The sequence below is a fragment of the Phyllopteryx taeniolatus genome, chromosome 7, assembly GCF_024500385.1.
Source record: "Phyllopteryx taeniolatus isolate TA_2022b chromosome 7, UOR_Ptae_1.2, whole genome shotgun sequence".
In the NCBI taxonomy this organism is placed as follows: Eukaryota; Metazoa; Chordata; class Actinopteri; order Syngnathiformes; family Syngnathidae; genus Phyllopteryx; species Phyllopteryx taeniolatus.
In genome coordinates, this window is record NC_084508.1 from 5,816,426 (window position 1) to 5,883,185 (window position 66,760).

The following is a 66,760-nucleotide window of genomic DNA, read 5'->3' on the forward strand; positions in this document are numbered from 1 at the left end:
GGCAAGAACAGTTACCAGGTTAACAGGTAGCCTAGTTGCTTCTTCTTCTTCCTCCTCCTCCTCCTCTTCTTCTTCTTCTTTTATATTTTCCAGTAGTGTGCGGCATATCGCTGCCTCTCACAGGTCAGTCTGGGTACTGCGTTGGATTAGGTTTGATCACCACGCGCTTAAAATACAATGAGAACAAACGACAATCACGACCATTTTTATTGTGTCATATTTAAATAAACATTATACGCTTAAGGCAGACAAACAACAACGACAAACAGGCACTGACAGGGGTATCGTGTGTGTGTGTGTGTGTGTGTGTGTGTGTGTGTGTTAGGGCAACAGGGTCAACTTGGCATGACACGTATATCCTAGCAACTGTGTGTTTTGCGAGTAATATGCGGCACACACCAGCGTAGCCACCGATTGGTCGTGGTGCCCAATCAAGCCCCTCCCTCTTATGAGGCCAAAATGCCTAAATTCAAAACACATCTCACAACACTTGCCACTCTGCACTGTACCCTCAGGCACTTTAATGCTGATGATTTCTATTTATAGTGATATTTTTCTTGAAGCAGTTCTCGCACTTTGGTTGGTCTTGATGCGGTGCTAGTAGAACCTTTTAGTACCTTTGTCCATCTGGCATGACAGCATGAATTCGCCCTACGCGGCTGTGCAGTACTACCCCGATTTTCCCTTTCACCGGTAAGTAAGGCGTGCGAGTGATGCTAACACGGCTAACGTAGCGCAGACTAATTGACCGAGGTTTTTCAATGTTGAAGACATTGAAGGTAGTCGGGAATCCCCCTCCGAAAGCCACCCGGCAACAGTTGCGTCCGCCTGCTCCCTCAGCTGCCGCCGCGTTCGGGATGTATTTTTAAGCGTGCAGCGCGACGGCCGGACAAGCGGAAACGCACGTGTTAGGTGCCATCAAGCGGCTGTCGTGGCCACGCGGACCGATTTTGAACGTTACTGAATGGGACCTGTTCAAATTGGAGTTCAAATGAAACAAAAGTTGTACAATAGGCAAATAATATAAAAATCACGCTTTTAGAGGGTTTGTGTATGTCAGTGTTGCCATACTGATGACTTTTTTGGGTTGTTTTTTTTGCCAGTGTTTCAGCAGGAGCTGGTTAGCGTTAGCTGTTAAATTTGTAGCCCAGATTGTTTGTATGTCAGCGTTTAAATTAAATTTGAAAAAAATGAAAGCACACATTTTTTGAAAAAGTTGTTTCAAAAATTATTTTGATGCCTTTAGATGGACCATGCGAAGCACTTTTTTTTTGTTTTCTTTTGTTTTTTAAACCAGTGTTTTAGCCAGATGTAAAATTGTAACACAAATTCAACATATAATGAAAACACAACTAAAAAAAAAAATAAAAAAATGTGATGCTTATAGAGGGTTTGTATGTCAGTGTTGCCATGCGGACGACTTATTGCTAGTATCTCGCACAAGGTTAAATGTTACCTGTTTAAATTATATAAAAAATTGAAGCACACATTTCCCAAAAATTGTTTCGAAAAAAATTACAGTTTTGATGCTTTTAGAGGGTTTGTAAGTGTAGGCGGATGACATTGCCATGCGGAGCACGTTTTTGCCAGTGTCTTAGGACGGTGTCAAATTTTAGCTGTTAAATTGTAGCACGTAAACAACAAAGTTGCAAAAAAAAATAATAATAAAGAAAAAAAATAAATGTGACTCTTTTACTCTTTTGCCATGCATTATTATCTGTTAACATTGTAATTAAAAAAGAAGAAAATGAAAAATAAAAGCAATAAACCATTGAAGATGGATGTATGAATGTTCTGGTAGGCTGTTCTGTTTATCACTTGTTCTTACCTTCACTAGGAAGTTGTGTGTGCATTTGTCCATTTTTGAGAAAACTCCTGTTATGAGTACCATGTTTCACTATTACAGTATGAGGGGGGGAAAAAAGCGTTAGTAGTCAGAGAAAAAAAGAATTTAAAAAAGTCAAGACTTGAAGGAGGAAGAAGATCTTGCCCGTGCGTCTGCGCGGGATGAAGGTTTGAGCCAAACACGAGTTGTTAGTTGTTGGCCACATTAACTGCTCAATTTCCCAATAAAGAGGTTATTGTCTGTTTTGTCGTCCAAGCCGACGCTCCAGGATGTCTGAATTCGTTGACGGCTGACATGAAGCGTTTCGGCTGTTTGTCAGCTAACGTTAGAGCATAGACTTCCTAATTTTGGGGTAAAATATTTCCACACGCTTGAGGCGCTCCTAGTTTCGACGTCCGTGCTGTTAACGCCGAAACACGTGACTGGCAACGAATCAACTTCAAGCTATAATCGTCGTTGCGTAGTGGTAAAGCCGACAAGTCCGTCCAACCCCTAGTGCGTCATGTATGAAAGTGTCTTGTCGGTCATCCGAGTCTGTCTTCGCGTTGTCTTTTGCATTCCTAACCTGAAGAGAGGATTTGACTCTAGACTGTTTCACTTGTGCGGCAGGAGTCAGGGGATAAGTGCGGGAGAAACTTGCGGCTTTCTTTTGTTTGGCCGTCATGTTGTCCTTTTTGAGGGTGGCTTGGGGGGCCCTGACATCTTTGAACAAGTGATTAATAAGGACACTGGAGAAGCAGGGAGAACTCTGTTTGTTTTGATTGCATTTTCATCGCAGACAATGGGCCGGCCCTGTTTTTAGAGTTGACCTCTGAACCGGCCCCCCGTCTGGAGGTCTTTAAGTAGAGGCCGGACAGCCTTCGCCTCGGGCCGGCTGAGGAAACGGGACACCCGCACCCAGACGAACAAAAGACATCCGTCACTTGACTCCCTCTACCTGTTTCAAACACTTCAAAATAACGCTAATTCTCGTCATTAGGGGCAGACTTAGTTCCCGAAATTGGCTTTTGGATTTTTGCAAACTCAGCCCCCGTAACCATTTTTACTCGGCAACATGAAATTTGGTAGGCATGTCTATCACAAGTAAACCCACAAAAAAAAAGTCTCAAGATGTCATGCCCGAAAGGTTTCGGGAAGTCGGGCATTTGAGTTTGAAGGGGCCATTTTACGATCAATTTGTCCATGACTAGCCATAGAACTGGATACTCTAATATCTCAATTTTAATAATTCAGCCCCCGAGGCCAGTTTTACTTGGCAACAAGAAATTTGGTAGGCATATTTATCATGACTAGACGCACAAGAAAGTCTCAAGAAGCCATGTCCAAAAAGACACAGAGGGCTGTATTTTCTAGCCTTGCACGAAAATTAAGACGCACAAGTTTTTACGCTCAAGTGCAGGTGCGCAGTTTACAAAAAATAGAGTCCAGAAAAGTCTGCCCTGGTTCGATGGAGCCATTTAGTCCATTTGACCAGTTTAGGATCTATTGCCTTAAAAAAAAAAAAAAAAAAAACAGACCAAAGTTATTTTGCCCAGTTCCTACCATATTTCAAAGAATTAGAATTTGAATTATTATTTCGTGACTGTGAGTGGGCACTGCACGGCAACAAACTTTGATGACTCGCCATAAAACAGGAAGCTCTTATAACGACGCAATTTTGAAAATTCAGCCCCCTGAAGCCACTTTGACTTAACGTCAAATTTGGTAGGGATGTCCATCATGAGTAGACTCGGGGGGGAAATAAAGTCTCAAGAAGCCATGCCTAAAAAGACAGAGGAAGTCCGCCATGCTGGTTTGAAGCAGACGTTTTCTGGTTTTGGGTCATTTTTAGGGGTCCTTCCAAGACAGACTTGTAACCAACTGTACAGAATTTGTGCCATGTGTACTTAATAGTTCACGTATTAGTTAATCCTATTTTTAATTGGTCAACCCAAATCCAAAAGAGAGGCGCGGAGATTTTTCTAGATGTCCCTGGGGCAAATTGTATGCGATGGACTTTGACCTGGCAAAGGTCAGCAGGTTCAGCAGGACCCCCAGCCCCCCTATTCCCTCCCCCCTCTGACTCCACCTCACCGTCCTCCATCATTGCTACACTTTGTTTTGTTGCCCGAGTTTTTCTTCATAGAATCTTTTTGAAGGGTATTTTTGGGGCATTTCTAATTTGATTGGCACAGAAGTGCTTTTATTTCATTTATATTTCATTGTTATTTTTCTTTTATTCTGATAGTGTAGTGGTTCACTTGTCTCAGTTTCCACTCAGGGCTTTTTTGCTGGTAAATCAGCTCCACAGTAGTTTTTATTTATTTTTGTTTGAATTTAATCATATCTTTTTGTTTATTTTTATTTAACTCTATTCCCAAATGTATCATATATTAAATGTTGTGTATTTATTTTGTTGTTGTTTTTATTATTGTTGATTTGTTTTTAACTTTTATCTTTGTATTTATTTTTGTTTTCATTTCATTTATTTAGTTTTTCGCTTTTAAATCAATTTATTTCCTGTTTTTTATGACCAATGCAACGTACTAGTTTATGCTTTATTTATTTAAATTGTTTTAGTTTAGTTTTAATTGCATTTATTTTCAACTTTGTTGTATTTTTCCTTTGTGTTACATTCATTTCATTATTTTAAGTTATTGTGTCGCGGTATTTTATGATTCATTTTATTCATTTTTATGCATATTTTTATTCATATTATTTGATCAAAATGTATTTGCAATTGAATCTAATCTTTTATTCAGTATATTTTTTTATTTCAAAATATTTGATTAAGTATTTATTTTTTGGGTGTATTGGTCAAATCAAAATCCAAAAGACCCACTCAATTTCTTTATTTATTTTTTGATTAATTTTTTATTTTTTTAACTATGCACACGGCATATTACATTCCGTGTAATCTGCATGTGTTTGTTGACACCGTCAGGGGAATTCCAGCGGCCCTCGAAATAGTTTGCGCGCCGCGTTGCCCGTCCATCTGTACTCATAGCGCAAGTCACAGCGGCGGGGGGGTGTTGTGGCGGTGGTGCTATTTAGTGCTTGTCGGTGGCGGTGGGGGGAATTCCGCGTGTCTGGGGAGGGATGTGAGCGTGCGCCACTTGAGCGTCGACAATGGCGGCGTGAGCTGTGAAGCAGGTGTCACCTTTCAGCCCGCAATCCCCTTTATGTGCACGGCAAATTTTCACAATGGCCGAGCGGCTGGCTGGGTGGCATCCTGGAAGTGTCCTGACGCGGCGGCGGCTTATTCCCCTTTTATTTTGAAATCCGACGCGTCTGACTGCAGGTGATTTTTGCTTGATGGTGCCTTCTGGTGTTCCCGCAGACTCAGGGAGCGGAGGGACGGCCCCTTCCTCGCCGCCTCGTCCCACGGTCCGGCAGCGCCCACCGCCGAGATCTTCAGCCAGGACGTCTTCAACCAGCTCTTTGACATGCTGGACCAGTGAGTGCAACCAACGTCCACTTCTGTCATTACGCCGATATTACGGCCTAAATCCAAATTCCATGCAGTGGACCCTCCAAACACATACCTCGCATATTCGCGGTTCACTATTCACAAATTCACTCATTTCTGTTGTTTGTGCTCTTTCTCAAATGCCACAAGATGGCCCCAAAGCCCGGTCTAAACCGGAAAGTAGTTCACTAATTGGTGTCAAGGAAGTGTGTTGAAGTCATACATCTCGACTGAGAGACAAGCTTTGTATGTCAAGCAGGAACCAAAATTAGCCTGGGTTGTTAGTGGAAATTACTGAGAGTCTTTACTACATACTGTATGCATGTACACACTATATATATATATATATATATATATATTTTTTTTTTTTTATCAAATCATCTGTCAAATTTATTTTGAAGGGCAGTGTTGTAAGAGGAGTTTGAAATAATGTTTACATGTTTTGGGATCATACTTTGTGGTATATTTACGGTTTTAATTATTAATATCGTCGATTATCAATATTTTAAGTGTGGCATTTGCTTTAGCAAAAGCTGGGGATTACTGCAGCAGCTACTTTTATTTTAACTTTTTTACTGCTACTTTTTTACTTGAATTACTAGTGCAGCCAGGACGCAAACTATTTTAATCTAACTTTCCCAAGTTTAATTATTTCAAACATGATATTTTAATCTAAATTTTATACATGAAGAGTATTATTAGAGTAGAAGAGTATTCTTTGATTTATTTGGTTTTTCACATTTTATTTTATTCTTTATTCAGCTTATTTATGTATTATTTCATTATTACTTTTACTTTATTTTTAAGTAATGTTTTACTTTTCTCTCCCTAGTTTTTATTTTATTTCTCTTTGATTTCATTCTTTTTTTTATTATCATTTATTTTATATGTAATTTTCTTTTATGAAGTTTGTTATTCATTTTATTTCAGTTCAGTGATTTATTTTAAATTTTTTTTAAATTGTATTTGTTGGTGGGACTAGTCAGTCAAAATTCAAAAGCAGGGGCGTAGCTATACGGTGCCCTCCTAACCCCCTTTGAAGAAAAATGTTGGCCACCCCACGGAATAATTTCTGGCTGCGCCCCTGTTCAACAGAAACATGAAAAAGCAGCCAGCACACAAACACTTGTACGACTATTTAAACTTTTACATCTGTAAACCTGGACCTATTTACAAATAAATGTAGCAATTAAGTGATCGGTTGATCCCGCGTCGTACCGAAAGCTGGTACCCTTTGTCATCTCATTGTCTTCTTCTTCTTCTTCCTCCTCCTCCTCCTCTTCTTCTTCTTTTGTACGTCAGCTCGTCCATACATTCAGTGTTCGGCGAGGGTCCCCCTCACGTCTCGGCGGGGAACACGATCCAGATCAGCATGGACTGCATCACCATGCGCGAGCCCGACGACACGCTAGCTGTGAGTAATATCGCTTTGTTCTCACGGATTGAAAAACATTCGAATAACTACATAATGAGTTTGTGTTTGATGACCTTGCATAAACAAAAACCAAAAAAAATGCATTATTTCCGAAAGGATTAGCATTTGGCTTTCTGAATGAGTCGGAATCGAGCTAGCGTCACCCGTTTGTTGGGGGTTTTAAATGGCTTTTTGTTTCAGGCAATTGCTGTTTTTTTGGGGGGGTGAAAGGGGCTACAACAACTTTGTCGGAATGTGGAAGTATCACATAAACGTTTGAGGACACTGGTGTTTTCCCCGGTCAGCGACTATATAAAACTTTGCTATTTCCGATGACAAGTTTCGAGTTTGGTGGCCGTGGGCTGCAGGTGACTTTCGCTTTAAGCGGACGGGACTTCCGGTTTGCGGTCGTCAAGTCGTCCGACATTCTCCTCGCGACGATGGAATTTCCCCGGGACGGACTTTGATGCAGAGCAGCTTCACGAGTGGCGTTATCAACAGATGTTGTCTGGTAGGGCTCGCTGATATGATCTCAAGGTGCCCTTTGACCCCTGCCGACTCCCTGAGGGTGGTAGCGGTGGTGCTAGGGTCGGGGGCATCCTTTATGTTGCTGACGATGTGCTTTGAAAAGTTTCCTTTCCCTTTTCAACAAACAACAGTCGAGATGCTTTTAGCTCGCGATGGCACACGGCGAGTCATCGGACTTCACCGCCATGCTCCGCCCACATAGTGCGAGAAAAACACGCGTGTTTCACAATTAAGCGTCAACAACTAGTTCCAATTTGGTCGCAATAAGTTGGTAGTCTTTTGAAGGACCCCTTTTTGAAGTTTTTTGAAGTTTTTGTTTGTTTTTTTTGTTTTTTTTCATGACACTCAGGAAATACAAAAATGCAACCCGCATTTTGGGAAGCCTGCAGGCTGGGAAACGTCGCAAATATAAATTTGGTTTGCGGAGCTGAGTGATGTTGCTTCCCTCAAGGAGGGGTTGTGCTCTCCTGATGATTGATGGCCCTGACCTGACACCCCCGCCCCAATTCACTCACTCCGCCTTCCACCACCACCGCCACCACTTCCAAACTATATTATGTATTATTGGTTGCTCTCATTTGAAAGTAATAAGCTGAATTGAAATGCCTTACTCGACTTCTGCATTACCTTTGACTCGCTTTCATCCTAAATTAAAAAAAAGACTACTAGAGTATGATATTTAAAAAAAATTGTTGTTTAACAAGAGAAATAGCACTCTAATACTGAATGTTATATAAGCATCAAGTAATGACATTATTAAGTAGGTAAGTAAAGAATTAAGCTATGGTTTTTTTTTTGCTTCAATTCAATGGACATTGTGCTGATCCGTCTGTGTGTGCATCTTGGCCACCTGGGGGCAGTAAAGTACCGACATATATACATGATAGATATACATGAAGCTGGTCAAACCTCTTCAGTAATATTAGTTCTTCGCAGATGATAAAGAATTTGTGCTTGTGAGAATTGTTAGATTATCTGTCTACATGCAGTGTGTTGCTTAATGGCAATTTGTATTGTTTGTTAGCATTCAGCTAAACTGACTTTAGGCTATGTGGTTGTTTAAAATATTTGTTTCGTTTAGTTTGACATTAAAATTCAGCTGGCAGTGACATTAAGCAGCTTGAAGCCTCCTTTTGGAAGAATATTTCAATATCTGCCAAACTTTGCTGCTTGTTGTGTGGTGAGTTTAAGCGGAGTTCGCTGGCACCGTTCGGCGCTCATCTCCCAATTTTTTGCTCGCAGGTCAAAGCAAAAAAAAAAAAGGGGCCGAACGACAGGTCGAGTCACTCGTATCTCAAGGCGCCACTGTCCAAATAATCCATAAAGTCCAAAAATGAAATGGTGAAAAGTAATGGTGGTGATGATGGTGCGCCCCTGAACCCCCCCCCCCCGCCACCACCACCGACTTTCCCGCCTCCTTGAGGTGTGCCTCCGTCGAGTCATTAAATGTCAGCTCAGTGTTTAGTGCCCCGGAGGAGCTTATTTGTATGGTGTTTAATCTGAAATTCCTCTTCCCCCCCCCCTCACTTGTACCTGCAGGGCGACAATTTAACACAAGCGCTCCCGTCTCTCATCGATCAGTGTGGGTGTCTCCCCAGCACCCCCTCTCACCTTCCACCCGCGTAAGACTGTCGTGGTTGCGTGCTGGTGGAAGGTAGGGGGATGCAAACAGAGGGTAGAATAACACCCAGGAATGTAGTGGTCGGAGAAACGTTATATCCTGCCTCTCAAACAGCTGATTTTACACACTGATAACGCAGGGATCAGCTGCGTGTTGAGTCAGTGGGCTATCGGGGTGAAAAGTGGGCGCGGGTGTTGGGTGGCGACGGCGCGGAGTGGTTCCGTCGACAGTCGGGGGCAGGGGGATCCCGTAACGTGTTTGTGTTGGCCCCTCCTGTCTGCTCCACAAGTCCTCGACGGTAAAAGTCGGTCCATAGTTTGCCTTTGGTTCCCTTGCAAAGCGAAGGGCCAAAACAGCAGCACGAGTGGCCGCAAGTTCCACATTTTGCCTCTTATAATGAATACTAACTTTTCTCTCGCTAGGTATTCACGATAAACGCAACCTTGCACAATAGCAAAATAAATAAATCAATAAAATAAAAATGGAACGACTACCAAAGAATCCAGAGTGCCTCGGGAGGTGCTGCTGTTTTGCTTAGCAACTGGGTTCAACAAATGGTTTCAGCATGTTTGTGTGTTAACGATAGCATCGATGAACTGAGAACAGTTAACATTCTTTCTGCAAGTAGGATGTCTTGAGAGCAGGTGTGTGCGTGCGTGCAAGTGTGTGTGTGTGTGTGTGTGTGAGACACCTGATACTAAACTAATCTGGATGACTTAAGCGACAGGTCACTTTAAGGAGGTTTAAAAAAAATCAATAATAAAGCCTCTTTTCGGTCTCATCCTTGTGTTTGGCGTTCACCCGCCAGCCGGTTCGTCTTCGCCTTTGAGCCACAGTCGCTTTTTTTATAATATGTACTGTATATCGTTATATATTTAAACCGAGCTAACGTACATCCAATCACTGTCCGATGAAAAGCGAGAAAGTAAGTTGTAGATTTTAACACATTTAAAAAAAAATAATTCAAAAAAGGAAATAAAAAATCTTTGGAGATGCCGGGATTTCATTGGACAGCAATGATGCTGCATTCGAGACCGCCAGAAAGTAGGATATATCCAATCTGAAACTTCCGTATGTGTTACCATTGAAAATTCGTATGGCTAACTTAAAAAAATATGTACAATGTTAGTATTACAGTAAGTTAATAGGATTTTAACATTTATATAGAAATATATACAATTATCCTTGGGCAATACTGATAATAAATTGAATAAATACACATTTTAGAATATGCCATTATCCTTGGCTCTCTTAAAAAGTATTTTAAGTATATTATAATATTGATATTATGATTATGATGATGATTATTCTTATTAAAGCATTTTGTCCTTATTAATATGATGAATACATACAAATGTAAAAAAAAAAAAACATACATTACATTAAATTACATAAATATTACACTAAATGAAATAGATACAAATAATAATAAATACATTTTATAAAACAAAAAATATCGTTGGTCTCTTGTAAGGTGCAATATTCCTAGAATAAAAGCAAAAATATATATATTTTTCATTAATATAAGAACATGATCAAGAAATATCTTTGGGTCCTTTGAAATTTGCAATAATGAAATCAATTAAACACATAGCAAAATAGTGCAAGTAATATAACTGACATTTTAAAAATGTAAATAAAAAGTAAATATCCTTGGTCCCTGGAATGGTATGAGAGTAATAAATGGAATAAAAATATACAAATGTTCTTGGTTATTCATATAAGTTAAATAAACACACACGCAGACAAGCATACACGTATATGTGTGTATGCAGTGGGTACGGAAAGTTCTTAGACCCCCTTAAATTTGTCACTCTTTGTGATATTGCAGCCATTTGTTCCAATCATTTAAGTTCATTTTCCTCCTCATTAATGTACACACAGCACCCCATATTGACAGAAAAGAAAAACATAATTGTTGACATTTTTGCTGATTTATTCAAAAAGAAAAACTGAAAAATTCAGACCCTTTGCTGTGACACTCACATATTTAACTCGGGCGCTGTCCATTTCTTCTGCTCATCCTTGAGATGGTTCTCCGTCTTCATTGGAGTCCAGCTGTTTTTGATGATACTGATTGGACTTGATGAGGAAAGCCACACCCCCGTCTATATAAGACCTTACAGCTCACAGTGCATGTCAGAGCAAATGAGAATCATGATGTCAAAGGAACTGCCTGAAGAGCTCAGAGACAGAACTGTGGCAAGGCGCAGATCTGGCCAAGGTTACAAAAACAATTCTGCTGCACTTAAGGTTCCTAAGGGCACAGTGGCCTCCATAATCCTGAAATGGTGAACGGGCTCATTGGGAACAGGTGGGTGCCGCGATTGCTTCCCTGAATTGCTCAGTCATTCACAAGCAAAGATGGGGCGAGGTTCGCCTCTTTGTGAACAAGTGCGTGAGAAAACAGTTTGAGGAAAATGTTCCTCAACGTACAATTGCAAGGAATTGAGGGATTTCAACGTTCTCAGTCTAAGTTAATGATTATTTGCTCAAAACAATAAAGTTTATCAGTTTGAACATTAAATATCTTGTCTTTGTAGTGTATTCAATTAAATATAGGTTGAGCATGATTTGCAAATCATTGTATTCTGTTTTTATTTACGTTTAACACAACGTCCCAACTTCATTGGAATTGGGGTTGTATATATATATATATATATATAAATTGTGTGGGTGATTACATACTAAATAAAATAAGGAAACAAATATATAAATATCCCCAGGTCCCTTGAAAAATGTATTAATATGAAAAAATAGGATACATCAAATTTTAACGTAGCAGTGGGATGTTCTACGTAACTTCGTTTGGGGAGGCGTGCCCTGTTGCCCTTTGATCAGAATGAATTAAAAAGTGTCTGGAAGGACTTGAGCCGTGAGCCCTTGCAGTCAGTCAGCGTCTCCAATCGGCAGCCACACCACACCCTATGTTACGCGGCCTGAGGTGGGGTGCCCGCTGGGGCGGGGGTCAGCGGATCAACACTTTAAAGTGTCTTGCGGCCTCGTGAGGGGGATCATTAGCCCGCCTAAACAAACTTCTAATTATGTTAGAACAACACTCGGCGGCATGTGCACAGCGGCCCCAAGCCTCAAACTTAGTTCGGATGAAGCATTTGAACATTACAATAATGTAAGTGGAAAACAATGTTGCTAAATAAGTTTTTTTTTTTTTTTTTTTTTTTTTTTTGCTTTTTTAAAAAAATCAGTTCATCGAGATACAAATAAGTAACGGTATGAAAATAACAATAAAACAAATACTCAAATTTAGACGTAAAATAAGTACATTTTAAAAGAATACCACAAAATATCGTATCATAATTGAATCCATCACAAACGGAGTGAATTGTATCTCAATTGAAATGAATTGTATTGTGACTGGAATGAATAGGCTTGTAATTGAATTGCATCGTATCGTAATAAAAGTGAATCGTATCAAATCATAATTGGAGTGAATCCTTTTGAAGTTAGAATAAATCAATTAAAATTGCCTTTGGACTGAATCATATTATAATTGGATTGAATTGTATCATAACTGGAGTGAATTTTATCGTAATTGGAGTGAATCATATTGCATCGTAACTGGTGTGAATTGTATCGTATCAGAATTGTAGTGAATCGTATTTGGAGTCAATCCTAATGGAAATCATTGATTCATTTTGTAATATAGGTGACTCGTATCATATTTGGATTGAATCCCATCATAATTGGAGTGAATTTTTTCCCAATTTGATTGAATCGTATCAGAACTGGAGAAAGTTATATCGTAATTAGCGTGAATTGCATCATAAAGTGACTCGTTTTGCAAGTGGAGTGAATCATATAAACTGATAGTATCACATTGTATGATGATCATATCTTTAATTGGAATAATGTTGCTTGGGGGGGGGGGGTCATTGGTATGCTAACAAAGCTGGCGGCTGCAGTTCTGACCCTGTCTCAAGACCCTCAATTGCCCTTAACGGACTTTCTTTTTCGATTGATCGGGACTCGTTTGGTTTTTTTGGGATTCCGTTTCAAGAACATTTTCCTTAAATGTTATCAGTTTGTTTTATTGGTTTATCATTTTGTTAACATTTTTAGAGTACATTATCTAAAAAGGCCCTTGAAATGTTATCAGTTTGTTTTGATCGCATTTCATTTTGTTAGCATTTTTAGAAGAATAAAATCTGCTCAAACGTTAGTGGATTGTTTTAGTCACGTATCACTTTCAGAAGAAGTCAGATAAAAAAAGCTGCTCAAACGTTAGCGTCATCTTGTTCTATTGGTTAGTTGTTGCATGTCCTCACCAGGTGTGCCCCCCCCCATCCGCAAATAAGAACACGATTTCCAATAGAAAGGCTGCTTTAACATTAGCAGTCTGTTTTACCAGTGTATCATTTTGTTAGCGTTCTGCTGCCTAAGCAAATTCAAGTACAGCGGTACCTTGACTTACAAGTTAAATTTGTTCCATGACCAAGTTTGGAACTCAGTTTACTCCTATCCAATCAAATGCCATTCATCGTCAATCAAGTGTTTTATAAAGTGGAATTACTGTAGCGCTGTCGTATTCGTGAGTTGGCTGGTTGCCTTTAAGGGGCGTGGTTTAGTCGGTGACATCAGGAGATGGAGTCGTGTCGGCCGGTTAGTATTCATGGACTTGAGTTTTGGTTTACTGTAGCTCCTTGAGAGTGTATTCATTTTGCATGTGTCTGTTTGACTGTATGTCCCGTTCCGTAAGTGGCCCAAAGTGTATCGGCGACTGTGGCTCTCCTTTCCCACATGCGAGGGCATTACACTACCTTAATTGCTCCATTCTTTTTTTTTTTTTTTTTTTTTTTTTTTTTTTTTTTTTTCCGTTCTAGTCGAGCAGCGGCGTAGCTGAAAGCTCGCTCGTAAATTGGGGCGCTCGTAAGTCAAGGTACCAGTACCTGTAAAATCTGAGGTGAGATGTTAAAATTCCCGGTTTTCTGTCACTCCCATTGGGACAAAAGCACTTGAGGAGATCCTGAAGAAGCCGCTGCCTCTTCTTCCTGGGGTGGGCGTGGACTCAGGTAGCTCACAGGTAGACCTTACACCCCTCCCTCCTTGGATCCCGCCCCCCCCCACCCCCCAACCTTCACCCCCCCCACCACCACCACCACCACCTTCAAGGTATATAAGAGCCCTCCCATGGATTCCGTAGGAGCTTCTTCTGCTTTGCCGCCTTCTTCTCGCCCGTCAACGTGGCTAACTAAGCATCCCGTCTACCCCCCCAATCACCACCACCACCAATTCCGCGTCATTTGCGCCCCGCGTCGAGTAGAGATTTTTCAGGGGGGAATCCTGGAGCCGGTGGAGCAAACAGCAGCCGCCCTGCTCAATCTCAGCGCCAACATGTTGTACCTGGAGACGGGCACTAGTACGCCCTACAGCGAGGTAAGCTTTCATTTTAAGGGGCCTCATATTGGCGGGATCCCTCCAAAAATGGTCCAAATTTTGGATGGATTGGGATTTAAATTGATTGAAGTGATTTATTAAATTGTTTTTTGTCGTTGAATTTGGTGGATGAAATTGTAAACGAATCGGAATGTTAGCATCTGTGGAATGTAAACACCTGGATGTGCGGGTAAACTGCCGCGCGTTTAAATTTTAAGCATCAAAAGTCGGTTTTGGTACTTCTGGAGGAGGAATATTTTTTGAGATATTTTGGGGAAAATCTTGTGACAACTGTTGATCATGCATGATGCTTTTTGTTTTTGGTACTTCTGGATGAACAATATTTTAGAGAAAAAAAGTTCAGGAAAAATCTCAAGGCGATTGTTGATCCTTTACGACGTTTTTCAAACTTTTCAAAAGGAACAAAAACACACTTTTTTCATTCATTGCATTTTCTGTTATTCTACACTTGGATAATAATGTCTTAACCTTCCATTAATTTCTTTGTCATCATAAAGATTTTTAATTTTTTTTGCATCTGTCAGACTCAACTCTGCAGCTTTTGTACGGAAGCTGGACTCTTGTGTCATGTCAAAGCCATTTTGATTTCTTTGGGCGCCATGAACTACTTTTTACAACAACAAAAAATCTGGAACAATTTATAGAAAATCAATTGAAGGTCATTGCTAGAATGTCAAAGTTCACCTTAATAGCTTCTGTCGGACTCTATGTGGCTGCCGTTTGTTTGTTTAACTTCTTTTTTCACTTCTGTGTTTTTTATGACAATTTTTTTTTTTATTTTGAAAATCCCTTTAAAGGTCATTACTAGGATGTTTATTTTTACATTAGCAGCTTCTGTTGGAGTCAAAGCAGCTGCAGCCTAAGATGAGATATGTAATTTCTACATCATTTTCTTTTCTTTGGGCAACGTGAACCACACCTAGAAAAAACACAACTTTGTTTTTTTTCCCGATAAGTTTACCATTCGAGGAATTTTGGGGGGAGGGGTAAATCTGTTAAAAACATTTTTTTAAAAAAGTATAAATAGTTATTGCTAAGATGTTTATTTTATTTTTGCTAAAACTGGATTCGTATATGTCATTTTGATTTCTTTGGGCAACATGAACCACTCTTTGGAAAAACATAACTTTGGGGGTTAATTTCCAACAAATTTGCCATCCGAGGATCTTAAAAACTGCAGAAAAGTACTTTAAATTGATTGCTGTTATGTTTATCTTTTTTACATTAGTAGCTTAGCTACTAAACTTAGCTTAGCTTGTGACTGTTGTATGTAAAATGGAATTGAATGCAATTTGTGTTATTTTGATTTATTCGGGGAAACATTTAGGACATCTTGAAAAACAAATACAAAAGCACAACTTTTTTCTGACATTGAATGTTTCTTTTGACGTTAGTAGCTTCTGTCTGACTCTGCGACTGTATCATCTCAAAATAATCTGGAATCAAAAGTCATTTGTGGCATTTTGATTTCTTTGAGCAACATGAACCACACGTTGATAAACAAACAAAAGAACACAACTTTAGTTTTTTTCCCCCGGCATGATTGATGTTTATTTCCACATACGTAGCTTCTGTTGGACTCGCAATCTGTGATTGTGTTTGTCATCTGCATTTGTATGTAATTTGATTTCCTTTGGTTTTTTTGAAATGTGTGTGTGAACCTCAGCTTGAAAAACACAGACTGTGTCAACATCTAATTGAGGGTTTTTTTGATGTTCTTCGATGTTTTCCGGCGCTTCCCTCCGCGAAAGATTGTAATTTACTTGGCGAGCTCAGGTGAAGCACACCTGGTTGCGCAGTTTTGGTGGTACAAAAGTGAAACTGTGCCAGAGTTGCCGACTGTGGAAAAGCAATCAGTGTTGGTTGGCGCTACAAGTAAAGCGCTGTGATTGATGTCAACACGAGCCGCTGTTGTGATTTTGACGGTCAGTTAGTTGAGTTGCTTTGAAAGCGTTTCCTCATCTGTTGGGTTTTTTTGTTGTTGTTTTTTTTAGCACAATGGTTTGTCCCGCATCAGCCGGTCCTTTGGTCCAATCGCGAGGCCCAGGTTGCAGGGGTTATGATGACAACAACGTCAAGTGGCATTCTATTGCACTTTTCCTGGAGTCGGAAGTGGGAAATGTCCAACTTGATAGTTTTCCGGAAGGTTATCAATGCAACCGGCCAATTGTGGATATTTATCAATTTGTTATAATTAAAATTGTTGCATTTGGTCATTTTAGAATATAATTCAATGTCTTTTTGACGTATTTATTGCATTGTTTTTTTTAATTTAAATTCAGTGTATTTATAACTCCCCAAAAATAATCCGAGCTGTGCGACAGGCTAAAGTTGAATATGTATTATATTAATTTAATGTAATGTGCTTTAATGGTATATTTTTAATGTATTTTAAAAATAATTTTATATTTTATTAGATTTAAAGCTTTTTTTCACTTAAAAAATAAAATAATTCATTCCGCCATTTGAGCAACGAGCCAGATTTTTTTTATCGAATTTATTTCTTTGAGATGTATTCTAATATGTATCTCACATTATGGTTTTATAATATATTATAAAAATATATTTTTTGAAATTTTATCAATAAAATTGAAATTATGGTTATTTAATGGACTTGTTTTTAATGCCCCAAATATGCATACAGGTAACTGAGCAACCAACAAACTTTGAATGTTTAAAGCTATTTTTTAAATCAAAATTGTTTTATCATCAAAATATAGATTTTAATAACGTTTATGTGTTACATATGTTTATATATTATTCTTTAATATTTGATGACTTATATCTAAATGAGATATATAATTCTGTGTAGTTTTTTTTATATGCATCCAGGCTAATTGTGGATATTTACAGATTTCATTTCCTTCTTCTTTAATTAATTTACTTCATATAAATACACATTTTAATAAACTCGTTAGCCTAATAGCATAGTTGCCTAAGTCATATTGGAATGTTTTCACAAAGCAAGAAAAAAGACAATTATTAGCAAGCACGTTAGTATTTTTTGTTGATTTGGCAACAGTGCATTAAAAATGACTTGCGCAATCATGCTATGCTCCATGTTTTTTGATATTGAGTTATAAATGTTTGGGTCACATTAGCAAGCAGTCTTTGGTCCTGTGGTCCTGTGGTCCTGTGGTGTGTGGCGGCCCTCTCAGATTGCAGGTAGCATTTAGCAGGTGTGTGGGGGTCACCGTCTTTCAACCTGTTGTTCAGCAAGGCGGGCGGGGTTGTGGTGGTGGCGGTGGTGGAGGGGTACGCTCTTTAAGTGGTGTCCGGCTCAATCCAACCGCAGAGCCGGCCGGGGGCGGCGGGGTGTGGGGGATCATATTGCAAAGCCCCCCCCCCCCCACGCATCCACACCCCTCATGAGCCCCTTTAGAAGCGGACAATGTGTCCGTCGGGGCCTGATAATTCCTTTAATGGTGTGTTGATGTTGATACAATCACCTGCTCCCAAAGGTGCGGATAGACCGCCACCTCTACCCGCACACAAAAACGCCACCCACTCCTACCACCTCCACCCAGACACACCTCCTTTAATGACGCACCCACCACCCGTAAGCCCTCCACCCACTGCGGTCACTTATGCTAACCCCTCCCTCGGGCCGAGTCTGCTCGGATTCCTCGAGTGTGGAAGTGCGTGAATGATGCCCGCCCAAAAGGGTTTAGAATTATGGATTATACATGCCACAAGATGGCGACATAGCACTTTTTTCCATTAGATAAAGCTATGGTCCTGATGAAATGAAACTCCGTCCCCTCAGTTCAACTTAGCTCCTTGGCACCAAGATGCCGCAAAATGGCATACAAGCAGTATTTGCACATTAGATGCTACAGTATTAGTATTTTTTTGTTACTACTCTGCGTAACAGTAAACAATTGCAAGTGCTGATGCTCCGAGTAATTGTTAACTGTTGGTAATTGTATGTTTGCGGCGCTAATTCACAGAACTGAAAACAATTGTATATTAGCGGTGCTGCGCTGAGTGAGTGTAAAGAATTGGATGTTTGTGGCAATGCTCTTCAGAATTGTGAACACGTTTGTCGCGATGCTCCGAGTTATTGTGTGCGATAATGTGCCAATGTAACTGTACACAATTGTATGTTTGTGGTGCTGCGAGTAACTAAGCAGTCTTGGTGAAGTCAGTTTGACAACTGCTGCTGCAGCTTGCTTGACTGCATTCTGTTTTCTCTATGCAATTCTTCCTCCCTGGTGGCCTCAAATGTTTCCAAAGGACTTTGAGTGGACTTGGCGACCTTTCAGGGAAGAATAAGACTAAATAAAAAAAAAAAAAAAAGCTGGTATGCGTGTTAAGGATGTTGATATATGTTCCCTGAAGTCCTCGGAATGCTCCGGAGGCGCTTATTAAATGGCCATTATGGTGGAATCACATCAAGGAGATTTCTTCATTGTTTTTTTTTTGGGGGGGTTAATCAAAGGCATTACCGTGACTTCCAGTCGATTAAACATCAAATCCTTGACGAGCCGGCATTTATTCCCGGGCGGCTGGAATTCTGACGCCTATTCTTCCCGGTGATATTCGATCATTATCGCCTGTCGCTTCCGCGTCATCGCAACGCCCCCCGCCACTATACAACCACCCCCGCTACCCGACGAGGCAGTGATGTCACTCATTCGGGGAATAAACGGAATTGTGTAAGAGTGAGTCCTGACTTTCATGTGTACATTATAAACAAGCAATTCTACACCTTTGGTCATAGTATCCAAAGTCGCCGCCATTTTGACTTTTTTCCTCAAGTTGGCATTTTCCCATCTTTTTCCGTGTCGCTGTTCCTACGGAAAAATGGATTGAGGAACTCAGGCAATGCAAGAACCCAACAGACCAAAAAGAGACCAGGTGAAGATGGGACGGTTAAAAATCAATCCATGAATGTATATTTTAAAATACAAATGAATAACAAACAAAACAAAAAAGATTAAAGCAATATGAACTGGAATGCGGCACGGTGAACGATCTGCCTCACAGTTCTGAGGACCGGGGTTCAAATCCCGGCCCCGCCTGTGTGGAGTTTGCATGTTCTCCCCGTGCCTGGGTGGGTTTTCTCCGGCCACTGGCTGGAACGTACGAGGTTAAAAGTTCAGTTCTAGCTTGGAGAAAGTCTATCCGTGCTTCAAAAGTAACCAGTAAAATCTTAAAATCATGCTGTGACGCTAAATTTGGTGTTGTCTGTTTGACTCAGTGACGAGCCTTTTTAACTGATACTGGAGAGGAGTGATTTGCAGTAATCTAACCTGGAGAAAATAAAGAGCATGGATCAATCTTTTACAGTCCGGTTTAGTAATTATTCATTCTATTTTGGCTCTCGTGCGTATGTGAAACAAGAATGACTGGACCATTTGCATAATCTCCACTTTGCCAGATCATTGCACTCATTTGGCACTTTAAAGTCAAAAATTACTTCTGGTTTTTTTTTTCTTTTCTGTAATGGTACCAAGGTCGGAACTTTCAATATGGGTGGAGTTTTCGCAGTTAAAGAGGAGTATTTCAAATTTCGAGTAGCAGTTGATGTCAGAAAGGAATTCTTTAACAGCACCTAGGCTTCTAGGGTCCCTTGGTCTCATTGGAAGGTATTCAGGTATCTGTGTGTCATCTGCATTTCTGAAAGGAGACTTCATGACACTTCATTATTTGGCCAAGGGTCAGTGTATGAAAAGAAAATAGAATCGGGCCTAAAATTGAACCTTGTGGTACACCACAAGGCAAAGGTAGAAATGGATGAGCAGTTGTTTCCTAAGGTGATCTCAAAGGTTCACTCTAAATGATAAGTTGTTTACAAACGTTTATTTATTTTTTCGGTGTAAAATACGTTAACGTAGTTTTCATAATTTGTTTCCCCTAAAAATATATATTTAATATTACTGTAATATTACTGCGCCATTTTTCTGCGTATGAACAGCAACAATACAAACTGGTGGGACGAACCCAACCTGGCCATTTTCCACCTTTGGAGGGAGGTAGTATCAGAATTGAACACTGCCTCTGCAAGTTTTGTGTCTTTTTCCCCTGCCACATTCGACACAGAATTGGGTGGACAAAATCAACACCTGCATGGCTTGCACCATTGTGTCCCCGAGGCCCTTTTAAGCGGCGCTGTTTCCAGAGCTTAGCGGGGCCTCCTTGGGGTTTCGACCCGCATCCCGCCCGCACTCGGATGACCCCGGCCGTTGCGGTGGTGGTGGTGTGTGCGTTTCCTCGTGTGTTCATGTGCGCGCGTGTCAAAGCAGAGTTTAATAAGGGTCCGCTAACACCTGGCCAGCCAGGGGGGTGGCGAGTGGGAGGGACAGCTGTGGTCATTCCGGGAGGGGCTGGAAATAAACCTATGACAGATTGATGGCTGTCCCGGAATGTGCTGCTTATAAACGGAACGGAATGGCTGCGTTTGAAGGTGGATATGTTTTGGATCTTTTATCTCCTGGAAAGCGAGGAAGCCGAGCTAGCCATTAGCGCTGGAGCGTGTTTAGCACTATTTAGCTTTGATCTTTTACAGTACACGCTGTTCGGGAGTGAGGACCAGACTTTGGGGTAGTGCGCGGGTCCGTGACAATCCCTCATTGCTCTGTATTAAATAGAAAATACAGTGAAATATATCAGACTAAGGTGGATTTAGAGCTTCTTTTAGGGTCATCGAAGAGGTCTAATGCATTTTTGTTAAGCTACTGAGGATAAGCGATGGGTTTACATTTATCATTAGCCTAACTGCACAACTGCCAAAGTCCTATTTAAGTTACTATCACAATGTCAATATGTGGTAACTGGACGCTTCTTGTTCGTGGAATTGTTTTGTTTTTCTTGTTTTGCGGAAAATGTTCAAAAAACGATTTATTTATCCTATTACGCTAACAATATTACCGTAAACACACGCAAAAAAATGCCGACGCAAATATTTCAACCTTTTCCCCCTGCATCCCAAATAACTTTGATCCCAAATAACAACCTCTTGCTTTAGTTTTATATCAGCAATCAATATTCAATACAGTGTAATCGCATGCAGTGAAGCCCCGCCTGTTTGCAGTTCGCTAGTCACAAAATCACCTACAGTATTTGCTTTTGGTTCCCTATGGAACGTATTCACGGCTCTCAGGGTGCTCTTTATATAATGCCCTAAGATGCCACAAGAGGTTGCCAAAGCTCTGGCTAATAGGAAAGTAGCAATTGCCGTTAAGGAATTATGTCGAAGTCATGCAGCTCAACTGTTGTTAGATTTTTGCATGTCAGGGAGGAGCTAATTTTAACTTGGGTTGTTAGCAGAAGTTACAGCATCTTCATTGCATGTGTGTGTGTTGTTTTTTTTTTTTAAACCAAATAATCTGTTAGCGGTGTAGGGTAATGTTAGAAAGTCCATTTATTTCAGTGGATTAATTCAATTTTTAATTGAATTTGGGATTTTAGCTGTTAGCTACAGGCATCGACAAAAATAAAAAAAATAAAAAAACCATACAAATAAAATCATGAAATATCGCTGTGTGACGTGAATCCACACAATAAATGAATCTCACGTTTCATGTTGAACTTCTGAACTGAATTGAGTTTTCCACAATATTTTGATTTTTGAAATGCACCAATAGCTACGCTGGCCAGGGCAATCACAATCTTTTCCTTGACAATTGTGCCATGTTGTTTGTGGTTTAATAAAAGCATATCATCATCATGTCATACTGTATAATTTTTTTTATTGCAGAAAGGTGTGCAAGGGTCAGTCGCTGTAATTTGTTTGCAATTGTCCAGTTCCGTCTAGTTCGCTGCTCTGTATTAAATAGACAGTATTGTAACATTTATAACATTTGGTGTTCAGTTTAAATGCCACCAACATTGGAAAAAAGTCAGGAAAATAGCAGCAGCCTTTACAGCGAAAGACGGCATGTCTCGCCTTTTTAGCTGTCGGTGTGAATTACAAACCGCTACTGCTATTGCTAATGCTAGTTTAACACATTCACTGCCATTGACGGCTTTAGAAGTCAAATATCCATGTTAACTGTATGACTAATGACCCTGAAATCCTGAAATTAATTTCATTGAGCACAAAAGAAAATAACAGGCACAGTCTACTTTGACAGATGTATTTCTTTAATCAATAAGTCATGATCGTTGACCCTCCCCGGCGTCCGCCGTGTCTCCCCCAGTCTCAGTACACCAACCTGGGCCTGCTGAACAGCATGGAGCAGAACATCCAGAACGGAGGCTCCACGTCCACCAGCCCGTACAACACGGAGCACGCCCAGAACGGCGTCACGGCGCCGTCGCCCTACGCCCAGCCCAGCTCCACCTTCGACGCCATGTCGCCCTCGCCCGCCATCCCGTCCAACACCGACTACGCCGGCCCGCACACCTTCGACGTGTCCTTCCAGCAGTCCAGCACGGCCAAGTCCGCAACCTGGACGGTAAGACCACCGATCTACGAATACCCGTTTGCTGTTTTCATTGTGTAGCCTGTTTCACACAGAGAGCCAATTGGCAATCCGATAATTAACTGTGCTTGTCTGAAAAATGCTTTCAACACAACAGGGCGCAAGAAGTGAGGGGCGGGTGCATACAGACTGTGTCGTCGTCTGCTGTTTTCCTTTTTTAGCCTCTTTCACGCGGAAAATCAATCAGCAATCACATAATTCGATGACGTCAGCACTTGTCTGACAATTGCTTTCCACGTAGCAGGGCGTGAGAAGTGGGTGGCAGGTATATACAGACTATTTTCCACCTACCGTTTTCATTGTGAAGCCTGGAGACCCAATTAGTAATCAGATAATTAGATGATGTCTGCGCTTTTCTAGCAATTGCTTTCAACACAATGGGACGAAAAGGAAATGGCACCTACGGTATTTGCAGACTGTATAGTCATCTGCCATTTTCATTGTGTAACCTTTTTCACACTGACAGCCAATCAGCAATCAAAAAATGTGATAGCTGCACTTGTCTAGCAAATGGTTTCAATGCAATGGCAAGAGAAGGAAGCGGCTGGTATACACTGACTGTATATTGGTCTGCCGTTTTCAGTGTGTAGCCTCTTTCACACTGAGAGCCAATCATAAATCAGACAATTAGATGATGTCAGCACTTGTCTCACAAATGCTTTCAACACAACAGGGTGGTAAAAGTGAGTGGCAGTAACTGTATATACAGACGCCGCTCTGCATACCCCTCCGCCGTTTTCATTGTTTAGCCTCTTTCACACGACAACACTGCATTCCGCAGTCAAATCATTTGATGACATCAGCGTTTGTCCAGAAAGTTGCTTTCAACACAACAGGACTTGAGAAGTGACTGTCAGGTGTATATAGTTTCTGCTCTGGATACCTGTCAGCCATTTTCATTGTGTAGCCTCTTTCACGTGAGAACACTTTCACACAGAAATCTGATAATTAGATAACAACAGGGTGGGAGAAGAATGTGGCGGGTGCATGTAGAGGCTGCTTTGTGTACCTGTCGGCCGTTTTCATTGTGTAGCCTCTTTTCACACACTAGCCGCATACTAACACCGCATCCCAAAATCAGATAAGTTCGGTAACCTCTGCATATACAAAATGCAGTAAATTGTATCTTGGTTCATTGAGCGTTTCACTATTCTCTCCCCGTTCCGTTTTATGGGGAAAAAAAGGATTTTAAGGGAACTCGTCGCCATGGAGCAGATGTGGCTGGTAATGACAGAGCGGTCGCCTCACCTCGTCACGTGGCCACACCTGGACGGCCGCTGACCTCTGTCGTCACACCACCGTAAACTTTAACGTGCTGTCAGCCTTTAGAACACCTTCAATTGTTATTACCGCCCCAAAGGTTGTGTTTTTCTTCACCAGAGCCATAACAGAAGCGGGAAATTTAACACCTGACATTTTTCTTCTCCAGCCCTGTTGCGTCAAAAGCAATCGTCAGTATCATGTCAATGTTGCGCTTTTGGGTAAAAAGACAAAAGGCGGATAATTGCGGCTTTTGATGTTGCATCGTTTACACAATCCTCCATTTTGTGAAGCGTATGCAAATGAGTTGGCAGAAAGTGGTGACTTGTAAACAGCTGGACTGGCGTGGAGGTCACACGACATCCTTATTCAAACCATGACGACATACAAAATGGCGGTCGAGTATTGTGCAATGTTTCCCAAGAAGCGCTGGGAAAGGGTGAAATTGTGACAACCTCCACATTCCCACACAGACATTTGTCTGCGAACGCCACACCTCGCACACCCAAACTGGGACATTATGGCACACTGAGACATGATTGGATCTCAGCAGAAGTATTACAAAATCAGATATATACCGTTCAAAACAACAATTGAATGTGACAGTACCGTTCATATGTTTGCTTTACTCAAGCTAGGTGCAAGGCATCTATTAGGGGTAAGGCATTTATTTTCTGAGAAATGCATTTTTTGTATTTAAAAAAAAAATCTTACAAAACACATTTAAAAATATATTAAGTTAATAAATGATACAATTATTTTGGTATTGAGAATGTATATAATGTATGTATATGTATATAATGATTAAAAACAAAAAATAAGAAAGTACAAAATAGCATAAAAGACAAAGAAAAAACATCTTAAAGGGCTATTCAATAATAATGTTTGAAAAAACAAATTTAAGAAATTATAAAGTCAAATTAAAAAAACTCCTAAAATATAAATACAAAATACCATTTTTAAATATTAAACAACTAATTATTTAAAATAAAAATAATGTATTTTTTTGAAATGATCAACAAAATTTAGACCGTGTGTATTCTAATTGTAGGCATTTATTTTACTAATAGAATAAAAAGAAAAAATACTAAATAGTAGTTATTTCAAACATAATTTTAAAAAATGTACATAATTAGTTTTTAAATTACACAAAAAACATCATAGATCATAATATATAGTATCAATCCATACATTTTCTGAAAGTGACTATTCTGAAGTTTATTTATGACTTGATCGATATTTCTCTTTGATCTATTTGTCCTCAAAAACATATTTTTGTTCTTTTTTTTGAATTGAAAATAAAAAGGAGGGGATATGCACGATTAAAGATGAGATTATTCTTTTGGATGGTAACTCCTATTTAGCAAAAAACCATCAGCAAACACCAAATCGCGGCATTGAAATCACACAAAAGCTCCGCTAATGTTGGCCCTCCTTTTTGTGGCGGGAGAAGATCATCAGCCATTACTTTCTGACGACTCCTCTCATGGAGACACACCTAATCCTCACCCCATCGCTTCACCTCTTCCTGTCTGGGAAGACGAGGGTGACACACAACACCATCCAGTCCACCTTTTCCCCGAAACCCTTCCCCACCCTCTTCCTCTTCCCCCCGCCGCTGATCTCCAAGCTCTGAATTAATGGCGCGTCGCCAAAGCTTATCCTCGGTCCCCATTGTGCATTGAGAAGATTGCCGGTGTTTGCCCAGTGTTTTAGGGGGGTCGCCGGGATTACAGTAATGGATGGAGGGCCCTACCGTGGATAAGACGTGTCAATACTCCATGTTTGAGTCCATTGCGCCGCAGGAGAAGAAGGAGGAGGAGGAGGAGGAGGAGGATGAAGGGTTTGTGTCAAAGAGAAGAGTGTTGCAGCGAAAGGCGGCAAGACTCAGCTTGTCCCGGGAACATCTGCGGGCCCGTCCCACGCCTCACGAGATGGGGCCGAGACTTGTTTGTGTCAGGGAGCGTGTCGCCACTCGCCCCTGGAAGCTACTGAAGGTGCAGCAGCAGCAGCAGGAGGAAGGGTTTTCTTTTTTTATTTGGATTTGTGTTTTTTTTTTACGAGTTCACACACACACACACGCTAAAGCGGAGAACAGAAAATAAAGATCTGTGGTGCAATTAGGGAGTGGCGGCACATTTGCGCGTTAGAAATCCTAAGTTCACGTGGAAGACCACATTGATAGCGATCGGCGGGATTCAAAAGAGAGAGAAGGCAAATCGATCAAGCGCGCAAGGATTCAAAAGTGGAAAGGGCTTCGCGATGGCGGTCGTATCTTGAAGTCGATTCATCGTCACAACCGTCGCGCGTTGTGGCAGTAACAACACGGACACCTCACGGAAATCAATCAGGCGGCGGGTGCAAAATATTTTGAATCAAAATGCGATTGCTAGCAGGTTCACTTGCAAAATATGCAAGAAATGCACAGCCACCTGAAAAGGCGCCCGCTAACGCTAGCTGACGAGCAGCCTTAAATGGTCACGTCAGCAGTGAAAGTATACTGGAATTGGCCTTGGAATAACTAAGATGTCCGTCATGGCGATCGCGCCGTTGACTCAAAAAGGTTTGAAGTGTTCGTCGAGCTATCTCGCTATCTCGGAGGCTTTGGCTCGTTAGCTAGCGGAGACGCGTCTCGGCAACCAGAATAAAATGTTCGAGGATGCAAGGCCCGACAAAACGGCGGTGACGGAAATGACTCCGAAGATCGGAATAGTTTAAAATACGGCAAATCAGCAGTTTTTCCACGCTTCGAAATCCTGCTTTGCATCTTGTCCTTTCTTAGTTTGTCTTTGTGGATGGTTTGCGTCTTTCTTTCTTCATTTGTCTTCTTCTTTCCCCATTTCTTCATCTTTTTCTGTGGTTTGCGTCTTCTTTCTCCGAATGTCTCTTCCTTCTCTGGTCTTTTGTGTTTTGCGTCTTCTTTCTCCACTTTCTTTGGTTGGAGTCATCTTTGTGTGTCTTCATCTTCTTTCTCTGTTTATCTTCTACGATTTGCATCTCCCGACTCGATTTGTCTCCTTCCGTGGTTCCCATATTCCTCTTTCTCAGATTGTCTTCTTGGGCGGATTGTCTTCTTTCACCGATTGTCTTTATCTTCTTCTCGCTCCATTCATCTTCTTTTATGGTTTGCCCTCTTCTCTGTATTTTTCTCCCTTTTCCTGTCTTTTAGGTTTTGCATCTTCTTTCCCCAATTGTCTCTTCTTTCTCTGTTTGTCCTCATCTATGCTTTGCGTCTTCTTCTCTGTCTTCTGAAGTTTGCATCCTCTTTCTCCATTCTTCTTTGCTCCATGTCTTCTTTCTTTGGCTTCTTCTAAGGTTTTCATCGTCTTCTTTCTCCGTTTATCTTCTTCTTCGGTTGGGATCTTCTTTCTCCGTTTTCTGTGGTTTGCGTCCATCTCCGTGCTCACCCCGGTCCACGGTTTGCATCTTATTCTCTGCCAGTTGCTATTTGGCCGACGGTGTAGCGTTGCATTGGTCCGACTTCAGTGTGAGCAGCGTTGGTTCAGTTCCCACTCCCGTGACGGAGTGAATGTTTGTCTGTCTCCATATGTGGCCTGTAACCGGTCCAGGGTGCACCTAGTCCGCCTTTTTGCCCAGTCAGCTGGGACAGGCATACGGCTTTTTAGGGTTGACATTTTCTCTGGTCTTCTCCCATTTGTGTATCCCGACTGCACCCTAAAAGAACCCCGACTGAAAAACTGAAACTAAAACAAAGCAAAGCCGCTGTGTAGCTGATTTGATGTCATAGACGAGGACCACCGTCCGACTGGTGCTAGCTGAAGTGCTTTTCGGGTACTGTCAAATGTTTTTAATTTGACGGCATAGTTTCTCTTCTTGATGATGATTGCTGATAAATTACAGTTTCAGTAAGGTCTTTAATGGGGGGAAAAAAAAAAAGAAGAAACCTTTCTGTGGGCCTAAACCGAAACAGATCAAAACCTTGAACCACATGCTGCTTCACCTCAAACAACTTCCATTATTTTTAGTGATTTTCCCCACAAAACTAATTTCCAATGTTTGTCGCTAGTGTTAAATGCAGGTTTGCCATGGAAGAAGGGTTGGAGAAAGAGGAGAAAAAAAAAAAAAAAAAAAGGAAAAAGAATGAGTCCTGCGCGTTATTGACGCTGCAGGCAAGACGCGACATGCCAGGTATGAAGCAGACAAGACCAGAGGCGCCACGTCGTGCTTGTTTTGTCAGGACTTGACTGGGGTGCCTGCGCCCGCAGCGCCTGTCAGCGCCACAGGAACGCCGCAGCCGGCGGGCCTGCCGGGACCTGCAGCTGCACGGGAACTTCGCTCGCTCGCGCGTACCGGGGCCGCCATCCGCAACTCGCTAAATGCGCACCGTACATTTAACGCTTGCTCACTTTCATCTTGCGAAGAGGAAATCAAATTGCCATCCACGTCAGTTTCAGTCGTTTCCAGATGAACTCTTTGACGTCATGGTACAAGTAGTATCAAGCGACCGTTGGAGTTCCAAAATAGGGTTTCAAGGCAAGTGTTAAGAGTTTCAAGACAGCAATAGGGTTTTAAAGTCAGGTTTCAAACCAAGGTTAGGGTTTTAAAGTAAGTGTTAGGGTTTAATGGAAGGTTTACGGTTTCAAAGTAAGGGAGGGTTAGGGTTTCGAAGTAAGGTTTCAAGTCAGGGCTTAGGGTTTCAAAGTGGTCTTGGAAAATAGTATTGCTCGCCAAGGTTTTGGCTTTCTCGGTTTTTAGACTAGGGTTCAGGTTTCAAAGTCTGGATGTGGTTTAGAGTGTGTGTTGACCTAGTGGGGACCTGAAAAGTGGCACCATTCTTCCTTCCTTCCTACCTGCGATGCTGACTTCCATTCTTCCTTCTTTCCCTCCTTTCGGTTATTCTTTCCTCCCCGTCTAACTTTCCATTCATCCTTCCTCCATCCCACCCATCATTTCATCCTTTCATCATTCTTTCCTCCTTGTTACCTTGCATCCTTCCCTCTTTGGATCCTCCCTCTCTCCTTCCATCCTCCCTGCTTCTTTCACTTTCCATCCTTCTGTCCTCCCTTTGTTCATTCTTCCATCATTCCTTCCTTTCTCACATCCTGGTTTCCTTCCCTCCCTTTCTTCTTCCGTCCTTTCCAAGCTTGCACGCTTTCCTTCCTTCAATCCATCCTCCCTACCTCTCACCCTTCTTCCTTACATGATTCTTCCCTGCTTCCTTCCTTGCATCCCTCCTCCTTCCTTGCCACCCTTTCTTCTTCCAGCCTTCGACCCAACTTCCATCCTCCCTCGCTCCCTCCTTTTCTAAAAGTTCATTTAAAAAGTGTCTCTACCTTCTTCTGTTTCCTTCATCCCCCTGGACGAAGTTGCTTTTTTGTGTGCGCGGCCAACGGAAGGCTCGGCCTCGCGACGCAGCTCAGCGCCCGCGCTACTCAATCCCATCATTCAACCGGTTATCGTTAGCTGTTAGCGCTGAGCAAACGAGCGCATATTTGAGCTGAAGAGTTTGTAGCCGCGGGGCAGGGATTGGTTGCGTTGTGTTGTGTTCTCCTCGCGCTTCACCTGGGTGGGTGCGAGGCTGGGATAGTTTGATATCATCTAAACAAAACTTCTAGAAAGATTAGATCTTTGCTCCTCGGCCCGTGCGTGTGTTTGTGTCTTTTGTTTTTAGCCTGCGGCTACGCAAAAAGCCGCAGCCTGTAATTATTCTAAACGCCACACAGAAGAAGACCATCCATGCCAAACATTTTTAAAAATGGCGTATTTAGTCCCTTTAACTAATGCGTACTTTTTAAAATAAAAACAACTACTTAATGGTTCAAAATCATGTGATTTCTTAAAAAGGTGTGTGCGCAACATTGAGTTTTATCCAGGCAAACCTGCCCTGAGGATCAAAATGACTCGAAAGCACAGCACTGATTTAAAGAAACAAATGTGCTTCGAGACAAATACTTCCAGAAATGTTGAAAAATGACACGTTTTGCAGACAGTGTGAAAGTGACTTTTGATGCGACCTCCGATGTCAACGCAGTCCCCTGATTTGGTCCTTTTCTTCCACCTTTTCCAGGCTTTTTTCCTTCCCCCAAAAAGTTTGAAAAAGGTACAAAATGCCAGCTTGTACAGGTAGCGTGCAAGGCACTTCTGATACAAACTCGGAAAACTGTCATGTCGACTGATTCTACGTTGGTGCTGTCAAACAGAACGACTGCACTCCAAGGAAAAAGCCAGGAAAAGTGTGGGAAAAGGCACATAATGTGTGAAATTCAGTGCAAAAGAGGCTTCTGTTACCACCTCCAAAGGCGGAAAATTGTCAAGTCAACTATTTTGCCTGGTTTACATGTCGGTGCCATTCATACAGGACTCAAAGTGAACTGAGAAGGTGTGTCAAATGTCGTCTTTTAAAGGCAGTGTTAAAGGTCTCGCGAGATGAGTTAGGCCTCTGAGAGGGTCAAAACTGCCAGGTGGACTTCATACCCCCCACCCCCATTCCGTGTCGGTGCCGTCTAACACAACAAGAACTGCATGCGGCGTGAAAGGCTTGTGATACGACCTAGGAAGGCGGAAAATTGGCGACAATTGGACACCCGTGAGCAGTTTCTTTGTCCCGTCACATTCGGCTCGAATCTGAAGCTTTTCCGCCTCATTTAACAGAGTGACGGCGACGTGCGGGGGGCGGTGGGGGGGTGTCGGGTTCGAGTGCGGCCATCCGTCTTTGCCAACGACCTCTCGTTTTCGTTACACTTTCAGCCCGATTGGTCATCAGTCGATGGAAGGGAGGGAAGGAGGACAGACAAAGAAATGACGACGTATGTAAGGGCCAAAAGTAGCTATAGTCGCTAAAGTAACGTATTTAAAGAAGGGAGGAAGGCTGGTAGGAAGCAAGGAAGAACAGAAGGAAAGAATAGAAGGGAAGTGTGGAAGAAAGGAAACAGGGATGGTATGAAAGGAAGGAAAGAAGGATGAAAGTAGCACTCCACGGCCAGTCACCACAAATGAACTCCGTCCATCTTCCTTTGCTACGCCAGCGCCAGTTACGCCGCATTTGTTGTCAATTCCTTCCTAAGCTGCGGGCGGCAAAAGCGTAGCCTGGTTAAGCTAAGATGCCCCAGAACCAAAGCCCCCCCCACCCACCCTTCACCTTTAAAAAGATGAAAGTCAGGCCTGGTTTAATTGCGGCTGCAGGGTTTGTTTTTATGGAGCCGCTCGGAAGTACCACAGGCTTTCCATCAGACATCTTCAAGGATGGCCAAAATGTACGTGTGTGTGTGTGTGTGTGTGTGTGTGTGTGAGTCTGTCTGTGTGTATTCAAGTGGTTGGTAATCACAGTCCTGGCTTTAACCTCCTTTTCGCCGCAGGGCAAAACAAGGCAGGGTTGGGTCCAGCCAACAGGTGTTGCGCCCGACTTTCCGTCCCCTCATTTCAACCTGTTGTTCTCGTTGTTGTTGTTTGGAGGCCTCGCTTGTAAATGACGCAGAAATCCTGCTTTTAAAAAAAAAAAAGGGCTCTGAAGCTGGAAAATTGCCAGGTTCAGTCCCCCCAATTCCGTATCAGTGATTTTTATCATGGACAGCAACACAAAGAAAGAGCCAAGATGTGGAGGTGTGAAAGAAGATTCCACAAATACTTCTCAAGACGGAACATTGCCGGGTCGACGCAGTTGCCCGTTCCAATGAGAAAAAGACAGCTAATGCGGACTTACAGGCAGCGTGACAGTACCCTACGATACTACCGCCGAGCGCGAAACAAATTCACGATCGACTCCACTCTGCTTCATGTGTTCTCTTTCTTGGTCTCAGTACTCCACAGAACTGAAGAAGCTTTACTGCCAGATCGCCAAGACGTGTCCCATCCAGATCAAAGTTCTTACCACCCCTCCGCAGGGCGCCGTCATCCGCGCCATGCCCGTCTACAAGAAGGCGGAACACGTCACAGAGGTGGTAAAGCGCTGCCCCAACCACGAGCTCAGCCGCGAGTTCAACGACGGTCGGTTGATTGATGGATTGATTGATTTATTGGATCGACTGATGGATTTCTCATCGTGTATTGACCACCGTTGTATTCCGCACCAGGTCAGATCGCACCTCCGAGTCACCTGATCCGCGTGGAGGGTAACAGCCACGCCCAGTACGTGGAGGATTCCATCACTGGGAGGCAGAGCGTGCTGGTACCCTACGAGCCGCCTCAGGTGAGAATCGAGAACTCGGTATGATGGCTTTGTGAAAGGGGCTTCTGATACTACCTCTGAAAACGGAAAATATCCAGATCGGGTTTGTCACGGTATTCAGTCCGTGTGCTAGTTACATAGACTTCTGGGAAAAAAAAGATGAGGTTGGCTTATACAAGCTCTGAAGAATGTAGTATCTGGGTTACTAGGTTGACTTAGTCACCCCGTTCCGTCTCGGTACTGCTTGAGAAAGGTGAAAAATGCTGTTTTAATAATGATGATGGGAGCTCTTGAGACAACATCCAAAGTTGTGAACATTTCTGAGTTGACTTTTTACCGGTAGTGTAAAGGGCTACCGCAGAATGGGGAACATTTCGAAGCTGCCTTTTTTCCCTCCAGTCCATCTTGGTGTTCTTTATGCAGAAACAGAGAAAAGAAATGCATTCCGCACGCGCCGTGTAAAACGGGCTTCAGATACTACCTTCAAAGACGGAATATTTCAGAGTCAGTTTTCAACCCAGGACCTCAGAACTGTGAGGCAGATGTGCTAGGCAGTTGTCCACCGTGCCGCCGCAATTTTAACAGATACATCAAAATGGTGGATAAATATTTCACCTCATAGCCGAAGTGAATTGCTACGAATACTACCGCCAAAGGTTGGAAAATGTCACAGTGGGCAAAGAAATAACGACCTCGCTTCCTGTTTCCCTTCAGGTGGGCACGGAGTTCACCACCATCTTGTACAACTTCATGTGCAACTCCAGCTGCGTGGGCGGCATGAACCGGCGACCCATCCTCATCATCGTCACCCTGGAGACCAGAGAGTAAGTGGCACACTGCAACAAAACTGGGTTTAAAAAAAACAAATGTTTCAATCGGAAGAAAGGGCCTGAAATTGGGAATAAATGACTTAATTTAAGCAAAATAATCTGCTGATAGAACAGGAAAATTGGATTAGCTTCAGAACCCTCATGGTGTTCTAAAACTGGAGTATGTGTGTTTCTGTTTTTGTGTGTGCGTGCGTGCGCGTATAGCGGTCAGGTTCTGGGCCGCCGCTGTTTCGAGGCTCGCATCTGCGCCTGTCCGGGTCGCGACCGCAAGGCGGACGAGGACAGCATCCGCAAGCAGCACATCACGGACGCCACAAAGAGCAGTGAGGGTACGAAGCGCCGTAAGTAGAGCTTGGGGGGGCTTGGTGACGGGCTCTGCGGCTTTTTACCCCCTCGTCCTGTCCCGCGCTAACGCCGCATACGTGGAAAGCCCGGCAGGTCGTAGAAGTTGCCATCCGGCATTTACAGGCCGCGTGGCAGCGGCTTACGCTATTACCTCTAAAGACGGAAAAGCGCCAGGTGGACTTTGTCAGCAGAAAGGGAGGCAAGTCTTCTTGTTCCCTGCTTAAGCTTCTGCAGAAGTATATGGATGGATGGACTTTGTCACCCACATCAGTGACACTGATTAACTTTGAACTTTTTATCTCAATGTCAGCCATTTTCGAAGCAGAGTTCCAGTTGTTTTAGAGCATTTTTGACTGATGTTTCGAGATCCACTGAATATTGTCTGCTGTGACAATAGAAGCACCGAAAACCATACGAGACGGTAGACTCTCGTCTTTCGCCAGAAAAACAAAGTTTGTTTCTCGCTTTTTCTGTTCTTTAGTAATCGGCAGTAGAACAGGTTTGTTTCACCAAAAACAGCGGTTTCTGACCCAAAAGCGGAGAAAACAAACTTTGCGTGAAAAGGAAACCGTGACTTTTTTGCTTTTGTGACGCCTCAAACTGCAAAACAACAAAGACTGCGAAAGGGCTTCTGACTGCCAAATAATTATTTATTTACGGATAAACAGCTAAGAAATGTGCCGTGAGCAACGCTGACTCATCTTTTCTCATACTTTCTACTACCTACCATGACACATACTCTGTTTATACTATACAGTACAATTATTACAATTATACATAGTCTGTTCGAGTGTGAGGAACTTGTCCGACTTCCAGCCTGTGGGCGTTTCTCTCAAAGCCGAGTTTCAGCGCCTAAAGTTGACCTTCAACTCAAAAGCTGTGCTGATCTCCAATCCAAAGCGATGCAACACCGCCATCTACAGGGATGTGTTCGTCATTACAGTGGTTTACAAATCTGAATTTCACAGGCAAGCTGGGCGAGACCCTCTTCCACACCATACCCGCTTCAAAATGTACTTGACGAACATTTTCGTCAATGGCAGTAAACTTTTGGATTTAGTTGACGAATAGCAGCAGTGAATGATTTAAGAGGTAGCGCGAAGGGGGCTTCTGATACTATTAATAGCACATACACGGAATGGGGGTCTGAAGTATGACTAGGTAGTATGACTCACCCCTTTTATACGACTTTTCAGACTTTTAAGTTTAAGACGCAGCGTAAGTAGAGCTTGGGGCCTGGTGACGACAGTCTATCCAACTTTTACCTCCCTTTGTTTCCCGCTCTGCCATAGTAGACCTGAAACGTCACCGCTTCTCGCTCTTACCCGCCTTCTCCTCTTCCCTCTTTTGTAGCCTTCCGCCAGGTGTCTCACGGCATCCAGATGTCGGCCATCAAGAAGAGAAGATCCACAGACGAGGAGGTGTTCTGTTTGCCCGTGAGTCTCTCCTCCTCCTCCGTTCTGACCGCTTCGTGTTCCCCCCCCCCCCTGCCTCCCCATCACTTGACCGCCTTCTCGTTTCAGATTAAAGGACGCGAAATCTACGAGATTCTGGTGAAGATCAAAGAGTCTCTGGAGCTGATGCAGTTTTTGCCGCAGCACACGATCGAGTCGTACAGGCAGCAACAGCAGAACCTCCTGCAGAAACAGTGAGTACGCTTTTTAAGCCTTCTGGGCCACCGTAGTGCTCAGCTCTCGTTGGCGCATACGTATGAAACAAGCGATTTGTATCTTTACCCGGCCGGCCTTTTTGACCCTGCAGAACCACTGTCGTTGTTGCTGACTTTTACAGGCGCTGCAGTGGACAAATTAGCAAATAAGAAGAACATTTCTAGATTGAAAAATGAAAAATATACACAGCTGTACACTGACTTTCAAGTGCGGCAACTTATTTAGCCGTCGCTCGGTCGATTTTTTTATTTTGTGTGTGTGTTGCGAGCCAAAATTTGAAGGGCAAGCTTCACATACGTTGCCACTAGATGGCAGCAAACAACGCCAAAAGATGTGTCCGGCATTCCATTATTTGAGATACGACTAAATTAAGTCTACGAGCTCAGTCATGGGATGAATGAAACTCGAAAGTCAAGGTAACATTTGATTCTTCTGAAAAAAACAAAAAATAATTTCTGACATTTGTTTTTGGCGGGAGAAAATATATATTTGTATTTTTCCAACCATAATATTTTTTCCCACATTCTTCCGAGAGAGAAATAAAATTGACAAAAACACTTCCCGACAAAAAAAATCTGTATGTTTGGACAAAATTGATATATATTTTTGATTTTATTTATTTCAAGACTAAAACATTTTTTTTTTGCCCCCAAAAAGTAGAATTTTTCAGCAGAAAGAAATGCATTTTTCTATATGTCACAGTCATAGTTCATTGACAAAAGTTGCATTTATCTAACAAAATTTTTCTGAGAAAAGACAAAATGTTCTATTTTTGTTGGACAATTGTTATTTTATTCATTCTCTCGAAGCAATTTTTCTGGGCAAATTATAGTCTTAATAAAATAAAAGTTGTATTCCCCCACCAGATATATATATATTTTTTTCAAGAAATAAATGTTACAAATTTTTTTACATGAAATATTATAGAACTGTGGACAATATGACATGCCAGTTTTCCTTCTTTTTCATTTCCTCCAACTTTATTACTCTCGTTGTTTGCATGTTGCCCTCTCGCGGCCAAGTGCAGCAGTGCACGTTTACTTCCTGGTCTTTGGGGCTTTTTGCTTTTGACTTCTACTTTGACATTGTGCTTTTGTGTGTGTGTGCTTTTGTGTGTGTGTGTGTGTGGTTCCTCGTTGCAGTGTGATCAAAACACGGCTCGGCAGTCAGCTGCTGGATCCCGCCGGGGACGCCAGATGGCGCTGCACCTCCTCCTGAGCCTTCCTCATTCCTCTTCCTCCTCTTTCGCTCCTTCCCCCCCCAGACTTTTTCTGCCTTTGATGGGACTCTTTTGAACAGTTTGCATGTGTTCTGCGTGGATGTTGCTTTATTGCCAGAGCTGGACTCATTCATGTTATTGTATTGGGGGTGGGCCGCTGGGTCTTCTTATTTTTATTATTATTATTATTTGTTATGACAAAATGCTGGTCATGTTTTGTAAAGTCACTGCAGGACAGTTTGGGGAAACAAGCAAATGTTGTTTTTCTTCTGTTTGAAACAGATTCTCTCTTGTGGCTAATGCTAATAAAATTGCTTTTTTGTTTGGGTTATTATAATGTGTTGTTCTTTTTTTAGTTGTTGCTTTTTTTTTTTTTTTTAACATTCTGATGCCGACTAGTGTCATTTACAAAATACATGCTGCACACATTGAAACATAAAAAAACAGGGTCTCAATTGTCTTAAGATTTCAATATATGTTTAGAAATATATTTTAAATCTTAAAAAAAAAAAAAAATAACAAAAGGCTCAAACTATTATTTTTAATTAATTGTGAATGCAAATATATTAGTCACTGATGGTGTAGTGCACTGCTATCAAACCGGTGGGCCGGGGTCCAGATCTGGCCCGCCACATCATTTTATGTGGCCCGCGAAAGCAAATCAAAATTGGTAATTGTGTTATATTGTAATAACGTTGAGATATCGCAAGCATTTTTTGTTACCAACCCCCCTTTGAAAATAAATGTACTAGATGAAAAAAGTTTTATAGGCTTCTGATTTTAAAAGTAGTTCATTCATCCATTTGTCGTGTAATCATATGTGGTGGTAATTCCTTTACATGGGTTCAGTTGTAGCGGCCCTCAGAGGGAAGCCATAACTACGATGTGGCCCGTGTGTCAAATTGAGTTTGACACCCCTGTTGTAGTGGTCCACTCGCCTGACTTTGGTGCAGGCAGCGTGGGTTCAGTGACGGTGCGAATGGTTGTCCGTGTCTATATGTGCCCTGCAACTGACTGGCGACCAGTTCAGGGGGTAGTCCGCCTTTCGCCCGAAGTCAGATGGGATAGGCTCCAGCGCCCTGCGACCCTAACCAGGATAAGTAGTGTTGAAAATGGATGGATGCAAATATATTAAAACACATTTTTAACTAATTCAAAAACAACCAGCATGTCACGAAAGACTAAAAATAAATAATGAAAAAAAAATAATACAGTGAACCCCCGCATATTCACGGTTCGGCACCCGTGGATTCAACTATTCGCAGATTTAAAAATATATATAGAGATTTTTGTCTTTTTTTGGAGATGAACCAAACCTTAAAACACTTACTGTTGGTTTATTATCCCTGCTTATTCAAGAGTTTCGGGAGTTTAATAATAATAATACAAGAAATAAAATAAAAGTAAACCAATTAATAAATATATATATTTTTTTTTATTTACTATATTAAGTCGTGAATGTAAATACATTTAAAATTCTGGGGTTTGTTATTCAAAAAACAAGAAAGAAAATGTAATTTTGTTTTTACTTAATTGACATTAATGCATTTTAAAGTACTTTTTGAAAGATTTAAAATTTTAAAAACTATTAATAATAAAGTTTTTTAAAAAATTATTTACCAAAAAAAAGAACCAAAATGTCATTTTGAAATACTTTTTGAAAGGTTAAAAAAAAAGTAATCAATAGGCAAAGTTTTTCATCTATTAAAAAAGGAACCAAAACTTTTTACTTCATTGAATTTAACGTGTTTTAATGTATATTTTAAAGTGATAAGAAACAATTATTTCAAAAAGGAAAAAACAATATTCATTGAAAAAAGACAGCCAAAATGTAATTAATTTTATATTTAAAATAAATGTAAACAAATCTTTAAAAATAAAACTTATTTAAAAAAGGCAACCAAAACTTAAAGGTCAATATACATTTTTGTATTTATTTAAGCATAAACATAAAAAGTAAATCAACAAATTATTTACAATATTTTGTATTTATTTATTTTTAAAAAGGACAAACAAAATATTTTTTAATGTAAAATTAACTTAAAAGAATAACCAAAAGAAAACCAATCTGTCACAACTCAATATGATTTCCAGGGTGTCTGTGTATCCTCAAATTATGATTTCAAATATTAAACTCGACACTCAAAAAACGAACGCTGATCTTATGTGAGTGATGACGGCATCCGTGCCCTTTTGCCCCGCAGGACGTCGATGGCGCCTCAACCGGCGTACGGCTCCAACTCTCCTCCTCACGGCAAAGTCAACAAGCTCCCGTCGGTCAGTCAGCTCATCAACCCGCAGCAGCGCAACACGCTCACCCCGTCCGGCATGTCCGCCGGCCTCACCGACAGTAAGCGCCGCTCGCTTCCACTTCCTGTCCCGCGTTTAAACTCTTCCATCTAAGGCTGGGCGATATGGCCTTAAAATAAAGTCAGCCATTCCCCCCCCCCCCCCCAAAAAAAAAAAAAAAATCCTATTTCCAATTTTAGTCTGAATTTTTTTTAATTATTTTCATTTTTTCCACTTCAATAAAAAGAAAAGGCAATTTACATTATTCAATTCAGGTCCCCCCCTCTCTGAGATTAGCTTCATTTCTCCTGGAACCAAACCTAGATGTTTAAATTTTCTTGTCAACTTCCACAAAAAAATAGAAATAAATATTTTCTTTTCTATACAGTGGTGCCTTGAGATACAAGTTTAATTCATTCCGTGACTACACTCGGAACTCAAAACACTCAAATCATCTTTCCCCATCGAAATAAGTGTTAACTCATTCACTGCCAGCCTTCCCAGTTAACATGATTATTTGATTTCTAAAGCCGTCAATGGCAGTGAATGTGTTAATGCCACTAATCCGCTGTAGCACCCCAAAAACCACCGACAAATTTTTTGTATGCGTTTTTAATAAGGTACTTTACAGTATTTTACGGAAAACAACAACAACAACAGAGTATCAACATAATTAAATAGAATGTAAAAAAATTAAGCGTTTTTTGCATCATGATTTTGTGCTTTAATTCAATGTGGGATCACGCATTTGCCACCAGGGGACAGTAAAACACAACCATGAATATAATACATTTAAGAGTCGATGGTGTAACATGTAGACCATCACAACTATGCTGCAGTAATATTGTTTGCTTGTCGGGTTAAAACTACCACACCGTCGATGCTAGTTTCGTTTGCCCGTCTATAGTATTTTGCATTGTGTGTTAGCATCAAGCTAGACAAAGTTGTGTGATTTGGATAAATACACAAAGTGTCAAACTACTCTTGATGAATTGACCACTATCTGTTAAAGTGCTCCTTTTTGTGAAGTTTACTGCCACTATCTATTGCTCCTATCTCCAAATGCTTGCTCACAACTCAAGACAATCGGCCAAGCGACGGCTCGTATCTTGTAAAACTTGCAAGTCGGCTTACTCGGAAGTCTAGGTACCACTGTAATGTGAAAATAAAAGTGCTTCCTCTTGGAGGAAATGCTCCTTTAAACTCAATCTGGACCATATTTTTCGTCAAATATTTTTCAATGTTTCACAATTTACCATCAATACATGAACACCAAATATTCTCTTTAGGATTAATATGTAACAACAAAATTGACAGTGAACGTAACATGAATAAAAGGCGTTGCTTCCTCAACATTAAATCTGATCCCGAAAATCCTCCAATACGGATGGAGAGCAACTTCTTAGCTTTTTATGTCATTCGTGGGAAATTGATTTCACATCGAAATGGATCAACATGTGGCTAAATCACTGCTTTTTCACCGTATAAATGGGCATCATGTCTTTGTCAAGCGCAGCGCCTTCGACTCCGCCATTGCCTTCCATTGGGCTCTTGCCATGCGCAAAATAACGTGAAAATGATTCCGCTAATGTCTGTTTCTCTTATGGAAGTTGTCAAGCTGCCTTCCGTGTTCTGCAGACAGACAAAATGTCTCCCAGTCTGATGCGTGTCCCCGTTTCAAATGTTGAAATATTTTGGTTGCGTTAATGGTTGTTTGACGCTGCTAACCCGAACCAATTCTTAAATTACCAAAATGTTATACCTTATAGATTACACTTGTATTCTAGCACAAGCAACAAAAACAATTCTTAATTGTGGTGATTTTTGAAATGGTCAGTTTGTGCTAGTGTGTTATTTAGGCTAGTATGCTAGCTACTACTATTCGTGAGCCTCATGTGAAGGTGGTTGGTTTGCTTTGAATGATTTAACTACAGAATATTTATGTAACATGGGTTCATGATTGTGGACATGCTAGATGCATGGTGTTGACACTTTCGCATCCCCTCCGTTTTAATTGCTTTGCCGTCACCTTGTGGCATCTATATGTAATTACGAACCCATTTTTGCTATTAATGGCAGGGCTCGGTCCCTGTCCTTGATAAACAGCGGGGGTTCACTGTATATTCATCGCCCAGCCCTACTTCCTCCCAATTCAAATCGGATGTAACGATAAGAAAGTTAAGCGAGCTCTGGTCTCAAATCTTCCGGCTGATTTTGTCTCTGCAGTGACTCCCATGATGGGCACTCACATCCCCATGAGCGCTGACATGAGTTCACTGAGCCCCACTCACACCCTGCAGCCCCAGCTGCCCCTGGTGCCCTCCTCGCACTGTACGCCCCCTCCTCCGTACCCCATGGACAGCAGCATCTCCAGGTACCCCGCAAAAAATACCATCCAAAATCAATTCAAAGCTTTGATCCCGAGGAAATTAAAACCTAGCTAGCTTTGATGTCACCTAAATACAGGGGAACCTCGACGGTCTTTAGCGTTAACCACTTTGAAGAGGAAAAACAAAAACAACTGTAATAACAAATTAACAAAATACATTTTTGTCAGAAAATTACTTTCTTGTTAAATTTTGGCTTTAATCTCATGAGTTTACAACCCCCGGCCCAAAAAAAGAGGTGGCATTCTTGAAAGATTGGTTTTGAAGAAATTCAAATTTTTCTTGGGAAAAAAATTAATCTGAAAAAAATACAGCCTCATAATTACTTATTTCACCCCAAAAATACATTGTCAAAATTTTTTTTTTTTTTTTTTCCCTCAAAAACTATTTTACCGCTAAGAAGATGACTTATTTTCCATTTTATTGTTGACATTAACTTTGTGATTTATTTGTACTTTTAAATTAATTTTAAAACAATTCTTTGGAGGTCCCATATTTTGGCTAGTTAGGCCTCCGTAGTGACTCTCTAACATTGACTTAGTATAAAAGTGTCAATTTCATTTTTAAAAAAACGCCTTGGTTTTGTCATACGAGAGTCCAGAAAAAGCCCTTCTGACAGCTACTTCTGTTTGACCCAGTTTTGTATCTGCTTTGTCCACATTTGGCTAAGAACGCCCGCTTTCGTCTGATTGGTTGACCCACTTGTGAGCGCACGTGTTTGTTATGTTGACAGCACTTGCTTTGGAGCGAAAATGGAAGGCGGAGATCTTTGTTAGTGACATAGATAAGCTAGAGAAATTCGAACGACCTGATTTCAGGCCTCTCGGCAGAAAAAACTCTGCAATTCAGTAATGTGAAGATGATTTTAATTCATATTTCACATTTACTAAGCCCCTCCTGGAGTTGTCATCTTATCGTGGTGGAGGGGTTTGTGTGTCCCAATGATCCTAGGAGCTAAGTTGTCTGGGGCTTTATGCCCATGGCAAACAGGTCCTAGGTGAGGGACCAGACAAAGCACAGCTTCAAAAACCCCTATGATGACAAACAATTCAGGAAGACGTTTTCCCTAGCCTGGACGCGGGTCACCGGGGCCCCCCTCTGGAGTAGGTGGGGCTCAAAGGCGAGCGCCTGGTGGCCGGGCCTGCACCCATGGGGTCCGCCCGGGCACAGCCCGAAAGGCTAACATGGGGCTCACAACCGGTGGGAGGGGCCAAAGGGGTCTGGTGCAGTGTGAGCTGGGCGGTGGCCAAAGGCAGGGACCTTGGCTATCCGATCCCTGGCTACAGAAGCTGGCTCTAGGGATGTGGAATGTCACCTCTCTGGCAGGGAAGGAGCCCGAGCTGGTGTGTGAGGCGGAGAAGTTCCAACTAGATATAGTCGGGCTCGCCTCCACACAGGGCTTGGGCTCTGGTACCGGTCCTCTTGAGAGGGGTTGGACTCTCTTCCGCGCCCACGGGGAGAAGCGCCGAGCAGGTATGGGTATACTTATTGCCCCCCAGACTCGGCGCCTGTACGTTGGGGTTCACCCCGGTGGACGAGAGTAGCCTCCCTCCGCCTTCGGGCGGGGGGACGGGTCCTGAATGTTGTTTGTGCCTATGCACCAAACAGCAGTTCAGAGTACCCACCCTTTTTGGGGTCATTGGAAGGAGTGCTGGAGAGCGCTCCCGCTGGGGACTCCATCATTCTGCTGGGGGAATTCAATGCTCACGTGGGCAATGACTGTGAGAACTCGAAGGGCGTGATTGGGAGGAACGGCCCTCCCGATCACAATCCGAGCGGTGTTCTGTTATTGGACTTCTGTGCTCTTTACGGCTTGTCCATAACGAACACCATGTTCAATCATAAGGGTGTCCACGCGTGCACTTGGCACCAGGACACCCTAGGTCGCAGTTCGACAATCGACTTTGTGGTTGTGTCATCGGATTTGCGGCCGCGTGTCTTGGACACTCGGGTGCAGAGAGGGGCGTAGCTGTCAACTGATCACCACCTGGTGGTGAGTTGGCTCCGATGGTGGGGGAAGATGCCTGTCCGACCTGGAAGGCCCAAACGTATTGTGAGGGTCTGCTGGGAACGTCTGGCAGAATCCCCTGTCAGAAAGAGTTTCAACTGCCACCTCCGGCAGAACTTCACCCACATCTCGGGGGAGGCGGGGGACATTGAGTCTGAGTGGACCATGTCCCGCGCCTCTATTGCCGAGGCGGCCGACCGGAGCTGTGGCCGTAAGGTGGTTGTTGTCTGTCGTGGCGGCAATCCCCGAACCCGTTGGTGGACGTCAAGCTGAAGAAAGAGTCCTATCGGGCCTTTTTGGCCTGTGGGACTCCTGAGGCAGCTGATGGCTACCGGCTGGCCAAGCGGAATGCAGCTTTGGTGGTCACTGAAGCAAAAACTCTGGTATGGGAGGAGTTCGGTGGGGCCATGGAGAAAAACTTCCTGATGCCTTCGAGGAAATTAAGGTCCACCATTCGGCGTCTCAGTAGGGTCACCGAGGTGGTTAAAAAGCTCCTCGGTGGCAAAGCCCCGGGGGTGGATGAGATTCGACCGGAGTTCCTAAAGGCTCTGGATGTTGTGGGGCTGCTCTGGTTGAAACGCCTCTGCAATATTGCGTGGACATCGGGGACAGTGCCTCTGGATTGGCAGACTGGGATGGTGGTCCCCCTTATTAAGAAGGGGGACCGGAGAGTGTGTTCCAACTACAGGGGGATCAGACTCCTCAGCCTCCCTGGTAAGGTCTATTCCGGGGCGCTGGAGAGGAGGGTCCGTCGGGAAGTCGAATCTCAGATTCAGGAGGAGCAGTGTGGTTTTCGTCCTGGCCAGTTCTACACCCTCGGCAGGCTACTCGAGGGAGCATGGGAGTTAGCCCAATTGGTCTACATGTGTTTTGTGGACTTGCAGAAGGCGTTCGACCGTGTCCCTAGGGGAGTCCTGTGGGGGTGTTTCGGGAGTATGGGGTACCGAACGCCCTTATACGGGCTGTTCGGTCCCTGTACAACCGGTGTCAGAGCTTGGTCCACATTGCCGGCAGTAACTCGGACTTGTTTCCGGTGACAGTTGGACTGTCTGCACTTTGTCACCGATTCTGTTCATAACTTTTCTGGACATAATTTCGAGGCGCAGATGGGGTCCGGTTTGGTGGCCTCAGAATTGCATTTCTTCTTTTGATGTGGTTCTGTTGGCTTCATCAAGCCGTGATCTCCAACTCTCACTGGAGTGGTTTGCAGCAGAGTGTGAAGCGGGTGGGATGAGAATCAGCACCTCCAAATCTGAGACCATGGTCCTCAGTCGGAAAAGGGTAGCATGCCCTCTCCAGGTCGGGGATGATATCCTGCCCCAAGTGGAGGAGTTCAAGTATCTTGGGGTCTTGTTCACGAGTGAGGGAAGAATGGAACGGGAGAGCGACAGGCGGACCGGTGAAGCGTCTGCAGTGATGCGGACTTTGTATCGGTCCGTTGTGGCAAAGAAAGATATAAGCCGAAAGGTGAAGCTCTCGATTTACCGGTCGATCTACGTTCCTACCCTCACCTATGGTCAAGAGCTGTGGGTCGAGATCCCGGATACAAGCGGGCGAAATGAGTTTCCTCCGCAGGGTGTCCGGGCTCTCCCTTAGAGAGAGGGTGAGAAGCTCGGTCATCCGGTAGGATCTCCGAGTAGAGTCGCTGCTCCTCCACATCGAGAGGACCCAGATGATGTGGCTGGGGCATCTGATTCGGATGCCTCCCGGACGCCTCCCTGGTGAGGTGTTCCCGGCACGTCCCACCGGGAGGAGACCCCAGGGACGAACCAGGACACGCTGGAGAGACTACGTCTCTCGGCTGGCCTGGGAACGCCTTGGGTTCACCCCGGAAGAGCTGGGTGAAGTGGCTGGGGTGAGGGAAGTCTGGGCGTCCCTGCTAAAGCTACTTCCCCCGCGACCCGACCTTGGATAAGCGGTAGAAAATAGATGGATGGACATTTACTGAGGCACCATAGAGACAATATTACATCCCATATACTCAAAAAATTTGGTTTGGCAAAATATGTCCCCTTTTAACAGGATTCTTATTAGACGATTTTTTTTTCCTGGGGAAAGTCAGGGGTGGGGGTTAAGATCCAAAATTGGTCCTAAAATATTTTTAAAAATTCTTTAACCCCTGCTATTACACCCTCCCCCCCCCCCCCCCCCCCCCCATAATTCTCGTATTACGTTTTTCTTGGAAAACATGATTTTCTCTTTGATCTCACAAAATTCCAACTTCTTTTCTCATAAAAATCTGAATCACAATATTACCTTTTTCACTTACACACAAAACGCCATCTTTGACAACAGGGCAAGTACAGTGGACCACCGGAATCCGCGAGGGCTATGGACCGGGGCCGCCCGCGAATAGTTGTACTGTACTGAAAAATTAAATACTTGACCCCATTATAACTGGCATGATTTTTTTTGTTTTTGAATAAGTGGGGAAATACCACCAATAAGCAGTTTCAGTTTTTATATGACTGCGAATACTTTCATATTGTTTGTTTGTGTTGCATTGTTTGTGTTCAAATACTTGTTGCTTAAAGGGTTGTAACTTGTAACACAACAACATAGATGCTATGTAGCGCTAGCGTTAGGATGTCAATGGAGTTTCCCGTATTTGTTGACGTTAGCATTTTGCTACCGGACTTAAGGATTTTATGGATTTTTATATGGATTTTTAAAATACACATCTAATTGTCTTTTTTAAGTTTAGTTTGACAGTAAAGTTCAAAATGGATTGGCAACAAACAGTTTTATGAAAATTTTTCACTACTCGTATCTGCCAACCGACTGCCTGTCAGGAAGTGAATTGTTCTCCGCCACCATACAGCGTTCGTATCTTAAATTTGAGCTAGCAAGTCAAAGCAAAAAAATCGTCTAGACAGACTATATCTCAAAAATTGGCACCACTGTATGTTCATAATAAGCTCACCATCACCCAAAAAGTATTTTTGTAATATTATATTTCTTGAAAAAAAACCTGGTAAAATTTGCTGAACTTTCATTTTAAAAAATATGACAATAATAAATTAATATTCCACATTCAAAATATTTTCTAATGTCCGACTTTCCCTGAAATTTTTTTTTTTAAAAACCAACATACAATTTGTCCATGTAATATTACAACTTTTTCACAATATTGAAAGATAGACTTTTCCCCTGAAGAAATACATTTTTCTATAAAAGACATTCTTGTAATCACTTTTTCCTGATAAATGACGTTCATATTGAAACAAAATTCTAATCCCACAACTTTCTTAAAGGTCCCATAGTTTACCAAACCAACTTTTTCTAGTATATGGGAAGTTATATTGGCTCTACGGTGCCTCAGTAAATATGTGAAATATGAATTAAAATCGTCCACGCATTCCTGAGTTCCAGATGTTTTTCTGCCGAGAGGCCAAGAATCAGGTCATTCGAGTTTCTCAAGCTTATCTACGTAACTCGCGAATATCTCCGCCTACCTCTCTGCTCCCGAGCCAGCACTGCCAACATAAACACGTGTGTTCTCACAAGTGGGTGTTCTACAAGGAGGCAACCAATCAGAGGAAAGGGGGCGGTCTTAGCCAAATATAGACAAAGAGGATACAGAACTGGGTCAAACAGAAGTAGCTGTCAGAAGGGCCTTTTCTGGACACTTGTGTGACAAAAGCAAGGTTTTTTTTTAAAAAATGAAATTGACACTTTTATACTCAGTCCATATTAGAGAGTCACTCTATGGAGCCAAAATATGGGACCTTTAAAAAAATAAAAATTCAAAAATACATTTTGGGGGGAAAAAGTTTTGTAAAAAAAAAAAAAAAGGTCCTTCTAATGACCCTTTTTTCTCGTAGTTTAGTTTTCCTTACTCGTAGAATACGAAGTATTTTTTCAGTTATGGTAATTCTGCTCAAAATTCAACTAATGCACATTCCACCCCCTTGCAGCTTCCTCATTCGTCTGGGCTGCGCAGGCTGCTTGGATTACTTCACAGCACACGGTCTAAGCAACATCTACCAGATTGAGAACTATAACATGGAGGTGAGCCCTCAGCCGTCAATCACAGCCGAGTGGAGCGCCGCTACGCCTGCGTCCACTAACGCTCCCCTGTGTCATGACCACTAGGACCTGTCGCGGCTCAAGATCCCCATCGAGTACCAGCATGCCATCTGGAAGGGCATCCTGGAGCACCGGCAGGCCATGGACTTCTCCCCCCCGCCCCACATCGTACGCACCACCAGCGGGGCGTCTGCCGTCAGCTCGTCCGAGGCGCGCGGCGAGCGCGTCATCGACGCGGTGCGCTTCACCCTGCGCCAGACCATCTCCTTCCCGCAGCGTGACGACTGGTCCGACTTCTCCTTCGACCTGGATTCGCGCCGCAACAAGCAGCAGCAGCGCATCAAGGAAGAGGGAGAGTAGGACTGGACAAATTACGGAAAAAACAAAAACAAAAAAACGCCCGGAACATTCCCCAATTTTTTGTTTTTTGAGAGACGTGCACTTATTGTTCTTCTGCACGGTTCAGATTTCTTGAGAGCACTTAAGAAATGTTAAAAGTGTTAAAAAAAAAAAATGCATTTCCAAGTCCTGATTGTACATTTCAAGTACGCACTCTTATCCCTATATTTAGCATCATTTCAATTTCAAGTGTTACCCACTTTTATGTTGTATTTGGTTGAGGATTATTACGTGAAATTACTGTATGTACATGTTGTATAGTTTGGTTTTGTTTTTGTCATCAGGAAATAAAAGAACGTTCAAAGTCAGAAATCAAAAGAAAGAAAACATTTTTGTACAATTTCTACTGTAAATAGGTCGAGGCTATTTTGATATAAATCCAAAATAAATATCCACCCTTCTTGACTACTCCAGTGTCTTATTTGAAATATACTTTTTGTCTTAATATAAATTCAAAATAAATATCCATGAATACTCCACTGTGTCTTACTCATTTTGTACAATTATATATGACAAGGCTGAGTAGTCTTACGATATTTTGTTTTAGCTTGACTAATTATTTTTACAACTGTATGGCAGAGCAAATCTACTTTTAGTTGGATTATACTCATTTTTACATATATGACATGGACCACTCTCTTAGTTGTACAATACTTTATTTCATTTGTAGTTTTACTTAAGTTCCATTATACTTTACAATTATATGACTGGATGAGTAGTTTCACTTTAATTTTATTTTACATATTTCTACAACTGTATAACAGGGTGAATAGTTTTACTTAATTGTACTTTTTTGTGGTTGATGTGAGTAGTTTCACTTTATTTTAGTTTGATTATATTTATTCTTACAATTATATGACTGAGCATTTTACCTATCCTTTTTTTTTTTTTTTAACAATTGTGTGACAGGTTGAGTAGTTTTGCTTTATATTGCTGTATTTCTATTTTAATTATTTGACAGTGTGAAGAGTTTTATTTTTAAGTTTTAGTTTAACTATTACACGGTGGATAGCTAGCCACCCACCCATCCATCCATTTTCCGCTTCTCCTCCCACGGGTCGCAGGCGTGCTTGGAGCCTATCCCAGCTATCTTCGGGCGAGAGGCAGGGTACGCCCTGAACCGGTCGCCACCCAATCGCAGGGCACATAGAAACAAACAACCGTTCACACACACATTTACACTTACGGACAATTTAAGAGTCTTCAATTAACCAACCACGCATGTTTTTTGGAACGTGGGAGGAAACCGTAGTGCCCGGAAAAAACCCACACAAGCACGGGGAGAACATGCAAACTCCACTCAGACGAGGCCAGATTTGAACCCGGGTCCTCAGAACTCTGAGGCAGATGTGCTAACCAGTTGTTCGCCGTGTCGCCCAGTGGATAACTAAACAAACTAAATCTTGGCACAGTTGTTGTGCGGGCAATTAGATGGTGTAGGTGTATCTCACGTATAATTAAGAGGTCAACACAGCAGAAAGATGTAAAAAAAAAAAAAAAAAAAGGAGATGATGCAGTGTTGTTTATTTATCATCACATAAGTGTGTGTGTGTGTGTGTGTGGGGGGGGGGCTGAAAGGGCCCAAAAGCCATCATTCCTCCATTTTTGTCAAAGCTATTTACACAGTTAAAATAGAAAGAGCGGTGCAGGCTTAACAAAATAATAAGTCCGGGATGATACAATACAAATAGGTCTACTCTACCTCGGCCACCTCCACCTCCATGGTCTGAATGGCGTCGGGCGCCTCATCCAGCTTGACGCCAGTCATGGCCTGCTGCGCCAACACGTAGTTGACCACCTGCATGATGCCCTGGTCGGACAAGGTGGCCAACGAGCCGTCGACCGCCTCCGCCTCCTGCACCGCCTCCACCGTCTCCTCGGTGATCAGCACAGTCTCGATCTCCTCGACGGCGGAGCCGTGGTCCGGCGTCTGCGCCTGGCGCAGCTCGGGCGGCAGGTCGGCCGCCAGGATGCTGACGGCGTGCTCCACCTGCGTGCCCTGGTTGTGGAACTGCAGCGTGTCCTTCTCCAGCATGATCTTGCCCGGCAGGCTGTCGGCGTGGTACTTGGACATGTGCTTGCGCAGGGTGCGCGCGTCGATGTGCGCCTCCTGGCAATTGGGGCAGACGTAGGGGCGCTCGCCCGTGTGCGTGCGCACGTGGCGCTTCAGGGAGCGGGCGTCGGCCCACGCCACGCCGCACGTCACGCACTCGAACGGCTTCACGCCTGAAAAAGAGGACAGAGAAGAAAACCCAAATGTTTTGCCTACGCAGACGCCTTTCGTTATCCCTGCGTTTCGTGTCTCTCAAGTGCTGTAAAAGGGTAAGCTTTTTATTATATTGATTCTTATACTTAAGTAGATCTTTTGTTAGGGTTTCAAATTAGGACTTCAAGGTTGTGTTAGGGTTTGGAAACCGAATTGCGGGTTCGAAACCGGAGTTAGGGTTGAATGTTAGGGCTTGAAATGAGTGTTTCCTAATGATGTTTTGCTTCGCAACTTTTCACCTTGGTGGTTGTTGATGTGCCTCCTGTACTCTCGGAGCTGCGTGAACTTCCTGCCGCAGTGCTCGCACTCGCGCTCCAGGTTCTGCTTGACGCGGCCCTTCTTGCCGTGCGTCGCCTTCTTCACGTGCCTCCGGAACAGGGCCTTCTCGAAGAACTCCTTGCCGCACACGTTACACCTGAACGGGAGCAAGAGGACGCCATTTCGTGTTGGAAAGTTGGACTTTAACCGGGGGTAGCGCTTCAAGCAAAGGTTCGGGGTTTTGAAGTGTGTTGAGAGCAAAGGATACGTTTTCAAATTAAGGTTTCAAGCCGTTGCGAGGGTTTTAAATTCAGGTTTCAAGCTTGAGTTAGGGTTGCAAGATTAGTTTATGCTTGAAAATTACAGTTGCAAGCCAGTGTCAGGGTTTAACGCCTAGGCTATGGTTTCAAGCCAATTACGGTTTCAAGAAGGAATGGGCGAGTACCAATACCAGACATCGGAATGGGTCTGATACCGACCTTATTTAATGATATCGGGTACTCGTAAAGGCTGCTAATACTTAAGGCAAAAAAAGAATATCGATTAAGTCCTCCTCGCGTAGTAGTTGGCGCTACAGTGCAGAAGTTTGACACATCGACGAATCATCTTTGTTCACAATGATGTCATTGTGTTCATTCCCAATTTATGTATCAAAGGTACGAGTGGTATGGAGACTGTATGGGTATCGTGAGTACTCAAAAGTGAATAGTCGTACTGGTATCGGTCTGAAAAAAGTATCGAGCGTCCCTCCAATCAAGCTTTGGTTAGGGTTTGAAGTCAGTGTTAGGGTTTCAAACTTTGGCTTAAGGTTCATATTTGGGTTTCAAGTCAGGGTGAAAGGATTTTACAGTTTGTTTGTTTAGCACAGAGGTTAAGAGTTTTAAGGTTTCAAACCAGGGTTAAATTCGGATTTAAGGTTTGGGTTTGAAGATTTGGTTGGAATTTGAAATTTGGGGTTCGAACCAGGGCTACGGCTTCAAAGTAGGGTTTCAATTTGAAACCTTAAACTTTCAAGCCCAGAGGAAAAGATTCAAATTCAAGGCTGTGTTAGGTGAGGTTTCAAATTGGGGAACGATGGGGGTTTCAACTAACATTTTCAAGCCAGGGTTAAGGTTTAAAGCAAATGGTTAAGAGTTTTAAAGAAGCAATTCATGTTTCAAGCCAGGGTTAGGGTCTCCAATGCGGGTTTTCAAGTCATGATTTGGGTTTCAAGCCGGGGTTAGGGTTTCAAGCAAAGGTTAAGATTTCAATTGAAGCTTTCGTTCCCGGGTGCACGTCTCACTTGAAAGGTTCGGCCACGGTGTGCGACTTGACGTGCGAGTACCAGTCCTTCTTCCAGCTGTAGCACTTGCCGCACACCTGACACTGGAAGGGCTTGAGGCCCATGTGCTTGTTCATGTGCTGCTGCAGGTCTCTGGCCTCGTAGAAGCTCTTGTCGCAGCTGCGGGTCAAGCACACTCGCCGTCTTTATGGCGGAAGGAACGTCCGATAAAAAGACGCGGCGGCGTTACTCACTGAGAACACGCGTAGGCGCGCACGTCAGGCTTGGGTTTGTGCTTCTTCAGGTGTTTGCTCAAGGCCGACGCTCGGTGGAACGTCGCCCCGCACGTGTTGCACAGATACTTGGATTCACCTGGAAGACATTGAATACGGCGTCATCGATGAAAACGCTCCGAACACGGCGCACATCAAAGTCCGCCAAAGTCACACGCCGCCGTACAAAAAGCTTTTATCTTCACAAAAGCAAACGTCGGTCTTGCGTCATCTTACCCAACTTTGTTTCATAGGTGAGCGATGCAATCAATATGGTGATGATCAGACGACACCGGTTCATGTCGGCAAAAAAGAATCTGCGTGCACTGACTTGCCTTCTTTCTACAACGATGCGATACAGCCATCGATTTGAACAAAACAAGCCTACTCAAATGTCTCGCCTCACTATTTGGACTCATCGACTAAAACAACTTCTCGACTTTCGATATAGGCAACAAAACCTATTAAACCGCAAAACTCGTAGCAGTTTAAGAAGGAAATGTGCGTCGCTGATGTCAGCAAACTCACGCAGATTTCACTGTAATTGTGTGCTGGCCAAAATCTGACTGAAAATCAAAATGCCATCCTAAAATTACCACAGAGTCTATTTTGGGTGTGGGGGGGTCTTTTTTTTCTGCAAACATCTTTTTAGTTAGGGTTTCAAGCAAAGGCTCGTTTCAATCTTGGGTTAGGGTTACACGTCTAAATTAAGGTTTCAAGTAATCTTCAAATTCAGTTTCGGCAGACGGGTTAGGGCTTTAATCCAAGCCGCACGAGTGTAGCGAACGCTCGGTCGCGTGTTGCTGACCGGTGTGCAGGCTGGTGTGCTCCTCCATGCTGCGCTTGCTCACGAAGGACTTGTGACAGTACTGACAGTGGAACTGCTTGGTGACGTCATGGAGCGCGCGATGCATCTTCAGGCCGTGCTTGTGGGCGAACGTCTTGCCGCAGACCTTGCACGCGTGCGGCCGCACGCCCGTGTGGTGCAGCATGTGGATGCGCAGCGAGTACAGCTTGGGGAGCGTCTTTCCGCAGATGTCGCAGACGAACTCGCGCTTGGCGGGGGGCCACGTCGCCTTGCCGTCCTCGGCGAGGGTCGAAGACGAGGACGCCGATTTGGGGCCGGGCGCCCGCTGGCCGCTCTGCTGCTTGTGGCGGGCTAGGTGGGCGCGCAGAGAGGCGGCGTACTGGAAGTCTTTGCTGCACAGCTGCAACACACACAACAAGTTGACTTAACTGACTTTTTTGTCAGTGAGGATATGAATGAGGAATTAGGGTGTTAGGACAAGGTTAAGGTTTCAAATCAGGGTTTCAAAACAGGGTGAGGGTTTGAAGTTAGGGTTTCAACCCCCTGTTAGGGTTTCAAATTAGAGTCTCAAGCCAGTGTGAGGGTTTCATGTTAGATATTCAAAGTTGGATTAGGGTTTTAAATTGGGGTTTTTAAGCCAGCGGCAGGACTTTAAATTAGAGTTTCAAGCAGAGGATTAGCATTCCAAGTTAGTGTTTCAATGTTGGGTTGGTTAGGGTTTCAACCCAGGGTTAGTGTTTCCAGTTAGGCTTTCAATCTTAGGATAGGGTTTAAAATTAGAATTTCAAACCCTGGTTAGGGTTTCAAGTTAAGGTTTAGGGTCTCAAAAGAGGGTTTCTACCCAGGGTTAGGGTTTGCAGGTAAGATGTTAATCTTGAAGTTGGCTTTCAAATGAGGGTTTCGCCAGGGTTATAATTTCAAATTAAGGTTTCACTCTTGGGTTAGGGTTTCGACCCAGGTTTGAACTTTCAAGCCAGGGTTGGGGTTTCAATCTTGGGTTAGTCTTTCAAATGAGGGTTTGAAGCCTGTTTTAAGGTAGGAAGCCAGGGAGTAGGCGTCTGCTTACGCTGCACTTGTATCCGCGACTTTTGTCGTGCTTCATGGCGTGCATGATGAGAGCGTAGCGGCGGTGGAAGGACAAGCCGCACTCTGAGCACGTGTGCTCGCCCTCCGCGCCGCCCTCAGCCGGGACCTCGGCGTCCCGCTCGGCCGCCGGCGGTGCGACGGCCTCTGTCGAGCACGTGTCTCCGGCAGAAGCGTCCGGTTCCCGGTCCTCCGCCGACCCGAGTTGTCCTCCCACCGGGTTCTCCTCCGGCTGCTTGGGAGGCCGCCCCCTCTTCCCAGGTCTCGCGACCTATAGAAGGCTTGTGGTAATTGGATCATGTAATAGACACAAGAACCTGCTGCTTACCAAACCGGCAGCACCTACCGAGCTAAGTAAACAGTCTCACAGATGAATTTTAATGTGGGCACACGAGTAATTGATTCTCCCGTGTCTGCGTACCTTTGGCGTGGGGGCGCCACGTGGCGGCACGGCGGCCATCTTCACGTCGTCGTCGTCGTCGTCCAGACCCATGTGGAGGCGAGCGTAGCCGCCCTCACCAATGGAACGCTGCCGCAGTCGTCGTTGGTTGGCTTCCTGCTTGTCGTCATCGGCGGACGGTTCCGCCTCTTCCTCCTCGTCCTCCGGCGGCGGCGGCGGCGGCGGTGGTGATTCAAACACCTCCATCGCCACTTCCTTCTTCACCTTGGCCGGGCGCCCCCGTTTCCGTTTCGCGGGAGGTGGGGCGAGTGGTTCGGGCGCTGACTCTGACATATCGGCTGCCAGCTGGGTCTGAAGCTCGACCGCAGACACCATATTAACTTCTGCGGGCTTCTCTTGTTCGGGCTCCATGTTTAAGAGAAAAGTCTCTACCTCGTCCGGCTGCTCGATGGCCAGGCAGGCCGACACCACCGCCAGGGACTCGGTGGCGCCCGCCTGCCCGCTGTGGGTGACCACCGTCATGGTATCCCCCTCCGCGGCCACGAGGGCCGCCTGGTGCGTGATCAGCGTCAGGGTCTCGGCGCCCTCCACCGCCTCGGCCGTAACCGCCACCGGCTGCTCGGTGCCCGCGGGTGCCATGATAGCGAAAGACTCCCCCGCCACTGCGAGCCCAGCATGGGTGAGCCCCGCGTGAGTGACCACCGCACTACCGTCGCTTTGTATAGTGACCGTGTAGGAGCCCGCCTCGTCGGAGGCGGACTCCGCCGCCTGTCCGGCCACCACGGTGTGGCTTTCCCCCTGCTGGTACACCACCAGCCTCTGCTCCTCCACCTGCTTGTGCACCGACTCGCAGATCTGCAGCACCTCGGGCATCAGCAGGTGGCGCGCCAGGTTGGCGATCTCCGCCATGACGTTGAAGTTGAACGTCAGCATGGACGTGTAGGCGAAGTCCAGCAGAGGCAGGAAGCTGTCTTTGGTGAAACCTGGGTGGAGGGTCAAGAGCCACGGCGGCGGATTAAAGCCACGCGAGTGACGGCACACAGACATGAAAATAGTTTTGTCACAACACCAAAAATATGACTTTGATACAATATCTTGATGGATACTTAAAACAATACTAGGCTTCAGGACAGTTTTCGGTTCGGTTTCCAAGGCATGGGGGGGAAAAACGACCTTTTGTGCTACAGTTTTTGTATTGCAATTCATGCATGCCTGTCTGCCCCTGTGCAGGTCATATCTAATCCCTTTTGTGTTTCCACTCACTCACTGTTTTAACTGTACACAAGATGCGAACTCACCGGCGAGGTCGACCACAGCCTCGTGCGTGGACGCGGCGCCCTTCTCGAAGAAGAGCTCGTTGAAGTACTCGCTGCACGCCGCCAGCAGCGCCTTGTGTGCCCGGTACTCCTCGCCCTCGATCAGCAGCGTGATGTCGCAGAACTGATTGTTGAGGCGCTGGTGGTTGAGTTTATCCAGCACCGTCTGACCGTGCTTGGACAGGAACTGGTTTACCTCACCCTTGCTGTTCACCTGGGGGTAAAAAAAACAAACAAACAAAAACTTAAAACATCTCAGTGTGAAAGGGATAACTGAAAAGAACCAAGTCAAAGAACACTATGGACTTAAAAATACTGCTACAAAAAAATTGCGATATCGTTTCTTTTCTTTCTTCACGGTGAGGTATTGCAATACTTTTCTCGGGCAAGTATGCAATGGAAGCCTGCACAAAACACAGCGAGGGTCCAGACCTCTACCAGGACTGAAAAATCAGCAAAAGTACAAATGTGTTGCTAGCAGGCTACTTGCGTTTCTAAGAGGGGGACACAAATGTACAGTTTTGATTCGTGGGGTGGACTACGCCATTCACGCCACAATGCAGGGGTGTTAAAAAAGACGCTAGCGCAGCAGGCTAACAATACTTACATAGACCAACTCGTGCTTCTCTCCAGTCTTTGCCACCTTGGGTCTGTTCCGACCAGACGGGTCTGTGAAGAAGATACCGTCATCTGCCTCTTCTCCCTCCTCGCCCTCTTCTTCCTCCTCTTCATCGTCGTCCTCTTCTTCTCTGGAGGCCGCCTTGCGTTTCCTCGGCCGGCCGTATGAGCGCCCGCCTCCTCCGGAGCCGTCGTCCGCGCCCCGTCGGCTGGCGCAGGTGGTGCACTCGCGGATGTGGTCCTTCACGTGCTTCAGGATACCTTAAGATGGACAACAAACGGACGTAATCACCAATTCTCTACGTTATGATTATTGTGATAGAACACAATCATGCAATAATTACTGTGGAAAAGAAAACAATAATAGTACTTATTGCCACGAGCGAACAAAACCTCTTTACTTCTTCGTCACAAATGCAGACAGGCTTTGATGATAAAAGAAAACAATAACAGCCGTCTGCTGTGAATGAAATCCATACATTTTACCAAGGACCCCTTATTTGTCCAACAAGGTGCCTGACACAAAATAAATGAAGTTCAGCAACATCTGAGCAATAGATGCACAAAACACAGTAATAATAGGGTATTTACAAAATTGCCTCTCATGATGAATTCATCTTTTCCCCCTCACAGGATGTCCTTCAAAAAAGAATAAAAATGTAAGAATGTTGCTGAATCAGCACAGACAAGAGGCCACCTACGTCATACGTCAAAGGTTCTTTTCTAAAATTGGATTCCAGCCTGTGTGTGTGTGTGTGGGGGGGGGGGGTAATTTATGGATTATCACTTTAAATGGCGGGTGCTTGTAAAAGTCAATTATCAAACATTAAAGAAAACAGATGTGTCAGCGTGGTCTTACGGGCAAAGGCAAGATACAACTTTGGTGAATTTGTGAATAGCAAACTATGAACAGGCAGGAATTCCCCATACAGTAGTAGAGTCAAAATCACAGGTGTCAAATTGGTGGCCCGGGGGCCAGATCCGGCCCGCCACGTCATTTTATGTGGCCCTCAAGAGTGTGCATCGACTTTGTGTTTCTTGCTAAAATATCAAAATTGCAAATTGGCTTGACTTTGAAAAATATTGTGATATTGCAAGCATGTTTTGTTACCAACCCCCCTTTTAAAATAAACTGGATTCATACTGTAGTTGAACAAACTATTTTTACTGGCTTCTGATTTCAAAAGTAATTATCTATTAATTAAATAATAATAATCCACATTTTTGTTGTGTTTAGAACAAAGGCGAACAGAATTGTATTTGGGGAAAAAAATTATTAAAAGTAAATGAAAATGAAGAAATAAGAGACATAAACTTAAGGGGTGTGGCCTAGTAAAGGACCTCAACAGCGTGGCCTGGCTCAATAACGATTGGGAAGCGGTGAATTAAAGCAGCTATTCAGTATTAAAATATGTTGTTTATTCTTTTACATTCATTTTAACTATATTATTACTGTTTATTTGTATACAATACAATGCTGTGGACTGCTATACTTCTCATTAAAACGACTAGACATGATTTTGGGGGTGTTTTCCGCGAGCTGGGACGGATTCAAGGCATTTCCATTATTTTAATGGGGAGAGTGGATTCGAGATAAGTAAAAAAAAATAATAATAATAATAGTCAAATACCGGCGCTGTAATCTGACCACATGATGGCAGCAGAGAAAACGTGTACGTGACAGTGACGGAGGAAAACATTTGATGCGAAATGCTAACCCCTTCCTCGCTCATTTAACCCCACAACAAAGCTTCGTTGTGTGGCTGGGCGAGTCTCATTCCCCCCCTCCCACCGCCCTTCTTCGTTACCTCTCCACCAGTACTTCTGCGAGATGCTCTCCCAGGTGAGCTGCTGGTTCAAGTGCTCCCCGCCTTCGGGGACGTGCGTCCGCTCGATCAGTTCCTTCCTGCGCTCGTCCCGCAGCACCACCTCCAGCTCGGTGAACACGTCCTGGCCCTTGAGCCGCCGCTGGTAGTACAGGGTGCCGCCGCGGACCACGTAGCAGGCGGCCGCTTTGCGTATCTTCCGCTTGGTGTTGCCCGGCGTGCCCGGGGCGTACGGTTCGAGCTCGTCCGTCAGATAGCGAATGATGGCCAAGTAGCTCTCCTCGCACGACATACTGTTCGGCCTTCTTTCTCGTTTCTACTCGAGGCGTTTTATCGCTAAAAGTCGGCCGCTCTTCGGACGCGAGTTAGGGATGTTCATATATTTTTACACGCAAGTTTGAAGTTGAAATAAAGGCATGGTGAGTATTTTCGAGTGTTTTTAGTCAAGGTGGAACGGCAGTTTGTCGAACGTCAGGGTAGACGTGCCCGAACAGATAAAATGGCTGCTGCACAACCGGATGTTGCGTACGCGTTGGCGGAAGTGCGATTCGCCACCAGAGGGCGCTCTGGTTACACTTTTCACCAAAGTGGCGCTGTCAATGTTCAGTAATGCAAAATGTTATATAAAATGTAATATTTAATATTATCTAACAACAACAATACAATTATACAATAAAAATAGCATATTAAAGTCAAAATTGCAATTATTTGTTTTTGCAATGTATGTGTTATATTGAAAAAATTCATGAAAATGAAATTTGTTTTTGCATCAAGGCTTTATAATGAAAACAAAAAAATAATTGTATAGTAAAAATATGTTATGGAGATGAAACATACATGTAACGATGTGTTCATTAACTAATATAATTACATTATTTTATAGTTGTATTTATTGTTACTTAAAATGTGTAATTAAATTATTAAACAATTTTCCCATTGTTTGAACATAAAATATATATAAAAACAAAATATTTAGGTCAATAGCTCCATTGTTTTTAAATTTAGTATTTTATTTTTGTTTCTATGTTTCTTAGTGTATCATTTAATCAATAAACACATTACCTAATTTATTTCATAATCAAATAATTATATAACGGAAGATGAAATATTTAGATGAAATTACATGCTTCTTTTTATGAATGAATAATAATTTTACCACAATGCTAAGTAATTAAAACAAATGAAAAATAGGACTTACGTTTTAATTGCCTGTGCTTTTTATTTAAAATTGTATTAATAATTACCACCCTAGAGCACAGTAAAAATAACTCTTATTTATATATATATTTTTTTTTTGTTTAAAATGAAAAAGAATTAATAAAAGTATTTGTTTTGTTGTGTATTTTTACTCAAAATTGATCATTTAATAGTTTTTTTGTGTTGACTTTTGCATGAATTTATTTATACATACGTACATACACACACACCCATCTACCGACCGGCTCTGACCAGTCAGAGAGCAACTCCTGTCACTTAATAAGGCAGTGAAAATATCTGGGTATGATGAAAAAACAGCCGCATTTCCATAAAAGTCTGCAAGTCACTCAGCATTGTTTAATCCAAAACATGTCAAAGCGAGTGTATTGAGTCAGCGTGTTGACACAGATGACATGTTGCCTGTGAGTACACAGTAAACGCACATGATCAGGGCTCGGGTTTACAAAAACAAATAGAAATAAAGACAAGGTAACCCTCTCAAGGGTGCAGATAAGTCACTTTTCCTCACACTCGACCCTTCAACACACTGGGAAGCACTTCGTCTCAGCACCAGATTTAAAAAAAAAAAAAAAAAAAGGTCTTGCCTATCTGAGACGACGACCACAGAACAAAACGTAAGCTACTGATAGTTTATTCATCATGGATTTAATTGAATGAATTGAGTCATCGTGAATTAACTGCCACAATCATTGAAAGCTTCAAATGGTCTTCAGTGTTGACATTAGGTCCATTATAGACTAAATTGGCTTTGATGATTACGACAACATTTGTTTTGATAAAGACTAAATTGTCTACGTTCTTTGCAAACGCAGTTACGCAGTAATTTGTCTAAAATGTGTACACGAACGCGTTTGGTCAAAGACGAAATTGTCGATGTTTACGAAAACACATTAGGTTCGCTAAATACTTGTCTATACCGTGTTCTTAAAAAAAATGCTAGAATCAGTCTTTAAATTATAGATTCATTATAGAATACATTGTCTTGTGTTTTTTTGTTACTATTTTCACCACTTTCCTTATCATTTCCTCTCCGTTGTTCAGCTCTCTCTGTTGATGTTAGCATGTGATGCTACGAAAAGATGTTACTCTTTGAAAACAAGAAGCGCTTGTCTGTCTCTCACACAGTCTGACATCTCAAATCAGGATTATATAACCACTGATAAAGCCTATATTTACGAGTTACTCTTTGAAAACAAGAAGCGCTTGTCTGTCTCTCACACAACCTGACATCTTAAGTCAGGATTATATAACCACTGATAAAGCCTATATTTACTATATTTGTGTTTGTCACTTTGTCTTCCTTGAACAAATTAATGCGCAAATGGGATGGACATAATCGATTCATTGGCAAAATAAGAAAATATCTACTGTATTTGGAAGATAAACGCTTCCCAGGATTTCAGAAGATTGCCATTTAAAATGATGGTTTTCCTCATAGGTATTGTCCTCCAAAGTAACACCAACCCGTGTCAGGCAAAGCCTTCATTTCCTTGATGGGATTGATGAGGTACATTTACAGTACATCTACATACTGTCTTTGCAAAGGGTAATATTATACTGGCACTATGTGTCAGTGACAGGTGTCCCACAGGACTCCATTTTAGGCCTGCTGCTATTTACTTTATTTAAATGGTGAGGCTTTGTCAAGGTTGAGGCAAGGTCCTCGTGGCCAAGCTAAAATAAGAGCGGCCGTTAGGCTGGAGGTGTGCGCCAGGGGATGGGAATCCCGGAGTAGTTAACCATCTGGATATCATCTAGGCAAAATGTTATGTTCAATATCTGTGCTCGTTTTGTTTGTGTAACTAACTATGTTTTTTGCTTGTGAGTAAATCACTAAATTACCAACAAAATAATAGTAAATTCAATCATCAATCTTGTAAAAAAAAAGGAATGTTTACAATGGTATGTTTACATGTCAACCTTGTGAAAAACGAAATGTTTTTCATTTGCATAGTGAATTAACTAGCCCAAGATAGTAGATATTTACACACAAACCTTGTTCAATTAAGCTTGTTTTTTTTGTGTGTATCAGACTAAAAAGCTATCTAACCAAGTTAGCGTTTACACGACAACCATTTCCCCCCCCCCCCCCACAGGTATGTTAAAATGGCCAGCCAACAAACCGAGTAACTAATGTGATGACGTCAGGTCATGACTCATGATGACTGTTTGAACTCCAAGTTTTGTGTGAATTTTGAGGCCCTTTTTTTCCCCCCCAGAACATTTTTGGTTGTACTCCAAATGGTTGCACTTTTTGGTAGCATTCCTTTACGTTCGTACGCCGCGCTTCCGCGTTCGGTTCGACCTGTGCACAGCGCTGTTGCGGCGACTGTCCATTTTGCGTTGCGCGCTGGCCATCCTTGAGCTGCCTCGTCAATCTGGTCCTCTAATGGCTATCGGCTCCGGTTGCAAGGCACTAACAAATATCTGTCCGATGACCCCGCCTCAGGGCCCAGATAACGACGTCTGACTGTGGAAGGACAGAAGCTGGCCGGGCTATCTTTTTTTATTGTGCGAACGGCTATGCGTGCGGCCAAGGCCGTCTGATAAATGGCTGGCGACGGCCCTCCCTGGTGCTGCTGCTTCTTCTGCTGCTGCTGCTGCAGTACTTTTCCATGACACACTGCTGGTGGCACCAGGAGAGAGAGAGAGAGAGAGAGAGTGAGAGAGACAGTGCGTGGACGTGAGAAAGAGCCTCTGTGGTGTTGATCTTGTCTCATGTGCTGGGATTTGCAGCACGCTGCCGGGGTAGCGAGGAGGAAAAGCAAGCAACGCGTTTTCACCGTGAGCCGCTCACGTTAAAATGAGTGTTTACAGCACACAGGCGCGAAGACGTCTTCGTGTGTGCAACACACGCACACACGCACTTATCATTATGTGTTGCGTTTGGTAAGGACCGATTCCCACCAAACTCGCCGGTGCGGGCTCAAGAAGATTTAAGGAAACGCTACCGATGATAATGTTGAACGGTGTTTGCCATTGTGAGAACTCAGATTTCGGAATTACACAAATGGAAAAACTTAACTAACTAACAAAATGATTCATGGATCATTTACATGACAACAAGGTCACGGGAATGACAAGAACAATAAAACCAAGTCATTAACTAACGAACTAGAGGACTGACTAATTAAGTATGTTTACATGACAATGTTGTAAAAACAGGAACACTAGCCAATCACAAACTACCTACCTACCGTCTAACTAACTAACTGACAGACCAACTGACTAGCATGTTTACACAGCAACCACCGAATAAAAAAATGGGAATAATGAGAACAACCACGTTAATTATTTAGAAGTATGTTTACACAACCGTAAAAAAAAAAAAAAAAAATAGAAACAAGAACAACCAACCAACTAACTATAAATAACCAAAAAAACTAACTAACTAAAAGATGGATTCATTACAGGGGTGTTTTCACGACTGCTATAAAAACGGAAGCAACAAGAACAGGCAACCACAGAACTAATTAACTAATTGGATGACTAACTATTTACAGGTATGTTTACTTGACAGTAACCTTTTTAAAAAAAACAACAACCAACCAAAAACTAACTAACTAAGTAGTTATTTGTATGTTAACTTGTTAACTCTATGTTAACATAACTTAATAAAAATGGGAATAAAACAGCCAACTAACTGAGCCCCCGACTAACAACTTAACAGGTATGTTTACACGACCATAACTCAATGCTAACACATAATGGGAAATGCCGTAGACAGGCTAATGAATAATAGCATTAGTGTTGCGGTGTTTTACCCTTTAAGCAACGGATATTTAAACAGACAATATAACTATACTCACAGCATATATTCTTTATCCTCTGCGGAAAATGACACTAGGACTGGTTTACGGAGGAGCTGATACCTCTCCATGTACAGTATGGTATGTCTGTATTAAACTGCTTCCAGGTGGCCAAGGTGCACACACCATAAGGAGCAGCACCATGTCCATTTGATTTAGGCAAAAAATGTGGCAAAAACGGTTTCATTTCTTTACGGTCTATTTCATTCCGTTGTTACTTTCTTTTTACAAAGTACAATAGAGAGTAATATATTTGTCTTTTTGAAAAACATTACAAATATATATATATATATATATATATTATTTATTTATTTTTGGGTGGGGTTGGGAGGCTGGGACAGATTAATGGCGTTTCCATTCATTTCAGTAGGGAAAGAAGATTTGAGATTGAGTGTTTCGAGTCACGGCGCGAATTAAATACCACCGTACTGCATTTTTTGCTACAGTAGAGGTTTACATTAAGTATGTAAATATGTTACATTCGTAATGTAAAGACTTTCAATTAGATGTAAACATGATGTTTATAGACCTTAAATATGCTGTTAGTATGGTACATTCTATGTGAATAGGGCATTAATTGTGATGTCAATATGATAGATTAGAGGTAAGTAGACAATCAATATGTAAATAAGTTATCTTAAATGCGTGCAGACTTTAAATCAGGAAAACTATTGCCACGGGATGGTCCCTTTTTTCTCTCCGTGTCATTTTAGGAGGAAAAACACAAGCGAGATGGGAATGTCCGCTGGGAAATCTCCGGAGGGAGCTCCGCGCTGGTGTTTACACACTGCACTCGTGATGTCAAACTTGGGGTGTCGGGTAATAACACGGTGGAGGAGATTTAGGCTTTAGGAATAATAATAATACCAAAAAAAAGCGGGGCTGGGGCCACAGTGCATTGTGGGAACGAGGACGGCGTAAGGTGAGCCGGCCGCTCCTCCGGTTCCCAGGCTTCCCGTTTGGGCCACAAAAGCCTCATTGTTGCACGTCTGAGATGTCGCAGGGAAAAGGAGACGCTTTATGGCCCCGGGCTGATCCGAAATGACGAAATGAGCAGTTATTCGGTATTCTCGATATCCAGGTGCTAGTTCGCTCCGTGTCCTCAATAGTAAGACAATTCGGCACACTAGTAGAACGACTAGCACGCACTGCCTTACTAGTAATGTTTTTCCATTACTGTATGGCATTTCTGCACACTAGTGGAACCACTTTGGGATTTTGGTGCTACTAGTTGGGCCTAGTAGTGTTACTAGTGCAGCACCGTAGTCTACTAGTAGGTTTAATTGTGTACTAGTAGGTCAAAATTGGCACTAGCAGTGGGAAATATGCTACAAGAGGGATTCTACTAGTGCGCTCTAGTCAGTACTAGTGCATTGAATTTTCTTATGACTAAGGACGAAGACAAAATAGTTGGACAATGACATATTACTAGTGTGGCGACACTGTGCACTAGTTGACTACTTGTGACATGATCAAATTCTACTACATAACATCTACCGCTTCACTGGTAGTAATAGTTGTAACATGCCTCACTAGTAACATGTAGTTTTCCTAAGCCCGAGTGAAGTGAACTAGTCGTAAGACACCATCATTGTGACTAACTGAATAGTCTTACCAATGAGGTCAGAAAGTGTACTCGTACTTACTCGGACCTCAGACCGGATATCAAGGATATGGAATAAATAGCTTTCCTCGGGCCGCTCACCGGGCGTCAGCGTGTACGGCGGGCCGCGGGAAAAGCGGCGGCGAAGGGGTGAGCGGCGAAGGCAGCCAGCGTGAAAGCGATGCGCTGCCGTTAATCTGAGAGCTCTGACAGTATTGTGTGCACACAAAACAAAAGCTCTTCTCGCACCGTCAAGCATGTGCTCCTGTCTGAAGCCCAAGCGCTGATGTGCTACTCACGCTATTACCCCCATCAGCCACCAAGAACCGAACCGAACCGAACCGAATCGCTCGCTCGCTCGCTTCTTGTTGTTCCCGTTGGTATTATCGGTGATGTTAACTTGGAACATTTTATAATGCCGCTAAGTAGGACTAGTAGCACGCAGTTGTCAGCTAGTGCCCTTTTCCACTCGTCATCGTCGACGTGAGAAGAAGAAAGGTTTCGGCATTTTTTTGGCCTCGGTCATCTGTTGCTTTAACTTATAAAAAAAAAAAAAAATTACTCCCCATCCAATCCATGAAAAAACAAAAGTTTGAATGTGAGATGACGATGTTAGAAGGCTGGCACCCTCCCACGTGCAGAGACAAGTCGCACAGCAGGAACATGCTGTAACGTTATGGATGATCACAATGGAGTGCGTGGGATGTATGGGAGGGACAGGAACAGGAACGTGTGCCAGCCGGTGAGCGTTTGTGTGCGTGTGCGTGTGCGGGCGCAGAGAAGGTTAATAAAGGTGCAGTGTGTCCTCATCACGTCATTTGCAGTCTAGTGCTAATGTCATTTGGAGAAATGACATTATGAGTCCTCTTCACTCCTCGAGAGTCAATTTGCTGACTTTATGTGTGTCTCTACGGCCAGATTTTCACCACGTCAAGGATGGAGGGAGGGGTACACCGGTCCCTCAAGTGCGGTGCACCCGTCCTTGAACTGGTTGTCCGCCAATCACAGTGCACATATACAAAACAACCATTCACACTCACACCGAAGGACAATTTTCATTTTCAATGAACCCAACATGGATACTTAGATTGCTAACTAACTACCAAACTAAGATATATATTTTGTGCATAATCCTGAGAGTTGACGAAATGACTCAAACTAGTAACCTCTTCTTCTAGAAAGTGCTTGTTTGCCCTAACCCTGCAATCAACAGACTCACTAACGAACTGACTGACAGTCAGAGTATAAATTGGTTATGTATTATTGCTGAGTCCAGCTAGAGAGTTAACCAACAAAAAAATTGACAAACTAGGTATGTAATTAGCTAGCTAACTAACCCTTACCAAATTACCACTCTCTCTCAAAACTGGTTATTTGTTTTGCATAATCTTATTGACTAACAAGTTATCTACTGTAGCTAATTGATGTCAACCAAAACCATTTCCTTGATACATTGCTCATGTATTTCCGTGTAATCCAGCCTAGCCACCTAGTCGGCTACGTAACTAAAACTCAAAACTAACTAGCTAATTACCTGGTTAACTTACAGCAACTAAAACCTGTAAATCCAGAAATCATTTCTATATTTCCTTGAGCAATGCACTGGTTGTTGTTACCTCTACAAGCCAAGTAATTGTGGCTAACCATCAGGGCTGCCCCGCTGCGGTTGAAAAAAAGAAGCAGCTGTTTTCGTCGTGGCCGGAGGATCCCTAAAATAAACAGGCAGGCCCCGGGGGCAGGGGGGGGGGGGGGGGGTCAAGCAGCATGGTGCTGACCCACTTGGGCTCCTCCAAACAAGCCTCCCCTCGGACCCTTACTCACACCATGAGAACTAAATGTTTGCCGGCCAAGGAGCAGAAAGACATAGATTGATGGCTCAAGAGAACAAGAAAAGTTCTCTCTGGGCCAAGTGACTTTGGGTCTCTAGGGGGTGGGGATTTGGTGGGGGACTCAGCAGGCGTGTGGCTCGCCGCGGGTCTGCAGTTCGGCGGCGCAAGGGACAGCCCAGTGCGGCGGTGTTTGGCCCTCAGCCCCGAGACGGCAGCTGCCGTAAACAAACAGTGCTGAGAAGCAGCTGGCCCAGACCCCGACACTCTCCTCAAGAGGGCCCACGAGGCGCGCTCAGTTCATTGTATCCTCAAAATGACTTTGTAAACTGCACTTTGGAGCTGGACCAGGCCGGTCAAGAAAGCTGTCAGTCCTATCTAGAACAAGTGAGATAAAAGAGAAAGACAACAAAGTGTCAGCTTGACTTCCTAACTTCTTTTTCGTAGGCTACCCCTGTTCAGACTACAGTCCTACAACTAAAAAAATGCTCAGGTTCAGGACGCCAAATGGGGTTTTAATTGGAATGGGTTTTTTATCGGGTCCTTGGTCCCTGAATTCCCCTACCTAGGACACACCGAAGGGACTATGTTTCACAGTTGGCCTGGGTATGGCCTTGATGTCTTCCCAGTGGAACTCCAGAAGGGGGCCAGAGACAGAAAAGTCTGGGCCACCCTGCTCAAACTAATGCTACCTACAACTCAGACAAGTTCAGGATCCCAAATGGCTTTTTATTGAGTTGCTAATTTCTTCTCAATCCTTGGACACACTAGAGGGTCTATGTCTCGAAGCTCGTCTGAGAACGCCTTTGTGTCCTCGCGGTGGAACTAGGTGACTCTGGCAAGTTCAAGTTCAGGACCCCAAATGTCCTTTTGAATAACTCACCAAGTTCTTTTCTAGGGCTGTTAACTTGTAGACCTAGGATACACCAGAGGG

At 43.2% G+C, this 66,760-nt stretch overlaps 2 protein-coding genes across 9 annotated transcripts; one reads left to right on the forward strand and one right to left on the reverse strand.

Moving 5' to 3' along the window:
• Nucleotides 1-543: 543 nt before the first annotated feature.
• Nucleotides 544-47,739, forward strand: tp63 (tumor protein p63). Of its 7 annotated transcripts, none has more exons than XM_061780158.1 (14): nucleotides 626-693; nucleotides 5,166-5,282; nucleotides 6,597-6,708; nucleotides 22,417-22,674; nucleotides 31,719-31,905; nucleotides 31,992-32,107; nucleotides 32,801-32,910; nucleotides 33,121-33,257; nucleotides 34,615-34,697; nucleotides 34,785-34,909; nucleotides 38,355-38,500; nucleotides 40,666-40,813; nucleotides 46,752-46,845; nucleotides 46,930-47,739. In XM_061780158.1, the coding sequence occupies exons 1-14, from the start codon at nucleotides 641-643 to the stop codon at nucleotides 47,221-47,223; spliced, it is 1,980 nt and encodes a 659-aa protein (XP_061636142.1). In that variant the 5' UTR covers nucleotides 626-640; the 3' UTR covers nucleotides 47,224-47,739. The 7 variants fall into 7 exon arrangements, with proteins under 7 accessions (XP_061636148.1, XP_061636147.1, XP_061636146.1 ...); XM_061780159.1 differs by having other exon boundaries at nucleotides 33,121-33,245; XM_061780162.1 differs by lacking the exon at nucleotides 40,666-40,813 and having other exon boundaries at nucleotides 563-693; nucleotides 46,930-47,068.
• A 1,030-nt stretch (nucleotides 47,740-48,769) lies between these two features.
• On the reverse strand, nucleotides 48,770-57,957 carry zbtb11 (zinc finger and BTB domain containing 11). Of its 2 annotated transcripts, XM_061780130.1 has the most exons (11): nucleotides 57,353-57,957; nucleotides 55,534-55,805; nucleotides 54,909-55,140; nucleotides 54,043-54,593; nucleotides 53,632-53,961; nucleotides 53,194-53,481; nucleotides 52,128-52,527; nucleotides 51,302-51,419; nucleotides 51,069-51,227; nucleotides 49,768-49,943; nucleotides 48,770-49,488 (listed from the first exon to the last, which is right to left on the reverse strand). In XM_061780130.1, the coding sequence occupies exons 1-11, from the start codon at nucleotides 57,660-57,662 to the stop codon at nucleotides 48,956-48,958; spliced, it is 3,369 nt and encodes a 1,122-aa protein (XP_061636114.1). In that variant the 5' UTR covers nucleotides 57,663-57,957; the 3' UTR covers nucleotides 48,770-48,955. The 2 variants fall into 2 exon arrangements, with proteins under 2 accessions (XP_061636114.1, XP_061636113.1); XM_061780129.1 differs by having other exon boundaries at nucleotides 53,632-54,593; nucleotides 57,353-57,956.
• Between the last annotated feature and the right edge of the window lie 8,803 nt (nucleotides 57,958-66,760).

What these genes read in the sequence shown, in the direction of transcription:
- tp63 (XM_061780158.1), top strand. Translation starts at nt 641, where the DNA reads ATGAATTCGCCCTACGCGGCTGTGCAGTACTACCCCGATTTTCCCTTT. An exon ending in GTCCGCCGGCCTCACCGACA is followed by an intron (nt 38,501 to 40,665) that starts GTAAGCGCCGCT and finishes TTGTCTCTGCAG; the next exon opens with TGACTCCCATGATGGGCACT. An exon ending in ATGGACAGCAGCATCTCCAG is followed by an intron (nt 40,814 to 46,751) that starts GTACCCCGCAAA and finishes ACCCCCTTGCAG; the next exon opens with CTTCCTCATTCGTCTGGGCT.
- zbtb11 (XM_061780129.1), bottom strand. Translation starts at nt 57,662, where the DNA reads ATGTCGTGCGAGGAGAGCTACTTGGCCATCATTCGCTATCTGACGGAC. An exon ending in GCAGAAGTACTGGTGGAGAG is followed by an intron (nt 55,806 to 57,352) that starts GTAACGAAGAAG and finishes GTCCATCTTAAG; the next exon opens with GTATCCTGAAGCACGTGAAG. An exon ending in AGAAGCACGAGTTGGTCTAT is followed by an intron (nt 55,141 to 55,533) that starts GTAAGTATTGTT and finishes TTTTACCCCCAG; the next exon opens with GTGAACAGCAAGGGTGAGGT.